General features: G+C 41.6%; 1 protein-coding gene across 1 annotated transcript; it reads right to left on the bottom strand.

Annotated features, from left to right (window-relative positions):
- Positions 1-38,921: 38,921 nt before the first annotated feature.
- Positions 38,922-71,597, bottom strand: CYSLTR1 (cysteinyl leukotriene receptor 1). The gene is made up of 3 exons (XM_075261063.1): positions 71,508-71,597; positions 41,147-41,287; positions 38,922-39,998 (listed from the first exon to the last, which is right to left on the bottom strand). Exons 2-3 carry the CDS (start codon positions 41,165-41,167, stop codon positions 38,949-38,951), a joined length of 1,071 nt encoding a protein of 356 aa, XP_075117164.1. The 5' UTR covers positions 41,168-41,287; positions 71,508-71,597; the 3' UTR covers positions 38,922-38,948.
- Positions 71,598-72,089: the final 492 nt, after the last annotated feature.

Genomic DNA, 72,089 nt, shown 5'->3' with positions numbered 1-72,089 from the left:
CAACATCTATTATAACTCGATCTTTCACTAGTGAATCTACAACTACTCTATCTACTGCCACTAGTGATATAACACAGACCCCACCTGACACAACAACTAGTACAACAGCCCCAGCAAGTACAGAGAGAAGTTCTTTGGTAACATCCATTACACCTCAACCTGTTACTGGTTCTCCTGACACAACAACTAGTATAACTGACCCAGTAAATACAGAAAGAAGTTCTATAGCAAGTTTCTTTACAACTGAACCTATGATGAGCGAACCTACAACTGTTCTATCTACCAACAATACAACAACACAGACTTCACCCGAAGAGACAACCAGTATAAACTTCTCAACAAATACCGGGGCGAGTACTATGGCCACATCTATTATAATTCAACCTACTACCAGAGAATCTACAACTATTCTATCCACTGGTGATAAAACAACTTCCCCAGACACAACTAGTACAACCTACCCAAGTTCAGAAACATCCATTACAACTCAACCTATTACTACTTCATCTACCTTAACAACTAGTACAACAGCCCCAGCAAGTACAGACACAAGGACTTTGGAAATATCCGATACAAATTCACCATTTTCAAGCACATATACAACTATTCCATTGACTACAACTAGTACAGAATCCACAGCAAGTACAGAACTAAGTTCTCTAGATACATCCATTACAACCCGACCAATTATGAGTGAAACTACAACAACTCTAGTCACCAGTGATACTACAAGACAGAAGTCAGTGGAAACAACAGCTAGTACAACTGACCCAGCAAGTACAGAGAGAAGTTCTTTAGCACCATCCATTACACCTCAGCCTTTTACCAGTGAATCTATAACTACTCTACCAACTAGTGATATAACAACTTCTCCTGACACTTCTTCACCTCATTCAACAAAAAGTATAACTGACCCAACAAATACAGAAACAAGTTCTTTAGCAAGTTTCTTTACAACTGCACCTATTGTGAGCGAATCTACAGCTAGTCTAGCCACCAGTGATACTACAAGATGGACTTCACTGGAAACGACAACTAGTACAACATCCACCACAAGTTCAGAAACAAGCTCATTACTTACATCTATTACACCTCAAAATATCACTACTTCTCCTGACACAACTACTAGTACAACATCCCCATCAAATACAAAAAGTTCTTTAGCAACTTCTTTTACAACTGAACCTATCACGAGTGAATCTACAACTGTTCTATCTACCAACAATACAACAACACAGACTTCACCTGAAGAGACAACCAGTATAAACTTTTTATTAAATACAGGGGAGAGTAATTTGGTAACATCTATTACAACTCAATCTATCACTAGTGGATCTACAACCTCTATACCCACTAGTGATATAACAACTTCCCCTGACACAACAAGTAGTACAATGTCCTCAACAAGTTCAGAATCAAGTTTTCTAGCAACTTCCACTGGAACTCAACCTATTACTACTTCATCTGACACAACAACTAGTACAACAGCCCCAGCAAGTACAGAAACAAGTAGTTTGGAAACATCTGATACAAATCCACCATCTCCTAGTGACTATACAACTATTCCATACAATACAACTAGTGCAGAATCCACAGCAAGTACAGAAACAAGTTCTCTAGATACATCCATTACAACCCAACCAGTTATAAGTGAATCTACAACTAGTCTAGTCCCCAGTGATACTACAAGACAGACGTCAGTGGGAACAACAAGTAGTACAACTGACCCAGCAAGTACAGAAACAATCTCATTAGTAACATCTATTGCACCTCAACCTGTTACTTCTTCTCCTGATTCAGCAACTAGTACAAAAGCCCCAGCAAGTACAGAAAGAAGTTCTATAGCAAGTTCCGTTACAACTGAACCTATCACGAGTGAATCTACAACTGTTCTATCTACCAACAATACAACACAAACTTCACCTGAAGAGACAACCAGTATAAACTTTCCACCAAATACAGAAGCAAGTACATTGGCCACATCTATTATAACTCAACCTATCACTAGTACAGAAACAATCTCATTAGAAACATCTACTACACCTCAACCTGTTACTTCTTCTCCTGACACAACAACTATTACAACAACCACAGCAAGTACAGAAAGAAGTTCTATAGCAAGTTTATTTACAACTGAACCTCTGATGAGTGAATCTACAACTGTTCTATCTACCAACAATACAACAACACAGACTTCACCTGAAGAGACAACCAGTATAAACTTTCCAACAAATACAGGGGCAAATACTTTGGTAACATCTATTACAACTCAACCTACTACCAGTGAATCTACAACCTCTATAAACACTAGTGATATAACAACTTCCCCTGACACAACAAGTAGTATAATGTCCCCAACAAGTTCAGAATCAAGTTTTGTAGCAACTTCCACTGGAACTCCACCTGTTACTACTTCATCTGACACAACAACTAGTACAACAGCCCCAGCAAGTACAGACACAAATAGTTTGGAAACATCTAATACAAATCAACCATTTCCTAGTGACTATACAACTATTCCATACAATACAACTAGTGCAGAATCCACAGCAAGTACAGAAACAAGTTCTCTAGATACATCCATTACAACCCGACCAAATATAAGTGAATCTACAACTAGTCTAGTCCCCAGTGATACTACAAGACAGACTTCACTGGAAACAACAAGTAGTACAACTGACCCAGCAAGTACAGAAACAAGCTCATTACTAACATCTATTACACCTCAACCTGTTACTACTTCTCCTGATTCAGCAACTAGTACAACAACCACAGCAAGTACAGAAAGAAGTTCTTTAGCAAGTTCCGTTACAACTGAACCTATCACGAGTGAATCTACAACTGTTCTATCTACCAACAATACAACACAAACTTCGCCTGAAGAGACAACCAGTATAAACTTTCCACCAAATACAGAAGCAAGTACATTGGCTACATCTATTATAACTCAACCTATCACTAGTGAATCTACAAGTATTCTGTACACCAGTGATAAAACAACTTCCTCAGACATAACAACTAGTACACCGTCCCCAAGTTCAGAATCAAGTTCTGTAGAAACATCCATTAAAACTCAACCTATCACTAGTGAATCTGCATCTACTCTATCCACCGGTGATAAAACACAAACCTCACCTGACGCAACAACTAGTACAACATCCCAAGCAAGTACAGAGAGAAGCTCTTTGGTAACATCTATTATAACTCAACCTACTACCAGTGAATCTACAACCTCTATACCCACTAGTGATATAATAACTTCCCCTGACTCAACAAGTAGTACAATGTCAACAAGTTTAGAATCAAGTTCTGTGGCAACATCCATTACAGCTCAACCTGTTACTACTTTGCCTGACACAACAACCAGTACAACAGCCCCAGCAAGTACAGACACAAGGACTTTGGAAACATCTAATACAAATAAACCATTTCCTAGTGACTATACAACTATTCCATACAATACAACTACTGCAGCATCCACAGCAAGTACAGAAACAAGTTCTCTAGATACATCCATTACAACCCAACCAATTATAAGTGAATCTACAACTACTGTATCCACCAGTGATAATAGAAGACAGACGTCAGTGGGAACAGCAACTAGTACAACTGACCCAGCAAGTACAGAAACAATCTCATTAGAAACATCTATTACACCTCAACCTGTTGCTTCTTCTCCTGACACTTCAACTATTACAAAGACCACAGCAAGTACAGAAAGAAGTTCTATAGCAAGTTTCTTTACAACTGAACCTATGATGAGCGAATCTACAACTGTTCTATCTACCAACAATACAACACCACAGACTTCACCCGAAGAGACAACCAGTATGAACTTTTCATTAAATACAGGGGAGAGTAATTTGGTAACATCTATTACAACTCAACCTACTACCAGTGAATCTACAACCTCTATAACCACTAGTGATATAACAACTTCCCCTGACACAACAAGTAGTACAATGTCCCCAACAAGTTCACAATCAAGATTTGTAGCAACTTCCACTGGAACTCCACCTATTACTACTTCATCTGACACAACAACTAGTACAACAGCGCCAGCAAGTACAGACACAAATAGTTTGGAAACATCTAATACAAATCAACTATTTCCTAGTGACTATACAACTAATCTATACAGCACAACTAGTGCAGCCTCTACAGCAAGTACAGAAACAAGTTCTCTAGATACATCCATTACAACCCAACCAGATATAAGTGAATCTACAACTAGTCTAGCCACAAGTGATAATACAAGACGGACTTCACTGGAAACAACAAGTAGTACAACTGACCCAGCAAGTACAGAAGCAAGCTCATTAGTAACATCTATTACACCTCAACCTGTCACTTCTTCTCCTGATTCAGCAACTAGTACAACAGCCCCAGCAAGTGCAGAAAGTTCTATAGCAAGTTCCGTTACAACTGAACCTATCACGAGTGAATCTACAACTGTTCTATCTACCAACAATACAACACAAACTTCACCTGAAGAGACAACCAGTATAAACTTTCCACCAAATACAGAAGCAAGTACTTTGGCCACATCTATTATAACTCAACCTATCACTAGTGAATCTACAAGTATTCTGTACACCAGTGATAAAACAACTTCCTCAGACACAACAACTAGTACAACGTCCCCAAGTTCAGAATCAAGTTCTGTAGAAACATCCATTAAAACTCAACCTATTACTAGTGAATCTGCAACTATTCTATCCACCGGTGATAATACACAGACTTCACCTGACGGAACAACTAGTACAACATCCCAAGCAAGTACAGAGAGAAGCTCTTTGGTAACATCTATTATAACTCAACCTACTATCAGTGAATCTACAACCTCTATACCCACTAGTGATATAACAACTTCCCCTGGCATGACAAGTAGTACAATGTCAACAAGTTTAGAATCAAGTTCTGTAGCAACATCCATTACAGCTCAACCTGTTACTACTGTGCCTGACACAACAACTAGTACAACAGCCCCAGCAAGTACAGACACAAGGACTTTGGAAACATCAAATACAAATCAGCCATTTCCTAGTGACTATACAACTATTCCATACAGCACAACTAGTACAACATCCACAGCAAGTACAGAAACAAGTTCTCTAGATACATCCATTACAACCCAACCAATTATAAGTGAATCTACAACTACTGTATCCACCAGTGATACTACAAGACAGACGTCAGTGGGAACAACAACTAGTACAACTGACCCAGCAAGTACACAAACAATCTCATTAGAAACATCTACTACACCTCAACCTGTTACTTCTTCTCCTGACACAACAACTATTACAACAACCACAGCAAGTACAGAAAGAAGTTCTATAGCAAGTTTATTTACAACTGAACCTCTGATGAGTGAATCTACAACTGTTCTATCTACCAACAATACAACAACACAGACTTCACCCGAAGAGACAACCAGTATAAACTTTTCAACAAATACAGGGGCAAGTACTTTGGCCACATCTATTACAACTCAACCTACTACCAGTGAATCTACAACTATTCTATCCACCGGTGATAAAACACAGACTTCATCTGACATGACAACTAGTACAACATCCCAGGCAAGTGCAGAAACAAATTATTTGGCAACATCTATTATAAGTGAACCTTTCACTAGTGAATCTACAATCACTCTATCCACTAGTGATAGGACACAGACCTCACCTGACACAACAACTAGTATAACAGCCCCAGCAAGTACAGAGAGAAGTTCTTTAGCAACATCTGTTACACCTCAGCCTCTTACCAGTGAATCTACAACTACTCTAACAACTAGTGATATGACAACTTCTCCTGTCACTTCTTCACCTGACACAACAATTTGTACAACATCCCAGACAAGTGCAGAAACAAGTTTTCTAGTAACATCCATTACAACCCAACCTATGACTAGTAAATCGGTAACTGCTGTATCTACAAATGATGTAACAGCTCAGACAAGCAGAGCAACAAGTGCTATTACAACTCAGTTTATCACTTTAGAATCTACAACTACTCTGTCCACGAGTGATAACACAACTTTACCTGTCATGACAACTAGTACAACATCCATGGCAAGCACAGACGCAAGTTCTAGAGAAACATCCATTACATCTCAGCCTATTACTAGTGAATCTACTCTCTCCGTCACTGATACAACACAGACAAGTTCACTTGACACGACAACTAGTACTGGTAAAGAAACAAGAACTTTGGCAACATCTATTACAATTCAATCTATTAGTAGCGAACCTACAACTGCTCCATCCAGCATTGATACAACAAAGACTTCACCTGAAACGACAAGTAGTACAACAGCTCCATTAACTACACAATCTCTCGCAACATCCATTACTACTCAACCTATTACTAATGAATCTACTCTCTTCATCACTGATACAACACAAACAAGTTCACTTGATGCGACAACTAGTACTAGTAAAGAAACAAGAACTTTAGCAACATCTATTACAACTCAATCTATTAGTAGCGAACCTACAACTGCTCCATCCAGCATTGATACAACAAAGACTTCACCTGAAACGACAAGTAGTACAACTCCATCAACTACACAGACAAGTTCTCTCTCAACATCTACTACAACTCAACCTATGATGAGTAAATCTATGACTACTCAATCCACCAGTGATGCAACTTCACCTGACACTACAGCTAGTACAACATTCCCAACAAGTATAGAATCACTTTCTTTAGAAACATTTATTACAATTCAGCCTATCACTAGTGAATCTACAACTATTCTATCCATCAGTGATACAACACAGACCTCACCTGATACAACTCATATAACCTTTCCAACTAGTACTAGTATTTTATCAACGTTCATGACAACTAAACCTGTTACTAGTGAATCCTTAAGTACGCTATCCATCAGTGATACAACAACACAGATTGCACCCAAAGTGACAACTAGTGCAACACCCTCAATAAGTACTGAAACAAGTATGGTATCAACATATAGTACAACTAAGCCTGTCATCAGTAAATCTGCAACTTCTCTGTCCATCAGTGTTGCAACACAGACTCTATCTAACACGACAACTAGTGCAACGTCCCCAACTAGTAGAGAAACAAGTACTTTAGAAACATCTATAACAAGCCAAGCTATCACTAGTGAATCTACTGTACCCACCACATTTACAACATACCCAACTTCTACTGAACCTGCAACTGGCAGACCATTAGCAAGCACATCAGAAACCATCACCTCAGCTCTGTCTATCACTATGGAGTCTACAACTATTCCATCTACTAGTGATACATTAACTCCACGTGAAGCTACAAATTCTTCTGGAACCTCAATCGCAAGTCATTATATTTTTAATACAACTACAACTTCTCCAATGAGTGCTACATACACAAGCAATACAGCAACAACTTTATTTGCAGCTACAAGTATGACATCAAATACAGAGTTAAGTACCTTCCCAACATCCATTACTGCTCAACCTACCACTAGTGAATCTACAACAACTCTATCCACCACTGATACAACTAAACAGGCTTCATCTGAAACTGTAGCTAGTACCACAAGTAAAGACACAAGTCCTTTATTAACATTACTGATGACTTCCTCCATTACTAGCGAATCTGCTTCTTCTATAGCCACCTTAGTTGTACCAACCTCAACAGTAAGTGAAGCTTCAACTAATGCAACATTAGCAAGTACAGAATCAAGCATATCAACAACAAATAAACTATCCACCATTGGTATAACAAGACCAACTTCTCCTAACGCGACATCTAATACACCCTCAAAAATAAATACAGAAACAAGTACTTCTGGAATATCAATCACAACTCAAGCCATCACCAGTGAGCCTTATACTACTCTATCCATGGATGGTACAACAACAGCGTCACCTGCCACAACATTCCCAGCAAGAACAGAAGCAAATACTTCAGTAATGTCAGACACAATTCAATCTAACACCAGTGTAGCTACAAGTACTCTACTCACTGGAGGTGCAACACGATCAACTTCATCTGATGCTTCAACTACTTCAACACTCTCATCAAGATTAGGAACAAGTACTTTAGCAATATCCATTACAACTCAACCTACCACTGGTGAATCTACAACTACTGTGTCCACCAATGGTACAACACCATCATCACCTCAAGCTATAACTACTGTGTCCACCAATGGTACAACACCATCATCACCTCAAGCTACAACTACTGTATCCATCAGTGGTACAACACCATCATCACCTGAATGTACAACTGTTGTGTCCACCAGTGGTACACCATCATCATCACCTGAAGCTACAACTACTGTGTCCACCAGTGGTACACCATCATCATCACCTGACGCTACAACTACTACAACGTACATAACAAGTACAGAAACAAGTACTTTAGTAAGATCTAGTACATCTGCACCTGTCACTATTAAATCTACAACTTTTGTCTCCACCAATGGTACGACACCATCATCACCTGAAGCTACAACTACTGTGTCCACCAGTGGTACAACACCATCATCACCTGAAACTACAACTACTACAACATTCATAACAAGTACAGAAACAAGTATTTTAGTAAGATCTACTACAACTCCACCTGTCACTAGTGAATCTACTTTTGTCTCCACCAATGGTACAACACCATCATCACCTGAAGATACAACTACTGTGTCCACCAGTGGTACAACACCATCATCACCTGAAGCTACAACTACTACAACATTCCTAACAAGTACAGAAACAAGTATTTTAGTAAGATCTACTACAACTCCACCTGTCACTAGTGAATCTACAACTACTGTGTCCACCAATGGTACAACACCATCTTCGCCTGAAGCTACAACTATTGTGTCCACCAGTGGTACAACACTATCATCACCTGAAGCTTCAACTACTGTGTCTACCAGTGGTACAACACCATCATCACCTGAAGCTAAAACTACTGTGTCCACCAGTGGTACAACACCATCATCCCCTGAAGCCACAACTACTGTGTCCACCAGTGGTACAACACCATCATCCCCTGAAGCCACAAATACTGTGTCTACCAGGGATACAACAACATCATCACCTGGAGCTACAACTATTGTGTCCACCAGTGGTACAACACCATCATCCACTGAAGCTAAAACTACTGTGTCCACCAGTGGTACAAAACCATCATCCCCTGAAGCTACAACTACTGTGTCCACCAAGGATACAACAACATCATCACCTGGAGCTACAACTACTGTGTCCACCAGGCATACAACAACATCATCACCTGGAGCTACAAATACAACACTAATAACTACTGAGACAAAAACTTCTGGATCATCAACTAAATCTATAAGCAGTAAGTTTGTATCCACTCTGTCCACCAGTGACATAGCAACATCAACTTCACCTGACGTTACAACTAGCACAACATTCCCAATAAATACAGAAAGAGTTTCTTTAGGGACATCACCGATAACTCGGACATCACCGATAACCAATACAACAGTATCTGGTACCACGACTACTATAGAATCCACAGTTTCTGGGTCTCCTATCAGTTCGACTTCCACAAAAGGACAAAGTACTTTATTCAATTCTATGACAACCATAATAAATATGACCGCCACATCTGGTCCCAGTAGTTCCAGAACCCCTACTGGAAGCTCTAATACTTCAAAGAGTACTTTTTCAAGTTCTACAGTTACTAAAAATGTTACTATTTCTTCCATGACAATGTCTGGTACTATAAGTAACACTACTATGACTACTACTCAATCCACTGTTTCAGGGATCATCAGTACTACTACCACATTAGGACTAAGACCAACAAGAGGTGGTACTATGTCAGATTTAACCACATCCATGAAAAATATCACTGCTACCCCTGGACCTACTAGTTCCATAACCCCTAGTGGAGATGTATTATCTACAAAGAATGTTGTTTCTAGTAACACAAGTACTGCAGTAGGTGAACAGTTGGCTATATCTTCTACAACAGTGCCTGATACTATAAATAAGAGTTCCACTTCCACTTCTACTGAATCCATTGTTATCAATACTACTATCATATCAGACCTAAGCACTGGTACTTCATCAAATTTAACTGGCAACATGGTAAATATTACCACCACATTGCCATCTAGTAGTTCCATGATTTCTACTGGTGACCCTACTTCTACGAAGAGTACAGCTTCCAACACCATAGGTTCTGCTGAAAGTGGAAACTCAACTATAACTGCTACAATATTATCTGGTGCTACAAATACCAGTACCATGACTACTACCAAGTCCTCTGTTTCTGGGTCTCTTATCAGAACGACATCCACATCAGTACATGCTACCACAATAAATATCACCACCACATCTAGACCCAGTAGTTCCATAACCCTTACTAGAAGCTCTAATTCTACAAGGAGTGTTGTTTCTAGCACCACAACTTCTGCAGTTGGTGAAAACTTGGCCTTTACTTCTACAACAATGTCTGGTACTATAAATAACAGCAGTGTGACTACTAGTAAACCTGGGACTAAATTAAGTATTACAAGTGCAGGTACTTTACCTGCAAGCAAATCAAATATGACCACCACATATAAAGCCAGTAGTGTCAACCCTACTAGAAGCTCTAGTTCTATGAAGAGTGCGGATTCTAACATCACAAGTTCTGTTATTGGTGAAAACTTGCCTATTTCTCCTACAGGAGTGTCAAATACTGTAAGTAACAGGACCATGGTGAATACTGAATCCACTGTTTCAATAAATATGACCGCTACATCTGGACCCAGTAGTCCTATAGCCACTACTGCAAGCTCTAATTCTACAAAGAGTGTTTCCAACACTACACCTTCTACCCTTAATGGAAACTCAGCTGTTACTTCCACTACTGTACCTGGTACCAAGAATAACAGTACCATGACTATTTCTAAATCTACTGTTATGCCCCTTAATGGATCCACTGCTTCTACTGGACCCAGTAATTCCATAACTCCAACCGCAAGCTCTAATTCTACAAAGAGTGTTTCCAACACTACAAGTTCTACCCTTAATGGAAACTCAGCTCTTACTTCCACAACGGTATCTGGTACCAATAATAACAGTACCATAACTACTTCTATATCTACTGTTATGCCCCTTAATAGATCCACTGCTTCTACAACCACCAAAAGTTCAATTGCTACCACAAAACATATTATCAATGCAACAAATGCTGGTACTAAGGAAAGTACTAAGACTTCTGTATCAAGCTCCACCAGAGATGAGTCTACAGATACCATTCCTCATCCTGGATCCCACACAACATCAAGGACAAGCTCTTCTGCTTCAACCACCAGTAAGTTACAAAAATGTTGTGATTGTTACTCCCAATTACACAGTAAAGTCATTAGAGAGATTTCATTAAGAATACCCTTCTGTAGGCCAGTCTTAATGGTCGCCTACTGGCGCAGATGGACCAGAATTATTAGAAGGCTCCAGAGTCTTAATAATTGAGATGCCCTCCCATCTGGAAATGGTGTAGGTTTCAGGTATAACTCACGCCAGTTTTCTGGTGCAAATTCTAGTAAATTTGTCGAGTCAAGGAATCCCTGTCCCAGCCTACTTTACTGACTGTGATGTATCTTTAGCACAAGAAAGAGTCATGCATCAAAGATCTGCCACATTTATAACCTTCTATATAAAACTGGCATAGATAGTTTAGTAAATTCCCCCCACTGTGCATCTTAGAGTTTGGTGGTTATGGGTTGAGTCAATGATATTGTACTGTCTTCCAAAACACATTGCATTTCTTCTTTATTTCTACAGCACTGAATGTAGGAACATCTACCCAAGATCCAACTACCTTCACCAAAACAACCTCTGGCCGATCTGCAGGTAAATATACTATATACTATTAAAAATCATGAAAATCTTGTGCTTTGCCAAATTGAATGCAGTATGGATGGTGCAAGGCCCAGTGGCATAACTAAAGTCTTGTGGGCCCCGGTACAATCTTTTGTCTGGGCCCCCCTTCCTCATTCCAACAGAAAATTCTTGATAGTGATGGTTACGGGTGCTAAGGAGTATAATCCACCTTAGTGTGGTTAGGGTAATCTGTGGTCTCCGTGGTTTAGGGGCCAGAAGGAAGCTGCAATCTCAATACTGATGCCAGTGCTTATGGGCCCCCTAAGGCTTCTGGGCACTGGGGCAACTGCACCCCCCTCAAGTTACACCCCTGGCCGCATCCCACCTTTCTAACTTAATGCCAATCCAATATAAAGCCAGTGACCCTTTTATCTTAAGGGCTAGATTGTAGGAAAGTGTCAACAATTGTAAGAGATCTACATTTAACTTTGTTTCTTCACAGTTCCATACTGGGAAATCGTTGTAATAGGACTGATATCTGTCTTGGGTGTGGTCTTACTGACGGGAGTAATCTTTGGGGTAAGTAGCTTATTGTCAGAAGCATTTATTGTAAAACCAATTATGTTCAGGAAAACTGGGATGTCCATGTAAAGGTGAACACCAACAATAGGACAACCCTGTGAATAAGCAGTATGTCCTAAGATGTGAGGTTCTAGCTAGAGATGCACCTTAAGCAGTATGTTTAACTTGAACAGTGTACAATCTCCTTTATACTCAAGGGTAATACACTTAGTAATTGTACAGTCCAGAAAATGCACACCATGATGTCACAGTACGGAAATAATGTACACAGTGATGTCATAGTATTGAAGTAATGCACACAGTGATGTCATAGTATGGAAATAATGCACACAGTGATGTTATAGTATGGAAATAATGCACACAGTGATGTCATAGTACACAGATAATGCACACAGTGATGTCATAGTATGGAAATAATGCACACAGTGATGTAACAGTATGAATATAATGCACACAGTGATGTCATAGTACACAGATAATGCACACAGTGATGTCATAGTATGGAAATAATGCACACAGTGATGTAACAGTATGAATATAATGCACACAGTGATGTCAGTACGGAAAAAATGCGCACAGTGATGTCATAGTACGGAAATAATGCACACAGTGATGTCATAGTACGGAAATAATGCACACAGTGATGTCATAGTATGGAAATAATGCACACAGTGATGTCATAGTACACAGATAATGCACACAGTGATGTCATAGTATGGAAATAATGCACACAGTGATGTAACAGTATGAATATAATGCACACAGTGATGTCAGTACGGAAAAAATGCGCACAGTGATGTCATAGTACGGAAATAATGCACACAGTGATGTCATAGTACGGAAATAATGCACACAGTGATGTCATAGTATGGAAATAATGCACACACTGATGTCATAGTATGGAAATAATGCACACAGTGATGTCATAGTACGGAAATAATGCACACAGTGATGTCATAGTATGGAAATAATGCACACATTGATATCATAGTATGGAAATAATGCACACACTGATGTCATAGTATGGAAATAATGCACAAAGTGATGTCATAGTACGGAAATAATGCACACAGTGATGTCATAGTATGGAAATAATGCACACATTGATATCATAGTATGGAAATAATGCACACAGTGATGTCATAGTATGGAAATAATGCACACAGTGATGTCATAGTATGGAAATAATGCACACAGTGATGTTATAGTATGGAAATAATGCACACAGTGATGTTATAGTATGGAAATAATGCACACAGTGATGTCATAGTACACAGATAATGCACACAGTGATGTCATAGTATGGAAATAATGCACACAGTGATGTAACAGTATGAATATAATGCACACAGTGATGTCAGTAGGGAAAAAATGCGCACAGTGATGTCATAGTACGGAAATAATGCACACAGTGATGTCATAGTACGGAAATAATGCACACAGTGATGTCATAGTATGGAAATAATGCACACACTGATGTCATAGTATGGAAATAATGCACACAGTGATGTCATAGTATGGAAATAATGCACACAGTGATGTCATAGTATGGAAATAATGCACACAGTGATGTCATAGTATGGAAATAATGCACACAGTGATGTTATAGTATGGAAATAATGCACACAGTGATGTTATAGTATGGAAATAATGCACACAGTGATGTCATAGTACACAGATAATGCACACAGTGATGTCATAGTATGGAAATAATGCACACAGTGATGTAACAGTATGAATATAATGCACACAGTGATGTCAGTAGGGAAAAAATGCGCACAGTGATGTCATAGTACGGAAATAATGCACACAGTGATGTCATAGTACGGAAATAATGCACACAGTGATGTCATAGTATGGAAATAATGCACACACTGATGTCATAGTATGGAAATAATGCACAGTGATGTCATAGTATGGAAATAATGCACACAGTGATGTCATAGTATGGAAATAATGCACACAGTGATGTTATAGTATGGAAATAATGCACACAGTGATGTCATAGTACACAGATAATGTACACAGTGATGTCAAAGTACAGGGATAATACACACAGTGATGTCATAGTACACAGATAATGTACACAGTTATGTCACAGTATGAATATAATGCACACAGTGATGTCATAGTACGGAAATAATGCACACAGTGATGTCATAGTATGGAAATAATGCACACAGTGATGTCATAGTATGAACATAATGTACACAGTGATAGCATTGGGCTCCATTTTGGCCCCTGAGATCTTCACCAATTCCTTACTTAACAAAGTTTTAATATCCCTACCCTTGTTCTTGTAGGTAATGGCCTATTTCCATTCCTCAGCTGCCTACGCTGTTTCCGGCTTCCCGAGTTATGTCACTCCTTATCACTGGATAAATTCTTCATCCTTACCGACAGACATCGAAAGAGGAGTAGAACTAAACAGACATGAAAGAAGACCATCAGTCCCAAGAGAAGAACGGTATCAATGATACTGATGATCCTATGGCTGGTCTTAGTTGTGTGAAGGTGATGACGTATAACCTATGTGATGTCATCGTCACTATTTATTTGAAGACTAAGGAATGTATGAAGAAAAATTATTTAAGAACATATTTATCCTGTGTGATATTAAGGAAGATTTGGAGATGTAATCCCAGGAGAACCTCATATTGACTTCAGTATTCATCTTTATTATATCACCAGTATTTATATTGTTTATTGACTGAGAAGAAACCTCGACAAATTGTTACTTCTGCGGTGAACGGCCGGGGACATACAGATGCAATAGACAGATTTTGCCGCAGCTTTCAATCACCAGATGTGTCGATATCATAGTTGTCAATGTTTCTATATTCATGTAAATATTTCAGAATTTTTGGACACATTCTTGGTCCTGATGGTAGCGTGACCTATGAAATCTTGATGCAAAGTGGCCTGTCCTATTCAATTTAGGGGCAGACTTGGTGGTCCTAGGTCAACCCCTGGGGTAGTCTAGAGCAAAACATAAATGTCTATGCAAATAAATTTCCTGAATGTCCTCTGCTCTGGAGGCCCTCTTCTGTCCTGCATTATACAAAAAGCACAATTATTCCAATAACCACCATGTAATACTTAATGTCACCTGTGGAGGAGCTGCAGGGAAAGTGAACACTTACTTTCAAGTTCACCAAAAAGAATGCAGCTAATTTTATACGACTCCCTCCTCATGGGGCCCACATATGGCCACAAAAAGGGAATGCCCAAAGAATGCAACCTTATATGATATACGTCTGTATATGGTTTAACCCTCACATTAGGCAACTCCATTACTACCATTAAAGATTTCATTGTTAAACTAACTGGTAAACATGTTATATATACATATAGATCTAAAGTTTATACAACTAGACACTGGTGTAAATGTGACGCATCTTTGGTGCAATGTGGGGCATCTTTGGTGTAGTGTGACGCATCTTTGGAGCACTGTGGCACTATTTTTGAACTTGATAGACATGTGGGTGTGGCTCCTTGGAAAATGGGTGTGGCTTAAATGTGCGATCAAAAACCAAAAACGCACCAAGATTGTGCCATAAATACTGGCTCAAAGTAAGCCAACTAAAAGGTGGTATGAACTTAGACTAGATCGTCTAAAGATACAGATGCAGATCTATAATCCAGCATCAGGTACTGTGATAAATCTGGGGTATTTTCAGACTGTCAATCTATTAGTTTACACTCTCTAAATATTAGCAAATCTGGGCCATTGTTTACATTCTTAAGATAAATGTCATTTATATTTATTTTGAACTTTTATGTGTTCTATTTCTTAACATGTCTAATAAAAAACTATCAGATACTGTAAACTTAATAAGTGAAGAAAGAAACAGATCTTCTTAATAAGATATATTACAAAGTTTCTTATATTCTCCAGTATTATTCATTTATGAATTGTTGTTTATAACTGGAGGTACTTTATAAAAAATATATACAATACATTATATGCAGAATAAATAAGGGTAATATTGAAAACCATTCATACCACAAAACAAGCCCTCATTTGGCTATGTTGATGCAAAAATTAAAAAAGGTATGTTTATTGGAATAAGATGAAAACACCCAAAAAATATATAAACATTAAAGGGAACCAATTTTTAAACATATTTTTTGAGAATAGACATGATTTTAAAAAATATCTTGCAATATTAATTTTGGCCAGATTTACCAATTTTATAGGGGTTTTCTTTACAGCAAACACCTTATTTATATTACTAAAAGGATTACAATAGAAGATAAAACCTCTATAGATAACACCACTAACAAATCATTACATTCACGACTGACAATAGAGGATGTCACAGCTTATTTTCTCCTTCTCCCTGCACAAAACAAGCCTAGCTCATGAGTATGGAAAACCCCTTTAAGTAAATTGATCATTACCGTAATAATACCTTATCCGCTAAAGATCCACACATGAAGTACCCCACATACTGAGACCACTTCTGTACCTGTGGCAGGAACTAATGTGGCAGGAGTGCTGTATTTTATAACATTTGCTGGCTTTTGTAATTTCTGTTTTTAGTGTCTGTAAAAATGGGGAAAATATTATAGAAGCCCCATATTTATAGAAGTGACTAGCATCTGCCCGCGACTTCATCTGCGGGTTGGTGTTGGGGCTGAGCCGCTTATATTTAGCCAATTGCTGTTGTGGGTGATCCTCCTGCTCCCGCGTCTCGACTCTGCTACATCGCAGCATATGCAAAGCATACTCAGTTGTATGTACTTCTCTGCATATGGAGAGCGTACTCAGCTGTGCTACAGCGCTGCCTAAGCTCTGCTAGATCTGGTTATTTGGATTACAGGGGTGTTCTTATGTCAGTGTCTGAGCAGCTTCTGTGTTGGAAACGGCTGAATGGATGTTGCAGAAATTTGCCAGAGTTCGTACCAGCCTGCTCCCGTGTCTCGGCTCTGCTACATCGCTGCATATGCATAGGATACCCAGCTGTAAGTACATGTTTGCATATGGAGAGCCTATAGAGGTGTACTACAGTGCTGCCTAAACCCTGCTACATAAGGCAATTGTGATTACAGGGGTTTGGTTATGTGACTGTCTGAGCAGCTTCTGTGTTACAAAGGGCTGAATGGATGTTGCTGAAATGTGTAAAAGTTCTCCCCCCTCCCCCATCAGAGGCAGAACAACACATTCCCCGCCATACTCACTGAAACTGTACACCTGATATACTCCTCTTGCCCACACACAGACTGCATGTTCTGTAGTCTCCTGATCTTCTATGAGACTCCATTTTCTTCAGCTCTCACACTGTGGAGCTTTATTATTATTTATTATGCTTACTTATATAGCGCGATCATATTCCGCAGCGCTTTACAGACATTGGCAGTCACTGTCCCATATAGGGCTCAAAATCTACATTCCCTATCAGTATGTCTTTGGTGTGTGGGAGGAAACCGGAGTACCCGGAGGAAACACGGGGAGAACATACAAACTCCTTGCAGATGTTGTCCTTGGCAGGATTTGAACCTAAGACTCCAGTGCTGCAAGTCTGCAGTGCTAACCACTGAGCCACCATGCTGCCCATTGAGCCACCATGCTGCCCATGCTGCTTCATCCTATATAGCTCCACCCACAAAATAGCATGTAGCTCCACCCACTGCCTAGAATGATCCTATCCGAGAATGGCTCAAGGACCTGTGATGAAGTCATCACAGGTCCTTTAGTGTTGTGTGAGCCTAAATTCCTTCACTACAGTCATGCCGTAACGTCATTTACCGGGATTAAAAAGTAGCCTATGTTTTAATCGGGGTTCCTATCTATGTATGTGGCAAATTTCATGCAAATCCGTTCAGCCGTTTTTGCGTGATTGAGGAACAAACATCCAATATTAGTAGGAAGGATAGGATAGGATAGGATTATAATATTAGTAGGATTAGTAGGAATATTGGTAGGATAGGATAGGATACATAAATGTATGCATGCAAATATACAATGACTGAGAAAATATAACATAAATAGAAGTACAACATAATACAACATAAATCTCATGTTTCCTGAGCACATGTTGGATCACCTCTGTCTTTAACTTCAGATTTCGCCCACTAGATGTCAGCACCAAGCTAAAAGTAAATGTAGTGAGAGAACGGAAATATCAGAATATCACTACAGCTAACAACTGTATCTAGAGCAGAGACATACAGGGACCGTACAGTGGCAACCAATGCCATGATAATGTAACAGCACTTGCATTAAAGTGATCGCTCACCTTTCATCTCCATTTTGTTTTTTTAGTATAACACACTCAATGCATTTATTCCATGAATCTTGGTCCGTGTGAGCCTTATTTACTGACCTAAACACTACAATGGCAGCAGGACTCCTAGCATATAGGTATCTGCACCGTACTGATCAGCACTGTGATCACTATGGGACAGTATGGTGCTGGGAAACAGGGACTCCGAGCATAATAGATCACTATAACGGCAAGGGTCTATCTCCTAGCGATAGCGATCCTAGTGATAGATTACATTATCAGAAAACCCTTTTATGGTCTGTTCACATAAGGAACAATCAATAAGTAATAAATAGTTGACACAATGTAATAGAAAGCTCTCGTGGAAAGTAGAGTCTCAAGGCAGGTGCTGCGTCACGGCAGCTACACGAGTCCTCACCCTCAGAAACGTGTCAGGTTTGGTAGCAAAGCTACAAGTCCTATCTTTACTACAAAGCTACAAGTCCTATATTTATTTGTCTGAACATTCTCTAGGATTTTTCTTCCAGAGAATGCTCTGGCTCAGTTAAGATAAATGAAGTAGTTGTCTGATTTCTGTCAAATTGGCCATAAAGTGTGTCTGGGATTATGTACGCTTACAGGAATCCTGCACTTTAGAACAAGACGTGGATTCTACAGACCATAGAAAGTTATATTTGTAAATACTTTCACCATTCGCAATGAAAACTTTGGCGGCTTCTTCTTGGCATATACATACCTCCCAACCGTCTCGATTTCCGCGGGAAATTCACAATTCCGGTGATGTGTCCCGCGGTCCCGGTTGGAGGGAGGTATGTCCCGATTTGAACACATACGCGGCTAAAAGAAAGGAGCTGTCACAGTTCAGCTCCTTGCTTCGCCGCTGCACGCCGTCTACTGGCTGTGTAGACGCGCTGTGATGACGTCACATCGCGTCTACAACTGTGTGCGAGTGAGAGAGAGAGGCGCGCAGAGAGCGGCGGGGGAGCGAGGAGAAAGTAAGTGTAATGTGTATCCTGAGGTGGAACGTGAATCTGGGGGCAGATGAAGGAGAGGACGGCATGACACTGGGGGCAGAGATGTGGGGACATGAATCTTGGGGCAGAGATGGAGGGACATGAATCTGGGGGGCAGAGATGTGGAGACATGAATCTGGGGGCAGAGATGGAGAGGACATGAATCTGGGGGCAGAGATGTGGAGACATGAATCTGGGGGCAGAGATGGAGAGGACATGAACCTGGGGGCAGAGATGGAGAGGACATGAATCTGGGGGCAGATATGTGGAGACATGAATCTGGGGGCAGAGATGGGGGGACATGAATCTGGGGACAGAGATGGAAGGGGGACATGAATCTGGGGACAGAGATGGAGAGGACATGAATCTGGGGGCAGATATGTGGAGACATGAATCTGGGGGCAGATATGTGGAGACATGAATCTGGGGGCAGAGATGTGGGGACATGAATCTGGGGACAGAGATGGAGGGGACATGAATCTGGGGACAGAGATGGAGGGGACATGAAACTGGGGGCAGAGATGGAGGGGGGACATGAAACTGGGGCAGATGAAGGGTGTATATGAAACTGGGGGAGAGATAGAGGGGGAACATATAATTTACGGGTGACTGTAGGAGGATTATACTGTGTGTGGGCACATGAAAAATTAATGAGAATGGGCGGAGTCAACACAAAAGTGGACGGGGCTAAATTTGCCGCACATTTTGTCCCTCTTTCGGTTCTTCAAAAGTTGGGAGGTATCCATATGCATAGTGCTGATCAGCACGCTACAGTCGTGGCTAGACAGCTGCGATCTAAATGTGTGACTGTCATCTCAGCTCAAGCTTTCTGAGTGGATGGAGATAAGACAAGATATCTAATGCAAAATATATCCAACATTTGATGTATAATTTGAAACATTTATAACAAGGCCCTCTGCCTACCATGGGCCATTATTATTATCACCAAGTCCTTGTCCTATCAACCACTTAAACCCCAATACCAGGTAAACATAGTCATTGATGCGAAACAAAGTCCTTCAATGGTTTATCCATTTTCCAATATTGATGGCTTATCTTTAGGAGAGGTCTTCAACATTAGAGAGTCCAACAGTCAGGATCACACAGATTTTGGTAATAATTGCATGCAGGGTGTAGCTATAGGGGGTGCAGAGGTAGCATTGACTACTGGAGCCTAAGGCATCTCAGAAGCCTAAGAATATACAAGGAGACTCTATTACAAATTTTGCTTTGGGACACGGGAGCTTCAAGGGACACCTCTAGGGTGCAATGCTGCTCACTCACTGTACAAAGTATGGTGCCAGTTTTAGACACTAAACACACCCATCCTACATTCAGCTCCTCCCCCTGAGAATCAACTGACACTGGGAGGATCAACTCACACTGCCCTAAGGGAGGAGCTAAATGCAGGATGGGCGTGTTTAGTGATGATGTAGCAGTGCTCAGTACTAGAAGAAAACTCCCCCTAAGAATAAAACAGCTTTTTTTCTGTGTCCCTGGGGCTCTGAAACTTAAGAAAGGTATAGTTTATATTCTTCTCACAGCATGTACAGAACTATCGCAATGGTTTAAAGTAACTGGGGGCAGCAATAGACTTCCTTTAAATGTTGCAGTTATATTGCATGAATGTTATGTTATCCTTTTGGTGTCCGATCACTGTATACACAGCTATGGGCGCTGCCATGATCAGTGGGATCCTTCAAGAAGTATGTGAACTCTACTTTGTATAAATAACGTGTAATAATTAAATTACTATATTCTGCTGTGTCAGGTGACCATGGTGGACCTTGAGCAAGGTCATGTAGATGAAGACCATAATTGGATTTTGAATGCTTACCCTTTCCTTGTTTCTTTGTAGACTGTGAGACTTAAAGGGTCAAAGTAACCCCATCTGGCCTTTGTTGGGATCCAAAAAAAAAGTTATGCTTATAAGGATATGTTTGAAGTATTAGGATTTGTGCAACGTTCTCATGGCTTTTCTACAAAAATCTAAACAAACATAAGATTGTAGTGTCAACAAGCCGACAAAATGTGTTTGTTGTGTAGTAAAACAACACGGAATAGATTCACTGATATATGTGACAGTACTAAAAGTATGTAGAACAGTATGAAGAAGTAATGTAGACCCTCATGAGATCCACCATGTTCCCACACACATTATGAAGTGACCCGGTGCTTGACCTGCAGTAAGTATATTATTATTTCAATTAAAGAATTACTTAAAAGTCAACCAAAGACATGCTAAGACGTGCTAAGACGTGCTCGAAAACATAATATCACATCCCAGAACATGAAGATTTATGGCTCTTCTTCTATTGAAGTTGTTCTTTCTCAATTTGACATAGACCTTGTTGGAGGATTCTTCCAGCTGTCACTCATGACTCATTTTCTCTTCTTTTACTATCTCATACCAGGTTGTATAAAGATCTAGACCCAATAAGTTTATAGTTATACTGAATTTCCCCATGGTGGAACTATTAAAGGATTATCTCATTTTATCTTAAACCAAAGTTAATCCAGGAGAAGGCAAAAATCACTCTAAGGCTCAGATGGGCAAAGAGCAAAAGGCCATTTTTCACATCCATCTTTCACCCAAGAGGAACCTGTTTTCATGGGTTCCCCATACATTTGAATGCATAGAGGGATCCAAAAATGGGACATGACTTATATTTTAAGTCTTAGACAAAGGACTGTCAAAATAACTGTCGTGAATATCCCCCATTCAATAACACTGAAGTTAATGTTGACGTGTGACGTCCATTAACCATTTTCGGACCATGTATTACATCTGGGCAGTCCACTAGTAACTCCACATGGATGTACCCATACATCCTTGCCGTGCTAAGTGTCTCTGTATATGTCTTGTCCTGCACATGTTGACTGAGTAGACTATATTATGGGGATAATGTTCCTCCTTAAGGACCACCTATTAGGTGTGTGGATACTTATACAGTCATAATCGCTCCACTGCAAGGGAACATGGGAGGAATATGCAAACCTGTCTCCCAAGATGTAAATAGGGAGACAGTGCCTCTGTTATGCTGCCCTCTATAGGAAGCACCCTGAACATCATGCCCGACTTTCCCAGAAGCCTTTACTGCATAATGTGGGTTTTTTACCAAGTGAATTTCTCAGCTACGGACGGCTGTTTCGGTCTGGTTGGACCTCGTCAGCGCAGCGTAGAGAGAACTTACTTGGTAGAAGTGAGAGGCTGAGAGACCAGATTATGGGGATACTGTCACTCCTTAGGGAGAAACCACCTATTAGGTGTGTGGAGACTTATACAGCCATAGTCGCTCCACTGCCTGAGGTTAAGGCTGTATTTTATTCCGATCATTTTTGTGCCTGACGTAAGGTTTATTTATTTTGTTGTTTTTCTTAAATAAACCGATTTGCTGCAAGAGTTATGTCCCTGTCTCTGACTGGTTGGGTCTGCACCACTGCTTCTACCGAGCTACCTTCCCCACATAGTCTATGGGGTCTATGGGTTTCCCCATGTAAATGCTTTTGTAAGAGGTTTAGATTTCCATTCCTGGGGTCCCGAAGCGGACCCCACAGACTGAAACCCAAACACAGGTGTGAACCCATCTACATCTACTTCCTTCTGGCAACTTTGTTTAATTCCTTCAGACAAGTTCAAGCACAGATCCTCCGATGCTACCTTCCGAAACCACTAGATAGGGTCAGATCTATAAGGTGACACCAAACCAGCAGAAGCTGCTACAGTATCAGGCTATTAATGCCTAATGGCAACATGATGGCCATGTAATTGGGCTCCATTGGATGATAATAAAAAAGTATCGCAGGGTACCGTAAAAGCAATCGACTGATACGATTTTCATCTCTTCTCGGAGGACTACAAAAAGTTTAAAAAGTAAAATAGAAAAAAGACCCAAATGTTAAAAGTTCACAATTCTGCCTTTTCCCATTTAAAGAATAGGAATCTCAGTTACTGGAAATAAGAAAACAAATTATAATGTCGAGTTACTTCTCTGCGCAGTGAACACTGTAAAAATAAGCAAATAAGTAGATAAAAAGAAAAATGAGCGTGCCAAAAAAATACCGAAATTATCTCCTTAAATTAAATTATATGAGAACTTGGAGAACTATGAAATATTGGGGTGTAGAACAGGAGGACAAGTCCCCGCTATTCAGGAAGTATGAGATAACTCATCTGACCTCTCGACCCAAGAGAGAAGAGATAGAGGTCGGTTCCAGAAATCTCTATTACTGTAACCATCCCCTTTTATAAGGATCTCTCCTTTCGCTCTACCTTTTTCCTTAAAGAGATCCTATCATACGAGTTACACTTTGGAATAGCCTTAAGAAAGGCTATTCGTCTCCTACCTTTCGTTTTCTTCTCCGTGCCGCCATTCCATGGGAATCACGGTTTTTCTCAGTATGCAAATGAGTTCTCTCGCAGCACTGGGGGCGAGCCCCAGTGCTCAAACAGCACTGGGAGAGTCCTCAATGCTTCCAGAGAACTCTCTCCAGCGCCGTCCCCATAGATTTCTTACTGTAGTTTGCACGAATCATTGATGGCAGATACATGAAGCTGGTCCTTATCTTATTTTGGAGAGGTTACGGCAGCGTACTTACTGTTCTCTTCTTTTATGGCTTCAGATGAGTAGTCAAAGATGATACAAATGTTATTGCCGTCCAGCTCCTTCCTTAACTTGTTAATATTCTATCAATCATCGGTCTCGCTGTTGACTACTATCTTGGCTTTCCTCCAAACATATGGGCCATTTCCACGTATGTCATCTGGTAAACCCAATAATGTTTTCCTTCCATCGTTGAAATCTCATTTTCTACACAATCTGTATTTTTCAGGATATCTTCTTGTACAGATCTTAGCCAATTTCAGATGCCATATTGAGTCTGTGAAACGTGGTCTATATGTCAATTATATTTCCCAGACTAAACACTGGTCCCAGAGCACCTTTGAGGTTTTCACCGGAGCCTGACCGGTGAGAGAGACAGGTTACCCACTGATTTCAGAAAGTAAGTTTCCCTGCAGACTAAAGACCAGACCAATAAATCAACAGCAGATAGAGTAAACCATATTAACAAGGACAGTACGGGAGTATGCAAATCGGTAGCTGAAGAATAACAATGTCTAAACCAGGGTGGAGTTCAGAAATTCACAGACAAAAGCCAAATCCATAAGAAGTCACATAACCAGGAGAGCAAGCCAAAATCAACAACCAGGGAATGGGTAGATAAACAGGTAAGTCCCAAGAATGCAAACCTATCTACAATCAATGGCAGGTACCTGAGTAATCTCCATACAATGTTTAACCCTTTCCCAATATGGACTGTACTATTGCATAATATTACATTAAACAGAGGACCCAGAGGCAAAGCCTACGATCAGTACCCATAGGCATTAATCTTACAGATGCCTCGGCCGAACATAAACAAGGCATCTACTCACTAGCGGAGCAGGAGCTCTCAGTCTTGTCATTTGTATGGGTCTATAACTGATCTCTATGGATTTAGCAATACACTAGCAAGATTAGCAATACAGTGTACTGTATTAGTGGTCAGACCCCCTATAGTTCAAGTTTTAAATAAAAATTACTTCTCCCGGCAGGAACCACCCACACGGCGCTGGTAGTCTGTGAAGAACACGGAGAGCATACCTGCGATTTATGGGAATGTGAATAAGGTGAATGAGTATATAGATGATATATAGAAGATATATTAGAGCAGAGTGTTTGATTAAGAGTTAATGATTAGTAAATCCTAATCGTCATATTTCCTGGTGAAGGTTTATCTAAGAGGTGGAAGCCCTTGTAGAGTTGTGTTTGCTAAGAAACTGGATCATAAATCGTACGGCCTGTGAATACTCGCACATTGTTTCTGGCAGATGACAAGGCTCAGGTGTTTCACCCTATCCATTTCCACTCTGTATTCTACCAAATATTTTGTTTTTAAGGGACTCACTCCTATGGATGGTTTATTCTGACCACAAGGACTATAGTTACCAAGAGAAAAATTCAGAAGTCACAAAGTCTGAGTGGCACTAATAGTGAAGGGGGTTGTTCATTACCACCAACGATGATGGACACCTTGTAAGTAGGGTTGAGCCAATCTTGAGATTTCAGGATCGATTTTAAAATCCAATTTCTGATCATTTTCCAGCCGATCCAATTGGGAAATTTGCTCGATCGACGATCTTTCCTGATCCCGATTGCTCAACCCTAATTGTATATTATATACAGTCCTATGAAAAAGTTTGGGCACCCCTATTAATCTTAATCATTTTTAGTTCTAAATATTTTGGTGTTTGCAGCAGCCATTTCAGTTTGATATATCTAATAACTGATGGACACAGTAATATTTCAGGATTGAAATGAGGTTTATTGTACTAACAGAAAATGTGCAATATGCATTAAACCAAAATTTGACCGGTTCAAAAGTATGGGCACCTCAACAGAAAAGTGACATTAATATTTAGTAGATCCTCCTTTTGCAAAGATAACAGCCTCTAGTCGCTTCCTGTAGCTTTTAATCAGTTCCTGGATCCTGGATGAAGGTATATTGGACAAACAATTCAAGTTCAGTTAAGTTAGATGGTCGCCGAGCATGGACAGCCCGCTTCAAATCATCCCACAGATGTTCAATGATATTCAGGTCTGGGGACTGGGATGGCCATTCCAGAACATTGTAATTGTTCCTCTGCATGAATGCCTGAGTCGATTTGGAGCGGTGTTTTGGATCATTGTCTTGCTGAAATATCCATCCCCGGCGTAACTTCAACTTCGTCACTGATTCTTGAACATTATTCTCAAGAATCTGCTGATACTGAGTGGAATCCATGCGACTCTCAACTTTAACAAGATTCCCGATGCCGGCATTGGCCACACAGCCCCAAAGCATGATGGAACCTCCACCAAATTTTACTGTGGGTAGCATGTGTTTTTCTTGGAATGCTGTTTCTTTTTGGACGCCATGCATAACGCCTTTTTTTATAACCAAACAACTCAATTTTTGTTTCCAAAATGAAGCTGCCTTGTCCAAATGTGCTTTTTCATACCTCAGGCGACTCTGTTTGTGGCGTACGTGCAGAAACGGCTTCTTTCTCATCACTCTCCCATACAGCTTCTATTTGTGCAAAGTGCGCTGTATAGTTGACCGATGCACAGTGACACCATCTGCAGCAAGATGATGCTGCAGCTCTTTGGAGGTGGTCTGTGGATTGTCCTTGACTGTTCTCACCATTCTTCTTCTCTGCCTTTCTGATATTTTTCTTGGCCTGCCACTTCTGGGCTTAACAAGAACTGTCCCTGTGGTCTTCCATTTCCTTACTATGTTCCTCACAGTGGAAACTGACAGGTTAAATCTCTGAGACAACGTTTTGTATCCTTCCCCTGAACAACTATGTTGAACAATCTTTGTTTTCAGATGATTTGAGAGCGGGCTGTCCATGTTCGGCGACCATCAAACTTAACTGAACTTGAATTGTTTTGTAGAAAGAAATGGTCCAAAATCCCTTCATCCAGGATCCAGGAACTGATTAAAAGCTACAGGAAGCGACTAGAGGCTGTTATCTTTGCAAAAGGAGGATCTACTAAATATTAATGTCACTTTTCTGTTGAGGTGCCCATATTTCTGCACCGGTCAAATTTTGGTTTAATGCATATTGCGCATTTTCTGTTAGTACAATAAACCTCATTTCAATCCTGAAATATTACTGTGTCCATCAGTTATTAGATATATCAAACTGAAATGGCTGTTGCAAACACCAAAATATTTAGAACTAAAAATGATTAAGATTAATAGGGGTGCCCAAACTTTTTCATAGGACTGTATATGGTTGAGTTGATCTTGAGCTTCCAAAATCCGATTTTTAATCATTTTCCAGCCGATCCCGATCGTGAAATTTGCTCGATCGACGATCGGGATCCGATCTTTCTCGATCCCGATCTCTCAACCCTACTTGTAAGGCCAAACTCTGCTATGGATTTAGGGGGGCTAGTGTTCTGTTTAGCTCAGCTGAAAGTGGTTAATCTGTAAAGGCTGTACCTGAAAAGTGAATGATCAGTCAATAGATCCGGTAAAGGTGATATAGCTTTTCCATTGTGTAGATTAATTTTTAGTTTGTTTTTTTTTTAATTAAATTCCCTTTAGGGATTATTTTTCTGCAAACGATTGCAACAAAAGACCCTGTAAATGTGAGAATAAGGCATTAACCACATCCTATATGAACACACTCTTTTCCTATACTGGATGGCAGGTGAGTGACGCAAACTTCCTTTTCTAACCTTTCGTAACTCCAGTTATTTTCTGTGTTTTTTTTGTCTTAAATCATACCTGGTGTTTGTACTGTAGGTATTACGAGCACAGCAATGGTCTATGAAAATAAACACGAGGGATGACATATGAATGATATTCCGGAACTGCCAGGGGCCTCCCGTTGGTTTCCTTCAGTAAGCCAAAGCCACAAAAATATTTGAGCAAGAATTTTACGCTAATATGTTGGTGAAAATTGGGCACATCCTGTTGAATTTAAGTAGTGACCCTTCTCGGAACAGCCATGTCTATGTATCTAGCAAGTTAGAATTTTTTTGAAAAATTTAATTAGATGAGCCTTCTATGCGCCATATTTATTTTTTATCAGAGACAACCCCCTTCTAAATGCATTAGGTTCTTCTGCAGGCCCTTCTGCAAAAAAAAAAAAAAAAAAAAAGCAACCACTTTACCTACAAGGGCCTGGTTGATCCATGTAATAAGAAAACTGGGCTGCAATTCGAAGTGGAATCTGTGGCAGAAGACTTCTTCAAATTCCTCAGCAAATTTCATTGCGTGAACACTATCTTAGTGCAGCAGTCATGAAAACCAGTGTCAGGGCAGCAGTGATATTTGCAATAAAGAAAATTAAGCACAGGATCAGTCCCGGACAGTATACAGATATCTTACTGTAGTTGGGAGCCAAGCCAAGTCAAGTCAGTACAGAACACATATGTAGGGCACTGAATCTAAATTAATGTTTGGTTCAGATAAGGAAGAGGAGTAACATGAAGTCTTAGCTTTTTCTCAGACAAGTGATCCTCTTTTCACTGAAGTCCATACAAAATCCATTTATTCGGCTTGACACAGCAATATACAGCAAAGCTGTGAAGTCTTCTATGGAGGACTGAGTTGCGAGCTGATCTAGACTCCATAGTATAATTACTATCTAACCATCTGCAGAACTTCCTTAGGACTGTATTTATAGGTGCCAGAGGAGAAAGGTGACTGACTGAGTACTTACTGGGGACCATATCTATGCCTGCCAGAGGGGGAAGATGACTGACTGAGTACTTACTGGAAACTATATTTATAACTGCCAAAGTGGGAAGGTGACTGCTATGGTACTTACTGGAGACTATATCTATAGCTGCCAGAGGAAGAGGGTGACTAACTAGGGTACTTACTAGGGGCTATACCTATATCTGCCATAGAGGAAAGGACGCTGAATTGGGCATTTCCTGGGTACTATATTTAAAGCTTCCAGAGGGGAAAGATGATTGATTATGGTACTACTGAGGACTATATTTACTGCCACCAAATCTGGAAGAAGACTGACTGGAACCTACTATAGACTATCAGAGGTGGCAGAAAACTGACTAAGGGACGTACTTGAGACAATGGGCTAGATTTCATATCCAATGCCCCAGTAGAGGGTGCACCTTATTTATTTGGAGGAGCAAGTCTTCACATAAATCAGGCATACCCTCCACAGGGCTGTGCAAATACAGTGAAATCTACACTAGTTTGTAGCAGGCATAGATTTTAGGGATCCTTTACACCTAGTTTATATGATCATAAATCTGACAGGGCTTCACCCACGCCATGCCCCTCATCACAACCCCTTTTAGGGGTGAGGGTGGCGCCAAACTACAGATCTATTTTTTCATGCCTTTTAAGCCAAAAACTGGTGTACAATCCTATTAAAATGTGAAAGTTTGTGTGTTTGGATGTTTGTTCCTCAATCACGCAAAACCCGCTCCACTGATTTGGCTGAAATTTTCCACAAACATAGTTACTACACTGGATTGTGCAATAGGCTACTTTTCATCACAATAGCGCACATATGTTTTTCCCAGGAACCCCACAAAACCCAAACTCACATCACCATCTCTGCAATCTCACACACTTTGGACCATAGCAAGCCCCAAAATTCCTATTACCCTCTACAGTCTAGCCCCTAACCCCATACACTCACATTTACATATACTTTACCACTTTCACCCTTACCTTAACGATAGTCTAGGAAGCTACCTCTTTAACCCTCCGGAGCAGACATGTTTGTTGACCCCCACCACTCTGACGATCCGCGACACCACCCACCCAGCCACTCCACTCTGTTGCCAGGAGCATGCGCATCTTAGCCACCTACAGAACGTGTTTCCAGCACGCCACCATTTTGCGCCTCCACTGTAAGCCACAGCACCCAAACTACTCTCTCCAGCCCTCCACACTCCCTGACGGCACTCTCACCTCACTGCTGTTTCGTCTTCACGATCCATCCACCTTCCCTAGGTCTCCACGCCAACGACACTGGTAAGTTCCGATAGCATGTTTGCATTGGGACTACTTCTGGCCTGTATACTCCGATGTACCGTTTCAACACACCACAAACGATTGATAATAATGTCACCAATCTGCCTTACTGCCCACCTTAGAATTACCCGGCGTCCCTTCACATAAACTAGAACTCAAGATTGGCGTCCCTGTTCTACTCATGCGTAATCTCGATGCACCCCGATTGTGTAATGGCATGAGGCTATGTGTCACACAACTGGGAACAAATATCATTGCAGCCACTATTCTTACAGGAGCAGCTAAAGGTGACAGTGTGTTAACCCCACGCATTCCAATTATAGCAAATAATTTCCCATTTCAATTCAAACGACGACAATTTCCCCTTAAGTTGGCTTTTACAATGACCATTAATAAATCCCAAGAACAAACGCTGAAAGTAGCAGGAATGCATTTGACCACACCAGGCTCCTCACATGGACAACTTTATGTGGCTGCTCAAGAGTATCCTGTGCCCAAAACTTACATGTACTGGCGGGAAATAACAAATCATACAACGTCGTATATCGAGGTCTATTAACTTCAAATACCTCTGTCCCAAAGACACTATGTACAGTTTATAACAACACCGTATATATAGCAGCTCAAATACAAATTACATTCAACACAAAAGTCTCACGTATTCTCAGAATTACAGAAAAAACAAGATACAAAGTTACATTTCATATCCCATACCTTATACACAGTACGAAAACCTTACCCGCGCCTGTATATACCCACTTCTACAATCACCGCAGACGAAGTCGCGGGTACCAGCTAGTATATAATAAATCTCCCCCAATACTTGAATCTGAGATGGACCTGAATCTAATTTTATCAGTGAAAGTCAAATACCTGGGACTCCCACAGATCAGCAGCTTGAGACAACTTTAACACTTCTACTTCACAGGCCAACGTTGTCATGTTAATTCCTTTCTTGGCCTTTTTGCTCCCCTTTAACCAGTAAAAAGTGAAAGTGAAGGTGGGATGGTGGGAAACAATGCAGAACAGTAAAAGCTTCTACTTTCTATAAGAGTCACGAGACTTAATTAAGACGTCTGGCATGAGAATAAGGAAAGCCTTTCTGACGGTGATACGGTGTGAAGAGCTGGAAAACAATGGAAAAATATTGGGGTGTTTTCATTTTTACCGTATTCATGAAATTTCCTTCCTTTGTTTGCTCTGCATTTTTCTATCACACCAAATCCCAAGTGAACATCCAAATGGGTTTTACAGATGTGAAGTTCTTTTCCGAAGTCCATCACCGACCTCGCACTGGACAAGCCGAAAATTTGTTGTAGCGAAATAATGAGTTATTAGGCTGGACACGAACAAAGGATGTATTTCTTGGCTGCACAACAGAGCAAGAATGATTTTATTCTTTCCTTTCCTGTATTACTATAAATGGCATGTCGTAGAGAGCCGGACACCTAAGCAGCCGTCTGGAGAGTCGGTGCAAAAAGAGGATTTCACTCTGCAGGGCTCGACACAACTACTTGGGCATTCATTCATTTCGAATCTTTGTTATAGCTCATGTTACCTCATTGTAACTTGATGGAGATTTCGTTTAATGGCCGTGTATCTAGTGCATGCGAGAATCCGCCTTGTTTATGACAGATTTTGGAACATCCCTTGGTTTCCAGTAAGCCTGTTAAACTTGACAATATCAAGGTTGCTGTCAATAGTTCTGTACCTAGGATCAGATACTTGACTAGGAGAGGCTATTATATACTATAATAATCATGTGTATTTAGTATATAGATTGTGCAAATACATATTCAATTATTTTAATTTTTTTTACTCATTCTTCTCGGTTTTTATGTAGATTGGTCTTGGCTATAAGAGGCAATGCCTACACAGATATTGCTCTAAAGATGTCAGAATTATTCTTTAGACTCTGGCTTTGTGTAAGGTTTAGACATGGTGTGTCTTACTCCACTAGTCTTAATTGTCATAGATAGGAAGTCCCATGTAATCTCTCCCTCCTCCTTCCCATCTCTGATCGGCTAGGTGGTAATTGCTCGAGTGGTTGCCTTGAGTGGTGGTGAGCAGTGGTGTAACTACCGCCATAGCAGCAGAGGCAGCTGCCACAGGGCCCGGAACATTAGGGGCCTGGTGACAGCCGCTGCCGCTGCTACCATTATACTCGGGGGTCTTTTCGGACCCCCGAGTATAATGATTGGTGGACCGGGAGAGGTAAGAAACATGAAAAACACTGTTACTTACCTCTCCATGATCCGGGCCAGGCCTCCTTCCTAGTTGTCTGACGTCTCTGACGTCACATGAACCCGGCCTGCGTCCCGGGTCATGTGTCGTCCGACGTTATTGAAGAAGGAAGACAGCGGAGGCCGACAGCGTAGGAGCCGGGGACAGGTGAGAAACAGTAGTTTTTTATGTTTTTATTCCCCCAGGTCTCTGAATATTATTATAATAATTGTTTATGGGTGTCCACAGTGGGAGATAATACTGTGTGGAGGGGTCACTATGGGGCATAATACTGTGTGGAGGGGCCACTATGGGGCATAATACTGTGTGCAGGGGCCACTATGGGGGATAATACTGTGTGAAGGGGCCACTATGGGGGATAATACTGTGTGTAGGGGCCACTATTGGGCATAATACTGTGTGCAGGGGCCACTATGGGGCATAATACTGTGTGCAGGGGCCACTATGGGGGATAATACCGTGTGAAGGGGCCACTATGGGGGATAATACTGTGTGTAGGGGCCACTGAGGGACATAATACTGTGTGCAGGGGCCACTATAGGAGCTAATACAGTGTGCAGTGGCCACTATGGGGGATAATACCGTGTGAAGGGGCCACTATGGGGGATAATACTGTGTTTAGGGGCCACTATGGGGGATAATACTGTGTTCAGGGGCCACTATGGGGGATAATACTGTGTGCAGGGGCCACTATGAGGGATAATACTGTGTGCAGGGGCCACTGAGGGACATAATACTGTGTGCAGGGGCCACTATGGGGCATAATATTGTGTGCAGGGGCCACTATGGGGCATAATACTGTGTGCAGGGGCCACTATGGGGAATGATACTGTGTGCAGGGGCAACTATGGGGATAATACTGTGTGAAGGGGCCACTATGGGGCATAATAGAACACGCAGGAATGCGTAGGAGAGGGTCGGTTGAGGTCTTCAGTGTTGGTCGGGGGGAGGGGGTTCCATGTCAATAGTTCGCCACGGGGCCCCGCCATTCCTAGTCACGCCACTGGTGGTGAGTTAATGTACCTGTCAACTATCAAGATTTTTTAATCTAGGCATGGTTCCAATTGCTGTGTTCCTTATTCAGTTTTTGGCCAAAGTTATGCAGCATTACTTGTCCCCAAAGTATCACTTACCTGCATTGTGCTGCTCTGCAGATCTCTTTGATCTCTTTACTAGGCCAAGCTAAATCCTCTGCTAGCAATCTTAATAGAACCAAGCAATTTTGTCATCAGATTTTTTGCGAATATTGTTTTTAGAATATGTGTCAACATAATAATATAAGTCTGGGTTCACACTACTGTTATTAACAAGGTTTCCATACGAGCTGTGAACCAACCTGCTGGCCAACATCAGCTTCCCATATTATATCACATTGATATTAAATAGAAAACAATCTGCTTTAGTTGCACAAAATCAATATTTTATTTGAGGCCATTCACAAGTTATTCACACTACAACATCACCACTATAAAGTGCGACCACGTCACTCACCATTGGTATATACATTTGACATTGACTTGTATAATATAGGTTTTCTTCAGTATATAAGTGATTGTCACTTTGTGTTACTAGTTTTATATCTTTATCACAGGAACTGATACAAAATTAAGTTAACTCCAAAGACTCAATGATCCGGTCACTTGCAAAGTCTTATAAATTACATAAAGCTATATTACTTTTAAAGACCAAATGGTATGATACACTTATTCATATCTCACAAAGCTATATATATCCCACAACATCTATTCAAACAACACTGTTCGGTACATGGTCAAAACATACGAGTACATGAAGGTAGCTCAGAGAGGATAGCCATCTCATTCATATAGGGTGTCCATTTTTATTTCAGACCTCAATCTTTTCGGGATCGGAAAAAATCGGATTCCGATCAGCGATCAAGCAAATTTCACGATCGCAATCGGCTGTACAATGATCGAAAATTGGATCAGAATCTGTATTCAGAACCCGTAGACATGACGCCTGCCATTGAGCACCATTTTAATTTTAAATTGGCCCTATCAGCTCTCTTGACATGGAGTTACATTATATAATTCTGAGGTTTCAAAAAGATTGCCTGCTCTTGTCTGACACAACCAACTAGACAGTAGACTGGCATATCTGGCGCCATAACTTTTTTTCTGATTGCTCAGGAATGGTGAGAAAATTTTTTAACTTTGGCGGGATCAGTGGAACAGTAAATATGAAAATCCAAAAACAGTCTTAGAAAAAAGGAAACAAACGGCATATGTCAGATATCCTCAACTTTCAGGTACAGAATATAAAGGGGTTTTGATTGGACCTTTTTTTTTTTTTTTTTTACATTGTTAAAGGGAGTCTGTCAGCAGAACCCAGCATATCAACCCAGCTTAGCAGATAGATAAGTTGGATAAGTTTCCCCCTTGTGAATCGGTGTCTCCATTACTGAGATATCACTGTTTTTGTTACTATGCAAGATAGCTCTTTGGAACAATGAGAGCTTTGTGACTTACCTCTTTGGTGCAATGCCAATGCCCTCGTTGCTCCAAAGAACTCATTTACATATTTACATAAACAGCCTTATCTCAAGAGTGGAGGCAACGATTCACACCTAGAACGGTGACCCTAACCTATCTATCTGCCAGGCTGGGCTAAAATACGGGGTTCTGCTGACAGACTTCCTTTAAGGACTTTACACTGAGGCCTTTAAAGTGCTAAAAGAATTTATTTTATTGTGAAGTGCCTTTAAAAGTAGTTTCTCAGGGCCAAATCCTTATGGACCAACCATAACGTTCATTATTGGGAGAAAGTTATCACGCTCTATGAACCAAAGTGGAAGACCACCAACAAGCAGCAACTCTGACAGATATGAGCTGTTCATGTATTACTTCTATATACCACTGCTGCGCTTTACAAAATTGCAACAGTTTTGGAAATCGCAGTGTGTCTTCTGCGTATATCTTTCCTCAGTGTATGGATGGGATGTGCTAGAGTCCCATACACTTTGCAGGGACTGTAAAATGCTGCGTATTTTGCCACAGCATTTCCCCCATGGCCAAACCGTGGCATTTACACCACGTGGGCCGTGACCATGAGGGTAAAGCCCCATGATGCCGAAATGTAACTTTTTTTTGTTGCAGTTTAAGGCCTGGTTCACATCTGCGTTTGGTAATCCGTTTGTGTAGTCTGCATGAATGGACTACCGAACGCATTCACAAGTGTTGTGCAGTGAAAGCACACGGATCCCATAGACTATAACGGGATCCGTGTGCTTGAGTTTTGTGGTCAGGGAAGTAGATCGTGAAATACTTTTCTGTCCGCATGTTCCGTGTGGATACCATGCGGAAAGCACTTGGACTCCATTATAGTCTATGGGGTCCATGTGCTTTCTCAAGCTCACCGCTTGCCAATGCATTCGGTAGTCCTTTTGGGGGGGTCCCCATGTAGACTCCCCAAACAGATTACCGAACGCAGATGTTAACAGGCCTACGCCAAAGCCAGTAGTGGGCTGACAAATGTAGAAGTATAAGAACTTCCTATATATTTCCCATTCCTTCTATAGCTTGGCTTCGGCTCAAAAAAACGCAACAAAATTTGCAACAAAAAAGCTGTGATTCCGCAACATGGGACCTTAGCCAAAAGTGGCTTTCTAGTAGTTATAAAAAATGGAACAAAAAGAATCATCAAATTTCTTGTAATATAAATATGATGAATTATCAGACCACCCAAGACCAAAGCCGCGACACTAATCTAAACAGAACCTGGCGATTTCCAACGTCATTGTATAGTTGCATTAACCTCCATCTGCCAATTTCTGAGGGTGAGTGCTAAAATGTGACCTCTCCTGAGTCCATTAGGAAGTTGGAGGCAGGGTTATGACGCAATCCTCTCATTATGCTAATTTCCGTAATGTAACGAATAAGGACTATACACATGGGTCTAATGTCCTGGGCTGTGGCCTCTCCATAGAGACATACATGTGCCCGTATTCTGTTTTTATTAAAATATCCTAATATTGTAAACACATAAAATACACATTTCAGCGCTATTCACATTCATGTTGTAAGCTTCAATAATAATTCTGGCATTAAGCTAGTGCTACATGGAGACACCCGCGGCGGACAGTACGATAGGTCCTGATGGATCCTAAGTGTTAGTACAACATGTTACATTGTCTTGTGGTTTCCAAGCTAAATGTAAACCACAATGCAGATATGAACAGAGCCTTATTTATCTCACACAACGAGTCATAAACCTTACATAGGAAACATTAGGAACAAAATCAGTCTTCACATGTAAACACAAATGTGGTCAAAAAATAATGCTACATATCTTGAGAAGATTTCCTCTTGTATTGTGTTTGTATCTGCAGACCGCCGTGCCGCTATTAGGTCTCCATTGTTAGGCTAAGTAGTTTGGGATGTGAAATAAATAAATAAGTGTCCTTAATATTATTCTTTTTCTTCTTTTTTTTAGCCTTGTGTGTTTGGCTCTTACTTTTTTGGGTTTTCTTCTGTTCCAGATGAAGGATCGGTCAGGTTCCTGATCGCTAGGGTTAAACCGATCTTGAGATTTCAGGATCGATTTTAAAATCTGATTTCTGATCATTTTCTAGCCAATCCCGATCGTGAAATTTGCTCGATCAGCAATCAGAATCCAATCTTTCCTGATCCCGATCACACAACCCTAATTGTATATTATATATACAGTAGGGTTGAGCCGATCTTCAGATTTCAAAATCCGATTTTTGATCATTCTCCAGCCAATCCCAATCGCGAAATTTGCTCGATCACCGATCGGGATTGATCTTTCCCGATCCTGATCACTATTTTTATTTAAATTTACATATTAATTAAAGGGGTTGCCCAGACTAAATCTGCTGGGGGCAGTGAAAAAAAAAATACTCAACAGCCCCCGTTGCTCTATTGTTCATTTGCCCTCGCAGGTTTCTTCTGGCTGTTGACCGCTGAGGCCAATCAACCACCTCAGCAAGAGGACCCTTGATGTCATAGGTAGTGACATTCAGGCCCTTTGCTGATTGGCCTAAAGCAGTCACGTGACCACTGAGGCCAATCAGCAGCTCCAGGAAGACACTGTGGGAGTAAATGGTGCAGGAGGCCATCAGAGCAACGGGGACAGGTGAGTATTCATTTTTTATTTTTTTTTCACTGCCCAAGGGTTGTCTATTTTTGCCTGGACAACCCCTTTAAATATCCAATTATTTTTGATATTTTTCCTACTCCCCTTTCTAGCTTTGTGTAGGCTACTTACATATTCTTATTTTTTATTTATCGCGTTGACCATACTGTGATCTGCTTATTCTGGGTCCAGTCTTATTTAATGACCATCAACATTTATTGTGTACATAGAGACCCAGCTGTCAATCAGTGAATAGGACCGCCTACTTGGCAGTTATAACACGTGGTCACTAATTACTGGACTAGTAAATTACTAAAATGACATGCCACTGAGCCACATACAGATGGCCACGCATTTTCCATCTTGACAGCCTGGCTTTGATCAATAGTGGGATGATTTCTACAAACTTTCATTAGCTACTAAACTGCCCAATTGGGGAGGGGGTGCAGGTTAGTATGACAACAAAAAATAATAAAGTGGATCTGTGCAAATTTACTGATGATGAGTCTATGGATCATCCCAAATGCTGTTATTTTGGGTCAACTGCTGGCCAAAAATTTCCACCACAGCTCTGTTTTTGGTGGCCAGCTTCAGTCTTTAGAACTAGGCAACAATCGTTCCATTGACCTACATGTAGAACTTCACCCATATACATTTAGCTGTGGTTTTTCAGAGAAATAGAAATGATGAAGTTACTGCAGCAATGAATTGTGTGTGCACATATATATTTACCACATTTTTACCATCCACATAGACAAACAGTAATACTAAGAGAGTGTCGGCATTTTCTCAAAGTTCTTTGTTCCGTTGACGTTCTTTAGAGATTTCAGTGAATTTCTGGAACTTCATAGAGAAACATTCCAAAGGAAAATATTAGCTATGAATGCCAAGTCTCTCCACAACCAGTGTCGTAAAGTTTACAGTTCTTTGGTACATGATAAAACAATCCAGTGGTTCATCTTCGGTTGAGTGGTCTAGTGCAATATATATACATTGTACCCAGGACAAGGTAAAAATACGATAGCATAATATAAAGCCTTCAAAACAGGCTGATAAGGATAAAGCTCTCTAGAAGCAAAAGTTTGTTGTGGATGTTGGTGGCATTCACAAGAGTAGTTTTTGAGTATACAGTATTCATATGGTGATCTACCGGGAAATGCTTCCAATTTCCAACAGTAGGTAGAACAGCAGTGCACATCTCGGAAAGAGGAAGCTTGAAGCTTAGAAGGTTCCTTCTTCTCTAAGCCACTCCCAACTTCATAGATTAAGCCATACGAGGCTCTTCAGACATGACAAGACAAGACTTCCATGAAATTTTTGTTCCCCAAAGCACAAACCTTGGGCCTATCTTGCGTTGACATAAAGATCATCATATTGATCTCCCAGTGTAAAACCGGTGCAAGAACCTAACTTTCATTACTGTCTTGTTTCTCCAAGGCAGGAAAGACTTCAGACTTGTCATGTAAGCCTTCTGATTTTCTCCTTTTACCGTCTGGTGCTATACTTGAGAGAGAGTGCTTCCTGAAGGTGGAGAGCCTTCTTCGAAAGTTTTCGCCTGAGAAAAAGTAGAGCATGGGATCAAAACAGCAGTTAGAGGCTGCGAGGGCCAAAGTTATCACCACCTTCTTCTGCTCCCATAACTTCTCGATACAGCTCTTACTCTTATTCACTGTGTGAAGGTGTATTGCCCGTTGGATATGATATGGCATGAAGCTTAGGAAGAACACAGCCATGACAATGATGATCATTCGAATGGCCTTCTTCCTGGAGCTTTGTTGTTTTGCCATAGAGTTCTTGAGCAATGTCTTAATAATCATGGTGTAGCATACCAATATTACGATAAATGGAATAAGGAAGCCAATGATGAAGGCAACATAGTTGAGAATGAGCACCATTTTTATTCTTCCTTGAGAAGGTGGAGGCTCAAAACACTTGGTTATATTGGTCTTGGGGTCTATGTATGACCCGCTCATTAGAAATGGTGAACTTATAAGAGTGACAAAGAGCCATATTCCAGCACAAGCCCACTTTGCTCTCTTTAAAGACACCAATCTGAGATTTTTAACCGGGAAGACTATTGCCAGAAAGCGCGTGACGCTCATTGCGGTCAGAATGAAAATACTGCAGTACAAGTTCACGTAGAAGACGTAGGAACTGATTCGACATAAAAAGCTACCAAAGTACCATTGTCCTTTGCTAACATAATACACCACTCTTAATGGAAGGGTGCAGATGAAGAGTAGATCGGAGATGGCCAGGTTGAGCATGTAGATATGGAAAGCTGTTCTCTGGCTGTATGTCTTTACCAGAACTAATAAAGCAAAGCTATTGCCAAGAAGACCGAAGACTGTAAACATGGAGTAGGCCGTAGAATAGACCTTGTTACGAAAATCATCAATGCTGCAGGTTGGTTCGTCATCGTAATATGGGGTTGTAGTATTCGACATTTCAGGTATCTACAAAAAAATAAAAGGCATTAAAATACAGTATATTAAGATCCCCCTATCTCTACAGTCTTCCCTGACCTGGTGAGTGGTAGATGTGCCATCTGAATGGCATAGTTGGAGCCAGTGATGTAACAGGTAGTATGGGTGGCAACCAGCGCTGCACCTCTCATGAGGCGACCTGAAGCGACCGCTTCAGGCGGCGCTATGCCAGGGCCCCAGGGAGGGCGGCATTTTTGCTGACCTAAGCCAGTCCAGGACAAGCTGTCCTGGACTGGCTTAGGGTCACCGTCACTGAGCGGTGGATTTGGGAGGCCGCTGGAGCAGCGCTGCTCCAGCGGCCGCCCCTCACGCTCAGGCAGAGAGCAGGTCCTCTCCCTGCCTGCTCTCTGCCTGCTAAAGACGCTCGCTCCGCTCGGCCCCACCCCCTCCACGCGCCCCATCCCCTTCCACTCGTCCCTGTGGCGGCTTTCTGACGTCTGCCTCAGGCGGCAGAAACCAATGGTTCACCCCTGGTGGCAACAAACCAGATTTGGCCTGAATATTCCAAAGTGTTGGGTTGTAAATGAAACCAAAGAATTTGGAATTCATCTTGGCTGAACTAATATGGCCACTGGTAAATTATTATACTCTGGGATCTCTTAAGATTTTGGAGCATAATGGCTGAAGGCCCAAGTGAGGTGACAAAAATTTTAAAAAAAACCTTGACTCTTGGAGTATCGCTGTCACCGATGAGGCTCAATCACAGGCTTCAGTAGTGACCCTAGACCCCTGACATCAAAGAAGAGCACCATGAGCCAAAAGGAGGAAGACACCCCTTAGGAGGTAACAGAAGGAGAGTATAAATGTTTCTTTATTTTTGTCACCTCCCCGGGCCTCCAGCTATTATATTCTGGGGTCTGTTTAAACCCTGGAGTAAAATCATTTCAATTTTATTTCTATCTGAACAAGTTGGGACTAAATTGGGGTTCGCTTTGTCCGAAGAAAGGTCGGAAAGAATCTTCTGGGGTTCGCCCATCTTTAGTAACAAGCTAGCAATGCTTATTTTGCTATTTTACATCATCTCCTCCCCGTGCCCATTTTTTAAAAAATTTTTTCTACTTATTTCAGAAACCCCCATTAAAGGAAGTGAATTTCTTCTAAAAATAAATTTTATGCACCTGACTGGTGAATGGCAACATCTGCGTCCTTACAGAAGGTTCTCCAAATAGCTGCGAGTTCTTGTGAAAGAGTTTGTGTTTTTCTTGACACTGGACGAATCGAATCTTCTAGAGTCTAGATTCTTGGTGTTGTTGGCAATCCTAAAATGAAAGAGAACATGATGTCATGAGATATTAATGGGTTACATGGTGCCCAGTGAAATCCTGCTTTTACCAGTATAATGTATGAATACACTGGGCCCTCTAAAGAAAGAAGGTCTTACGAGTCTCCAGTACAGAGAATTGAATTGCATTACAATGCTAGACAATCTCTTAAACAGAATATGACACTAGACACATTACCTATTATTTTATTTTAATTTAAACATATTTTAAAGAATTGTTGATGACTAAAAATACATATCTCTCAGTTTTTTTAAGTATTATATATATTGCAATTTTTATTCTGTCTACTAAGCCTAATAATAGACTGCCACTTGCCAATTTTATACAATTTTTCTTTGCAGCAGTCATCTCCTTTACATTATAGGCATTATAACAATAGAAGGTACACCACTGACCTATCATTGCATCTACTGCTGATAATAGATAGATAGATAGATAGATAGATAGATAGATAGATAGATAGGAGATAGATAGATAGATAGATAGATAGATAGATAGATAGATAGATAGATAGATAGATAGATGAAGATAGAGATAGATAGATTACCGGTTACCGGATTCCACCTGAAACATATGGAGAGAAAAGTTCCGCAAGCAATTTTCTAGTTTGAATGGGGGACAGAATCTGCGAATGAGCAACAGGCGCAAATGTGAATCCAGCCCTAGCTGAACTCTATTGCTGTCTATGGCCATGAGATTGCTGTAAAGTATTTGCTGTTAAAAGAGCAGAGAAGAAGTTCAGGCCGCCCCCATAGTCATGTACAGAAAACAGAACAAAAAAAATCTACATTCAGAAAATAAAAACATTACAAAAAGAGCTCTTCTCACTTTCTGTTTTTATTAAATAAATACAAAAATTGGTGAATTTCCTTTAAAAAACAAAACAAAAACCCTTTCCTTTTAAACAATACCCCCCTCTGACCCTATAGGATGTTATGTGCAAGTTTTATTTTTAACTATTTAGGGAACTCTTATTTCTTCATAGGGGAAACTGCCTGAAGCCGGACTGGAAATGGAATGTCTGCTTTCTAACAGGAAGTCATTTGGCTTCATTTCTCTTCTGGTTTAGACTCTTGGACTAGGCAGAGATACCATTGTGTAAGTTCTGGTAAATCAGCTAGCGAAGAGTGAAGACCCCAGGAAACTACCACATATACTCGAGTATAAGCCTAGTTTTTCAGCACAGTTTTTGTGCAGAAAAAAAAGCCCCCCTCGGCTTATACTCGGGTCATGCAAAACAAATTTTTTTATTTTTTTTTTGGGGGGGAGGGGGATGTCTATGACCAGCCGCAATAGTAATGTATAGAATCTCCCATAAAATAGTAAAATAAAAAAAAGAAGCTTAAAAAAATATAATAAAAAATAAAATAAGTAAAAGTTGTAAATCCCTCCTTTCCCTAGAATACATATAAAAGTAGAAAATGACTGTGAAACACAAACACATTAGGTCTCCCTGTGTCTGACAGTGCCCGGTCTACTGAATATAGGGGATCTGCAGTGCTCCTGTTCCATCAGGAAGGGGTTAATAGGAGCACTGCAGATCCCCTATATTCAGCCAGACTGAATTCCAAGTGGAGGGAAAAAAAAGCAGTCCTCAAGCTCAGGGAAGGGGCAGACAGACAACCAAAACACCCCCTCCCCTTCCCCAGCACCCAGCAACTACCGCACCCAAAACTCTGACCATTTTAATTTTTGAAATTTTCCAGTAGCTGCTGCATTTCCCCCCCTCGGCTTATACTCGAGTCAATAAGTTTTCCCAGTTTTTTGTGGTAAAATTAGGGGGGTCGGCTTATATTCGGGTCGGCTTATACTCGAGTATATACGGGTAAGTCTCAGGTGAATATTATATTGGTGGGGGTCTGACACTCAACTGTCGAGCGCTCACCTCGCTGTCTTCTTTTGTTTACTTGACTTTGCTTTGCTAAATGGGATGAAATATCCAGTTTTCCTGGAAAGATGGGTCCAAAGGTGAGACCTCAACTATCACACATTTATGACATATCCTACTGATACAGTGATATGAACTTTAATTTAAAGGGGCTATCCATGTTTTTCATGTAAATGGCCTATCTTTATATAGGCTATCAATATGAGGTGGTCTCAGTCTCAGCCTCCATGTCAGCAGTCAGGTGATCCCTGCAGCCTCCGCGCTGCTTACATTGTGTTTACGCTGGTTCTTACTGTACCCGCCATACTTTTTATTGTTTCTGTGCTTGGCATTGTAGGTTTGTCCTTTTTTAAAAAATAAACTCTTTAGGCCTGGTTCACATCTGTGTTCGGGATTCCATGTGGTTTCATTGTTCACTGCTTTTTAATGCATTCGGCTTTCCATTCGGGGGGTCCCCAAACAGAATACCGAACGCAGATGTGAACTGGGCCTTACTCATACAAGGAGTGTAGAAAGTTTCACATGACTAGATTTGACAAATAAAGAGAATATACTGTAACTCCCAAAAATGTAACTTTGAAGTTGCGATGTGAGTTTTAGCAGATGAAGATATTAGTATGCACTAGAGGCACTAAGAGGGTCGTATCAATACTAGAACTTAAGGGGATTTTCCCATGGATGATATGTTATGGCGTATTCTCAGGAATTACTTCTGGGATCCACATCCATCTCTAAACCGAACATCCCTAGCCTTGCTACTCACCTGACCATGACCTCATTGAAAAGCAATGCCATAAAAGTGAGCGGCATTTATGGAAACAGCATGGCTCACTGCTCTACACTGTTTCTATATCCCATTCACTTCTGAGGGAGCTATGGAAATAGTGTAGTTTAGAGCTCTGCCGTTTCTGTAAGACCTGACCATAGCTGACCGTATCATGGATACAGTCAGGTAGGAAGCGAAACCCTCATGGCTTTTGAAGCCTTATGCCATTGCTGTCTAAACTGTACTGTATATTACACACAAAAAACATACATATAACACATGTACACACATCACACACAAAGCTTCCTCCTCTCCTGTCTGTTCCCACAGGGCCTTCAGGGACCCAAATCCTGGGCTCCACTTCCCATCCCTACCTCAGTGTACCTAGGTGCCCCAAGGGCTCTTTAGACAGTCTTTTACCCTTGCAAAACAGCTATACTTTTTTCCTACAGTGGCCTATAGTGGCTTATAGAATTGGGGCACAAAATTGGTGGTTCTCACCTCTATGACACCCATGTGCCCCCATAGATTATAAAAGTATAAGCCGTCCCCAGGATCCAACCCCTTTACTAGCAGGTTGTTGTGTAAGTGCTTTCAGTTTCAATGAATTATAAGAAAATGAAAGAAGAGATTCTGGTAACCTTAATATATTAGAGAACTGCTTGATTTTCTATTCCCCAATATAAAGCAAACGTTTACTCCAAAGAGATAACCACGGACGTTTAGAGATCCTATAAAAACACAACTAGTTTTGTGGCATCAGACGTTTACAGCTGTGATAGTAATAGGGAAGCTATGGCTGGGTATTTATAGAAGGCCGTAAATATTTGCCGAGTTTATGGACCCATGTAAAACTAGGATGGTGAGACCGGACATTGGGAGAAACGTATTAACTCATCTTCACCCGTTTTCTAACATAGATGGGTGTAAATCCGGTACATCTTTGGCACATGGCCCTTTCTTGCGCCAAAGATGAGCCACGGCATTCCTTTTGTGTCTCCTTAATATTTTTTATGGAAGTGGGCAGAGTAGAGTGATAACCAAGGTAAGTTGGCGAAAGGACACCTCAACCCGATCATAAGTCGCATGAGAAAGCTGTCAGATAGGTGGGGATATGTCGCCCCGCACCATCGGCTCCTTGAAGAGGTTGCAGCTTTCGGATGAACACCATGTTGGAATGGGACTCCTTGACCCACCAGAGCAAATGAATCTGGGGCCCTTCGTACAACTATGCGGGAAATATACACGTCTACTAGTAATTGCATAATAACCTTTGCAGTTATTGCACAAACAAGACGTTATTAGTTGTAAATTAAGCCATGTGTAATAAACCTTCGGGGGCCGATTTTGTTAGGAGGCCATTGGAGGATCCTCTGGTATTCTGATGGGCCAAATCAATCCTGCTTGAGTATTTCAGCCCCTTCATTGCTTACCAAGCCCCTACATTTGGAAAAAAAACTGAGCTGTGAACAGGTAATGTTCTATAATGGCTTCAAGCAAATTGGTGGGGTTACCAAGTGTCAGACCAGTATTCATGACTGAATCTAAAGACTCGTCCAAGAAAACTCCTTTGAAAGACAACTACAAATTCATACTGAAGGCACACAAGGCCACTTAGAGAACAGAATCAAGCTACATATACATCTTCTCTGAGTGTCCAACCAGTGCAGATCCATCAGAAATCACTGCTCTGGGTAGTCCGTTCTTCTGTTCCATTGGAGGATCAGAATAATGGAAAATAACGGACCCCAAAATATCAGATATTAATGGAGACTACGGACACCACTGTCAGGTGTCTTTTTTTTTTTAAACTGAAATCACCAGCTGATAAAGTTGAGCTTGATGTCAGCAAAAAAAGGAAACAATCCCCCCAAAACAGAGGCCTGACAATGGTGCCCTGGGGTTCTATTTGTGTCCACTATTTTTGGTGTCCATAATTGTCCATTTTACCATTCTCCTGGTTCTCCTATGGCTAGAAAGGGCTTTACAAGTACCTATATAAATGACCTTTGTAACCTTACGCTGTATAACTGTGGTTAGAATGCCTGTGATCAATTTCAAGATATCGATCTCTAATTCTATGAATTCATTTGTCGGAGAAGCAGCTTTAACTTGTAATCTGGAACACATCTACATTATAGTGGGTGTATATGAAACTACAGGGGTGGTCGTATTCTAGACTGTAGATTAGAACTGTAGAGTGTATGTAATTTACTTATAGTGTATGAATGAATCATTCTTATTGAGGTTACTCCTGGCCAGAGCTCAAGTTGAGTAAAGTGGCCGAATGTTTGTGCCCATGTTTATTTTACATTGATGGAATAACAATAAGAAAAGGCTTTGAGCACCTCTACACCATCCTATAGACATCTACAATCAAAACCATTTTGTGTTTACAGCTCCTATGCAGACCTATGTGTCTCCATGGTTACAGACTACAAACAAACCCTGTATAGTCTGATCCTACACTCATGTTACCCCACTCCGTCACTTGCCTTCTCTTCTCCTGCACCCTCATCCTTTTCATAGAGTATCATACATCACTGCTTGTCCTCATGAATGTATCCAAATTATTCTTCCATCAAAAGACCTCAAAGTAGTTGTTTTACTGCCTCCAGTTGAATGCAGTACCACATGGATATTCTGGGGAAAGTTGCTGTCCAAAATACTACTTACACCAACCCCTAGGCTATCAATTTCATGGAGTTTCATTCCCTTGAACAAAAGGATAATGGTTGTTTGAGTGAGTTTCGGTCTTGACTCAGGGGTCTCCTAAGTAATAATGAGGTCCAAAATAGTCTAATACTACTACATTCATGCAGCATCCCTGAATACTTCTACATTCATGCAGCACCTCTAAATACTACTACATTCATGTAGCACCCCTAAATACTACTGCATTCATTCAGCACCCCTAAATACTACTACATTCATTCAGCACCCCTGAATACTACTACATCATTGCAGCACCCTGGAACACTACTACATTCATGCAGCAACCCGGAATACTACTACATTCATTCAGCACCCCGGAATACTACTACATTCATTCAGCACCCCGGAATACTACTACATCCATGCAGCACCCCTGAATACTACTACATTCATGCAGCACCCCTGAATACTACTACATTCATTCAGCACCCCGGAATACTACTACATTCATTCAGCACCCCGGAATACTACTACATCCATGCAGCACCCCTGAATACTACTACATTCATGCAGCACCCCTGAATACTACTACATTCATTCATCACCCCTGAATACTATTACATTCATTCAGCACCCCTGAATACTACAATATCCATGCAGCACCCCTGAATACTACCACACTCATGCAGCATCCCGAATACTACAACATTCATGCAGCAGCCCTGAAAAAGTCAAGATGGCGAAACCCAAGGTCAAGCTGATGTTTGTTATGCCACCTATTTGTATTCATGCCCTTTTTTTACCTTTATGTTGTGTATGTTTGAGCACTGTTCAGTTATGAGACATCAACATCTACCTTACTTAGGAACAATGAGACTACACTTATCTAGAGCAGAGAACTACAATACCGATGGGACTTGCTATGAAATGTTTTGACTTCAACCCCGTCACTGTCACCTGCTTCTGGTCTCATTCACTGGGATATAGTCTTTTCATTGACGTCATAAAGCAAATGAATATAGATTTCTAATGACGTGTATTACACTCAGATTGTCTTGGGAACACTTTCCTAATATATAGAAGGTGATGACTCCCATACAATGGATTTCCTGAGGTTAGATACAAAGCATTGACTTGTTTCTGTTTCTCATTACACCAATACATTTCCTGGGGATTGTCATTATACACATAGTGATAGAGATTGTCACCATACACATCATTCCATGTCCCCAATGGCGCTTACAATCTAATGTCTCTAGCTCTGACACACACTAAGGTCAACTGCATAGGAAGCCAATTTACTAACCAACATACTTTTGGAATGTGGGAAATATAAGGGAACAATATATAATCACCATGACCCCGTTTTTGCAAGGCAATAGTGCTAAACCACTGAGCCACCATGCTACGCCAGTCCCTGTGGTTGATTGTCTATGTTTCTGGCAGGTAACTGCTGGGGAAGCTGAGGGTGTGGATTCACCTGGGCAATTCCATTTTCCATCACTTACTTTTCATTAGTTTTCTGGCCATCTTTTGATTTTTTTCATGTTTATTTGGCATCATTTTCTCATCCATTTTTAACTTTCACTTAAAAAAAGGATGAAATTCATTGATTTTTTATTTTTATTTTGCCCCAACACATTCATCCATTTTGACCAACTTTAAAAACTGCCCCATTGGCTTGTAAAACAGACAAAATTGGAATTTTTTTTTAAAGGTCTCTGCTATCTTTTCTCCAGTCCTCCCAGTGTTCATGTACTTGCATAAGGTGCATGACTCCTGCAGCTATTCGGTGGCTAGTAGTAGAAGAGCTTCTCTCTTTCCACTTTCCTTGTGTTTTCTACCTTCCCTCTGGTAATATGCAAGTCTGAAGAAGACCTGAGACAGACTGAAACGTTGGGCAGTGTGTTATGCATTATCCAATAAAAATTCTATTTCATCTGACAACTGCATTTAATACAGGAAGTTATCATTTTTCTGGACATTTTTAACAAAAAACAAGACCCTATTTTTCTCCTAATTTAATTTGCTGTCCAATGATAACATCCTTAGTGATATTAGTTTTGGCATGTTATCAAGACTGCAGATGCAAGTACAATAATATAGCGTGCACTTATTAAATATTACAATAAACCTGCCAAAGTCAATCTATTTCGAGGTAAAACATCTGTAAGACCTCATGTTCCTTCATGTGTACATTGGACAGTTTAATCAGTGATTTGTGCTAGTATAATGTTACATATTATGCTCTCCATGAAGATTCACAACCACTACAACCATCATTACACGCTCTATGGGAGTTGCACCTATGATTGATGATGCAGTTGGTTGCCAAATCTCCGAGTTGCTTCTCTTTCCTATGATCTATTTGATACATTTTGCTTTTCTATTCTCACAATACAGGAACTAAATCATCTCCAGATGTGGGGAAAATTCTGGAAAGTAAAAAAGTTTTCAAAAATAGGAGTGGCATTTTTTTCAATAACCAAAATGAAGCAATTGAGTGAAATCTAAATCCCATCAATATTTGGGGTGACCCTTCCAATTGGCAACTTTTTTCTTATTTTCCTTCCTAGCCTTACAAAATTTTCATCAAAATAGCTAAGTGAGGGCTTAGTTTTTGTGTGACGTGTTGTACTTCCGTTTTGCACCCTTTTGGAGTACATATAATGTTTTGATTACCATCACTTCCAGGATTCGTCCTCCATAGGGCGGTCGCACCAAACATGTAAACAAATGCAGATGATGTCAGGAGTTCCCAGAGAAATCCAGAAATCACTCAAAACACTGCTAAAGGTATTTGGATCACTTATTAACCTATTAATAAAAATTGAAAAAAAATTTTTTGCCAAGAAAACCCCTTTAAGTAATTACTGTATCACATTTGACCTAAATGTTATATGTAAAGATGGACATTCGCTTTAAACAATATTTATATTATTTTTGCCATTGGCGGTTTAGTTGTATAATACCAGTCTGTGGTTGGCATAACATATATCTGCAGTATAAAGAATGGAGGACAATGCAGAATCCTGAACGTCTAAGCTAAGGTCACTGGTCCCAGCCAGAACGTAATAGAGCGGAGTATCCATGTAGACAACGTACAGATATAGCAGGTAGGCTAGACCCACATTTATAATCTGGTAATAAAGTTATTTTATCACCCCTTGTCTTATCTCTTTCTTAGAGTACAGCCGTGTCCTGGATTTCCGGTGATCTCTGTCTTCAGAGAAAACAACCAAGAAAATTAAACAAAGAAAAACTATTTTTACCCTGAAAACATCCACTTGACAATATCCGACCGTACACGTAAAATAATCTGAAACTGCTGAGATAGTGCGTGTCGGATATGTTGGGATCAGGCACAAGATGATAGCTCTTACATGGTAAGATTTCAATGACCGGTCATAAAAGTGAAGTTTTCATCAGTATTTTGGAGAGATCATTAACACTTTCCCTAATGACAAAGTCATAATCTACACGTAAAGTGAAATGCTAACCACCTGGCTGCCTGCAGTCCCGGGTATGGGGAGCCCCTTACATTCAGATGTATAGACTATAGCTCCTAGTGAACGCAAAAGTAAAGCTGTTCAGTAAATTCTCAAGCCAAGTTGAGTTAAAAACTCATTGGTAACCCACTGTTCCCTTTACGGACCTCAAATGGGTTTTCCAACCCCAAATCCAATTTTGATATTGATGACCATCAATATCTGATCTGTTAGCGTTTGACACTTTGACTACACACAGGTGCATGGATCTGGTTGTCTCCATGCACCGAAAGTATACCTGAAGCTCAAGTCCAGTCTATAGTGGTGGTTTGGGGAACTGCTCCTATTACATCTAATACCCATCCACTGCTATAGCGTCCCGCAACTGGAGACAGCTGGAGCAGCAGATCTTTTCGGGGTCCTGTGTATAGATAATCAGTATCCAAAATCCATTTAGGGCCAGAGACTCCCATTGACGGGTCCCAACTTGGTGTTTTACCTTATACAGGTAATACTGGGCTAATCTGTGGTCACAGGAATGACCTTCCAATTGATCAGGACCAGGAAATAAAGTCCAGTACGGACCCGGTAGGCATCATAAGGAGTCGGGTGATCGATGATGTGACTACTGCTTCTTTTTTATTTTAACCCTTTTTGAGTTTCCTTAAAAACTTTCCTGTGCCTTGAAAACCTACTTACTTATGATCTACACAGTGCTTTACCCATAATCATGGAAAAACTGCCACTAATGCCCATACTGCATTGCATCACCATACACCCAAATGTATATGTCTATCGTATGATTTACCATTTGGCCCTTTAGGGTTTTTTTTTTAATGCTATTTGCTGAAATGAAACAAAAAAATTTAATAATAATGATTTTAAATTTATAATTTCATGAAATTGTATAGGTCATGGACAGAAAGACCTCAGAAAAAAAATTATTTTTGTGTTTCATACCATTCACTTGTCTTTCTCTAGAGGGCACATGTCATGGCCTAGAGTGAAAAACCATTTTGCGAAGGATCACTTTGTTCCCACAGATGATGTTTAAGCATTATCTTGCCTTTTGCAGAGGCCTTGTGGTCTCAGATCTTAGTAATACCTCTCTATGTTACCACGTTGATAGACAACTGTGTAATATTCTACACTCTAAGGCACTTATCCACATTTCATAGTAAAACAGGAGTGACCTCATAGTAATAACAAGACCTGTCTGTATTTCCGGATAAAGGTCTTTAAAGAGGTATGTTATGAGTTTCTCCTCTCATAGTAGTCACATTATTACATTCCTGATCTTATCTCCGAGCTCCAAGTAGTAAAACTACCAGCTGGCGCCCGAAGATCCTGGTTCTTCTGTCACCGAAATCCTATTCTAAAGATCCACCATAAAACGGTAGTACCCTCGAGTGAGTCCTATGAATGACATTAAAGGGGGGTATTAGGGGTTAAATGCCATAATAGTGTTATCCATCAATATAATGTATTGGTACATACAATATAGAGCTATGCTGGTATGTTATAGGGTAGGCAGACAAAGAATAAACTGTAGGAAAAAAATGTGGCGAACCGCCGAGCCTGGTGAACTAGCTCCTGCCGTGACAGCACAATATCGGTGAATTTTGATAGACACCTCTACTTTTTTATCTATAAGACCACCCCAGGCACTATCCTTGGATTCCAGTATACTTTTGTTGGTGTCTCTGACTCCTTCTGGGGCTAAACAACAACATTTCTTAATGGCTACCTTGGCACCATCTTATCCTCACTTGGGACTTTCCTGACACCTACAGAACAGACCAAGCCAACATACCTGGCTCATGAAGTCATTCGGGACAGCTCCAGTGTTACCACTGTCCAACTTGAGACATGACTAGGAGAGATCAGGAGTAGACCCTTTTAACAGTGGATATAGGGCACCCTCATGATCCATGCCTCTAGACTGGTCTTTGATGTTCCACATTTCTCGCACCCTCCTAATGGTCTTTACTTTGAGTGTATACTTGAGTGCCTTGTATAACCTACTTCCTTATGTATGAGCTGTATTGTTTTGTTCTTTGTTATTCAGTTTCTTTCCTCTTACTGGTCCGAGCTTCTCTTTCACATCTCTACCGTGTTTCCCCGAAAATAAGACAGTGTCTTATGTTAAATTTTGGTCCTAAAGATATCCTATGTCTTATTTTCAGGGGATATCTTATTTTATTTTTGTGTGTGCTGCTACCACTGCACTATGTGGAGATGTGCTTACTGCGCAAACACTGTATGAAGAAAATCATTGCAGCCAGCTGAACACTGTGTGCGGTGCTCCGTGTGCACAGGAAATCCGGCTACTGCCTCTGCTGTGATACCGTACATTGTATCTACTGTTCCTGCTGCTCTGGGATGAGCTGGGAGAGTGGACCCCCTGCCACATACGATGCTTAGTGTATGCACAGCGGGCATCTCCCAGCTCATCCTACAGCAGTGGGAACAGTGGATACAATGTATTGCAGCGGCAGCAGCCGGCATACCTAGGCACACGGAACATCGTGCACAGTGTTCAGCCGGGTGCAATGTTTTCCTTCATACAATCTTTGCGCAGAAAGATTATTATTATTGGGGGATGTCTTACTCTCGGGGGTGCCTTATATTAGGAAATTCAACAAAACCTCTGCTATGTCTTACTTTCGGGGGATGACTTATTTTCGGGGAAACAGGGTAGGATACTTTGCGACACCAGGTTTACGCTTTCTTTCCCGTGTTTGATTTTCTTGACCCATGGCAGAACCCGCTATTATAAACATTGATATGTATTGTCTTGTTCCACTGTTGCTCAGTCATTTATGTATTTTTTATATGTAGATTGTGAGCCCCATATTGGGATCACAATGTACATTTTTTTTTCCTATCAGTATGTCTTTGTAGAATGGGAGGAAATCCACGCAAACACGGGGAGAACATACAAACTCCTAGCAGATGTTGTTCCTGGCGGGATTCGAACCCAGGGCTCCAGCACTGAGTAATTTTATGTATTGCACCACCATTTTGTACTTTTACTCCTTTTTATGTATTTTGTACCTTTACGACCTTATACAATTAAAAAAGATGAAGTGTAGACTAAGCTTACATTCACACAAACGTCATAAATAGCCATTTTTTCACGTCGGTTACTCGGTCACATTCATTTTAATGTCTAAGAATGGGGACTATTTAAAACGGACACCTTCTGAGTGGACACCGACGGTGGTGTGAACCCTGCCTAACACATATGTAAAGTTGTACTGTTTAGGTAGAGTCCCTTTCTCTGCATTATAGATGCGTCCTTTCATCTTGGCTCAACATATTCCGAACTGTGTGGCACAAGATGACTAGCTTTTCAAAACAACATGATATGGTGATACCCTGTTAGATCTCTGTCCTCTATGTAAATTTATGTAGCCAACTAATGGTTATCTTGTGAATTGCAGCCTTGTTAGCACACTATGATGCTGCATCGAAACAGTTTAATGAGAAATTGGAATTTTTAACCAAATTTTGAATGTTTTTTTCTTTTTTTTTAATGGTCAGATGTGACTTAAAAGTCTCTAGAAAATGCTACAAAGCCGTCCTAGAAAACCCTTGCCCATAGCAACAAATTGGTAAAAGAAAAATGTATGAAATAAAACAAAATAAAAAAAAATTATGCAAAAACATAAAAATGTCCAATAAAAAATTCTAATATTTTTACATAATTTTTTTTTCATGCGGTTTAAAAACACAGTAACAAAACCAAAGGAGGAGGCCTTACAGTCCACATTTGATAAGTAGGTTGTCAGATTTTTTCTGGCCGTAGACCAACCACTCAGCAAAGTATTTATTTCCTGTTACTTATATAGTGACAACATATTGCACTAGTATAGAGATTACCATCAGCTTATTATACTCCATGCCCATTAGGGATACAATCTAGTTTCTGTATCTCAAAGCCACATAGAAGGGTCAAATGTATAGGAAGACAATTAACCATTAGTATGTTTTTGAAGTGTTGGAGGAAACAGCGCAAACATGGAGAGACAATGTAAACATCATTTGGATGTTGGATGTTGTCCTTGTCTTGATTATAATCTAGACCCTACAAAGGAATAGTGCTGACCACTGGGAATAGTGCCAAACACTGGGCAAAGGGCAAAACACTGAGCAAAGTGCCAACCAATGGGCATAGTGCTGACCACTTGGCATATTGTCAACCAATGGGAATGATGCTGACCACTGAGCATAGTGCCGACCACTGGGCATAGTGTCAACCAATGGGAATGGTGCTGACCACTGGGAGTAGTGCAGACCACTGGGCATAGCGCTGACCACTGGACATAGTGTCAACCAATGGGAATGGTGCTGACCACTGGGAGTAGTGCTGACCACTGGGCATAGTGCTGACCACTGGGAATGGTGCCGACCACTGGGAATGGTGTCAAGCAATGGGAATGGTGCCGACCACTGGGCATAGTGCTGACCACTGGGCATAGTGTCAACCAATGGGAATGGTGCTGACCACTGGGCATAGTGCTGACCACTGGGCATAGTGCTGACCACTGGGAATGGTGCCGACCACTGGGAATGGTGTCAAGCAATGGGAATGGTGCCGACCACTGGGCATAGTGCTGACCACTGGGCATAGTGTCAACCAATGGGAATGGTGCTGACCACTGGGAGTAGTGCAGACCACTGGGCATAGCGCTGACCATTGGACATAGTGTCGACCACTGGGAAATAGTGCCAATGGCTGGGAGTAGTGCAGACTACTGGGCATAGTGCTGACCACTGGGAGTAGTGCAGACTACTGGGCATAGTGCTGACCACTGGGCATAGTGCCGACCACTGGGAGTAGTGCAGACTACTGGGCATAGTGCTGACCACTGGGCATAGTGCCGACCACTGGGAGTAGTGCAGACTACTGGGCATAGTGCTGACCACTGGGCATAGTGCCAACCACTGGGAGTAGTGCAGACTACTGGGCATAGTGCTGACCACTGGGCATAGTGCCGACCACTGGGGGTAGTGCAGACTACTGGTCATAGTGCTGACCACTGGGCATAGTGCCGACCACTGGGGCATCGTGTCAATGACTGGAAGTAGTGCAGACCACTAGGCATAGTGCTGACCACTGGGGCATAGTATCAATGACTGGGAGTAGTGCAGACCACTAGGCATAGTGTAGACCAGTGGGAATGGTGCTGACCACTAGGCATAGTGCTGACCACTGGGCATAGCGCCGACCACTGGGCATTGTACTGCTCAGACTTTTCTGCCAATAGAATGAAACATTGTATCCTCTCTTCTATGAATAGATAGGGCATGAGACCCACCCAACAGCCCCAGGACCTCTACAGAATTTACCTACTATCAGGGATCGCAGTGAAGTAGTGAATGTCATCTCCTTGGCTCTGTAGAACATGTAGAATCATTACACAAGACTGACTTGGCACAGTTCTATAGTCCTCATATTTCAATTGTGTTATGTTCCTTCTTTTAAGATACATTTAGATTATGGTACAAGTAGAGAACAATGTTGTAAGATTAGAGTACAACCCTACAGTAATAGGGGCCGTCACGTCATGACTTGCTCTCCACTAAATTTTTGGTAAGGGGCCATATATTTTGAAATTAGTATTTCGATGGACCCTTTGAGTGGGTTAAGCAGGAAATAAAGTTTACCAGTACAGACCCTACTGTGTAAAAGAAAAGACTGTCTAAGTTGTTAGAGTGCTCCTTTAATTTTTCAAGTGCATGATAGGAAATGAGAGCAGCGCAGAGACGGTTTACAATGGGCAACAAAGGCTGATTTACTTTTAGACAGTTTCATATATCTTCTCCAAAGTTTATAAAAAGACAGATTTACAAAAAAAAAAAAAAAAAGTGGACCTTGTTTTCGCCGCCTGACTTTGTCTTTTTGCTTCATTTATCACTCTGGTTCGCTATTAATAAATCAGGAGCAAAATAAGCTCAGTACAAAGTAATGTTTGACAACTTCCCAACTTCATGGTGGTCTTCTTCTGAAATGTTTGGCAAAGATAAATGATAGATGATAGATAGATAGGAGATAGATAGATAGAGAGAGAGAGAGAGAGAGAGAGAGAGAGAGAGAGAGAGAGAGAGATAGATAGATAGATAGATAGATAGATAGATAGATAGATAGGAGATAGATAGATAGATAGATAGATAGATAGATAGATAGATGATAGATAATAGATAGATAGATAGATAGATAGATAGATAGATAGGAGATAGATAGATAGATGATAGATGATAGATAGATAGATAGATAGATAGATAGATAGATAGATAGGAGATAGATAGATAGATAGATAGATGATAGATAGATAGATAGATAGATAGATAGATAGATAGATAGATAGATAGGAGATAGATAGATAGATAGATAGATAGATAGATGAGATAGATAGATAGATAGATAGATAGATAGATAGATAGATAGATAGATAGATAGGAGATAGATAGATAGATAGATAGATAGATAGATAGATAGATAGATAGATAGATGAGATAGATAGATAGATAGATAGATAGATAGATAGATAGATAGATAGATGAGATAGATAGATAGATAGATAGATAGATAGATAGATAGGAGATAGATAGATAGATAGATAGATAGATAGATAGATAGATAGGAGATAGATAGATAGATAGATAGATAGATAGATAGATGAGATAGATAGATAGATAGATAGATAGATAGATAGATAGATAGGAGATAGATAGATAGATAGATAGATAGATAGATAGATAGGTAGATAGATGAGATAGATAGATAGATAGATAGATAGATAGATAGATAGATAGATAGATAGATAGATGAGATAGATAGATAGATAGATAGATAGATAGATAGATAGGAGATAGATAGATAGATAGATAGATAGATAGGTAGATAGATGAGATAGATAGATAGATAGATAGATAGATAGATAGATAGATAGATAGATAGATAGGAGATAGATAGATGAGATAGATAGATAGATAGATAGATAGATAGATAGATAGATAGATAGATAGATAGATAGATAGATGAGATAGATAGATAGATAGATAGATAGATAGATAGATAGATAGGAGATAGATAGATAGATAGATAGATAGATAGATAGATAGATAGATGAGATAGATAGATAGATAGATAGATAGATAGATAGATAGATAGGAGATAGATAGATAGATAGATAGATAGATAGATTAGATAGATAGATAGATAGATAGATAGATAGATAGATAGATAGATAGATGAGATAGATAGATAGATAGATAGATAGATAGATAGATAGATAGATAGATAGATAGATGAGATAGATAGATAGATAGATAGATAGATAGGAGATAGATAGATAGATAGATAGATAGATAGATAGATGAGATAGATAGATAGATAGATAGATAGATAGATAGATAGATAGGAGATAGATAGATAGATAGATAGATAGATAGATAGATAGATAGATAGATAGATAGATAGATAGATAGGTAGATAGATGAGATAGATAGATAGATAGATAGATAGATAGATAGATAGATAGGAGATAGATAGATAGATAGATAGATGAGATAGATAGATAGATAGATAGATAGATAGATAGATAGATAGGAGATAGATAGATAGATAGATAGATAGATAGATAGATAGATAGATAGATAGATAGATGAGATATATAGATAGATAGATAGATAGATAGATAGATAGATAGATAGATAGATAGATAGATAGGAGATAGATAGATAGATAGATAGATAGATAGATAGATAGATAGATTAGATAGGTAGATAGATGAGATAGATAGATAGATAGATAGATAGATAGATAGATAGATAGGAGATAGATAGATAGATAGATAGATAGATAGATAGATAGATAGATAGATAGATAGTAGAGATGAGCGAACAGTGTTCTATCGAACTCATGTTCGATCGGATATTAGGCTGTTCGGCATGTTCGAATCGAATCGAACACCGCGTGGTAAAGTGCGCCATTACTCGATTCCCCTCCCACCTTCCCTGGCGCCTTTTTTGCTCCAATAACAGCGCAGGGTAGGTGGGACAGGAACTACGACACCGGTGACGTTGAAAAAAGTAGGCAAAACCCATTGGCTGCCGAAAACATGTGACCTCTAATTTAAAAGAACAGCGACGCCCAGCTTCGCGTCATTCTGAGCTTGCAATTCACCGAGGACGGAGGTTTCCGTCCAGTTAGCTAGGGCTTAGATTCTGGGTAGGCAGGGACAGGCTAGGATAGGAAGGAGAAGACAACCAACAGTTCTTATAAGAGCTAAATTCCAGGGAGAAGCTTGTCAGTGTAACGTGGCACTGACGGGCTCAATCGCCGCAACCCAGCTTTCCCAGGATCCTGAATGGAATACACTGTCAGTGTATTCCCGTATACCCGATATATACCCCCGATACCCGTTCCAACGGTGTGCCCCCCCACCTTCACCCCAGAAATACCCTGCAAGTCCCCTAGCAATAGAATTGGGGCTATATACACCCACAATTTTTACTACTGGTATACAGTGCCATTGTCTGACTGGGAATTCAAAGAATATATTGGGAATACAAATACCCTCATTTCTTGCTACTGCCATATAGTGCCAGTGTCTGACTGGGAATTCAAAGAATATATTGGGGTTACGTGCACCCACAATTTTTACTACTGGTATACAGTGCCATTGTCTGACTGGGAATTCAAAGAATATATTGGGGTTATAAATACCCTCATTTCTTGCTACTGCCATATAGTGCCAGTTTCTGACTGGTAATTCAAAGAATATATTGGGGTTACGTGCACCCACAATTTTTACTACTGGTATACAGTGCCATTGTCTGACTGGGAATTCAAAGAGTATATTGGGAATACAAATACCCTCATTTCTTGCTACTGCCATATAGTGCCAGTTTCTGACTGGGAATTCAAAGAATATATTGGGGTTACGTGCACCCACAATTTTTACTACTGGTATACAGTGCCATTGTCTGACTGGGAATTCAAAGAATATATTGGGGTTACGTGCACCCACAATTTTTACTACTGGTATACAGTGCCATTGTCTGACTGGGAATTCAAAGAGTATATTGGGAATACAAATACCCTCATTTCTTGCTACTGCCATATAGTGCCAGTGTCTGACTGGTAATTCAAAGAATATATTGGGGTTACGTGCACCCACAATTTTTACTACTGGTATACAGTGCCATTGTCTGACTGGGAATTCAAAGAATATATTGGGGTTATAAATACCCTCATTTCTTGCTACTGCCATATAGTGCCAGTTTCTGACTGGGAATTCAAAGAATATATTGGGGTTACGTGCACCCACAATTTTTACTACTGGTATACAGTGCCATTGTCTGACTGGGAATTCAAAGAGTATATTGGGAATACAAATACCCTCATTTCTTGCTACTGCCATATAGTGCCAGTTTCTGACTGGGAATTCAAAGAATATATTGGGGTTACGTGCACCCACAATTTTTACTACTGGTATACAGTGCCATTGTCTGACTGGGAATTCAAAGAGTATATTGGGAATACAAATACCCTCATTTCTTGCTACTGCCATATAGTGCCAGTTTCTGACTGGGAATTCAAAGAATATATTGGGGTTACGTGCACCCACAATTTTTACTACTGGTATACAGTGCCATTGTCTGACTGGGAATTCAAAGAATATATTGGGAATACAAATACCCTCATTTCTTGCTACTGCCATATAGTGCCAGTTTCTGACTGGTAATTCAAAGAATATATTGGGGTTACGTGCACCCACAATTTTTACTACTGGTATACAGTGCCATTGTCTGACTGGGAATTCAAAGAATATATTGGGGTTATAAATACCCTCATTTCTTGCTACTGCCATATAGTGCCAGTTTCTGACTGGTAATTCAAAGAATATATTGGGGTTACGTGCACCCACAATTTTTACTACTGGTATACAGTGCCATTGTCTGACTGGGAATTCAAAGAGTATATTGGGAATACAAATACCCTCATTTCTTGCTACTGCCATATAGTGCCAGTTTCTGACTGGGAATTCAAAGAATATATTGGGGTTACGTGCACCCACAATTTTTACTACTGGTATACAGTGCCATTGTCTGACTGGGAATTCAAAGAATATATTGGGGTTATAAATACCCTCATTTCTTGCTACTGCCATATAGTGCCAGTTTCTGACTGGTAATTCAAAGAATATATTGGGGTTACGTGCACCCACAATTTTTACTACTGGTATACAGTGCCATTGTCTGACTGGGAATTCAAAGAGTATATTGGGAATACAAATACCCTCATTTCTTGCTACTGCCATATAGTGCCAGTTTCTGACTGGGAATTCAAAGAATATATTGGGGTTACGTGCACCCACAATTTTTACTACTGGTATACAGTGCCATTGTCTGACTGGGAATTCAAAGAATATATTGGGGTTACGTGCACCCACAATTTTTACTACTGGTATACAGTGCCATTGTCTGACTGGGAATTCAAAGAGTATATTGGGAATACAAATACCCTCATTTCTTGCTACTGCCATATAGTGCCAGTGTCTGACTGGTAATTGAAAGAATATATTGGGGTTACGTGCACCCACAATTTTTACTACTGGTATACAGTGCCATTGTCTGACTGGGAATTCAAAGAGTATATTGGGAATACAAATACCCTCATTTCTTGCTACTGCCATATAGTGCCAGTTTCTGACTGGTAATTCAAAGAATATATTGGGGTTACGTGCACCCACAATTTTTACTACTGGTATACAGTGCCATTGTCTGACTGGGAATTCAAAGAGTATATTGGGAATACAAATACCCTCATTTCTTGCTACTGCCATATAGTGCCAGTTTCTGACTGGGAATTCAAAGAATATATTGGGGTTACGTGCACCCACAATTTTTACTACTGGTATACAGTGCCATTGTCTGACTGGGAATTCAAAGAATATATTGGGGTTACGTGCACCCACAATTTTTACTACTGGTATACAGTGCCATTGTCTGACTGGGAATTCAAAGAGTATATTGGGAATACAAATACCCTCATTTCTTGCTACTGCCATATAGTGCCAGTGTCTGACTGGTAATTGAAAGAATATATTGGGGTTACGTGCACCCACAATTTTTACTACTGGTATACAGTGCCATTGTCTGACTGGGAATTCAAAGAGTATATTGGGAATACAAATACCCTCATTTCTTGCTACTGCCATATAGTGCCAGTTTCTGACTGGGAATTCAAAGAATATATTGGGGTTACGTGCACCCACAATTTTTACTACTGGTATACAGTGCCATTGTCTGACTGGGAATTCAAAGAATATATTGGGGTTATAAATACCCTCATTTCTTGCTACTGCCATATAGTGCCAGTTTCTGACTGGTAATTCAAAGAATATATTGGGGTTACGTGCACCCACAATTTTTACTACTGGTATACAGTGCCATTGTCTGACTGGGAATTCAAAGAGTATATTGGGAATACAAATACCCTCATTTCTTGCTACTGCCATATAGTGCCAGTTTCTGACTGGGAATTCAAAGAATATATTGGGGTTACGTGCACCCACAATTTTTACTACTGGTATACAGTGCCATTGTCTGACTGGGAATTCAAAGAGTATATTGGGAATACAAATACCCTCATTTCTTGCTACTGCCATATAGTGCCAGTTTCTGACTGGTAATTCAAAGAATATATTGGGGTTACGTGCACCCACAATTTTTACTACTGGTATACAGTGCCATTGTCTGACTGGGAATTCAAAGAGTATATTGGGAATACAAATACCCTCATTTCTTGCTACTGCCATATAGTGCCAGTTTCTGACTGGGAATTCAAAGAATATATTGGGGTTACGTGCACCCACAATTTTTACTACTGGTATACAGTGCCATTGTCTGACTGGGAATTCAAAGAATATATTGGGGTTACGTGCACCCACAATTTTTACTACTGGTGTACAGTGCCAATTTCTAACTAGGAATTCAAAATGCGCAAGGCTCCCGGAAAGGGACGTGGACGAGGCCGTGGGCGAGGTCGGGGGAATGGTTCTGGGGAGCAAGGTAGCAGTGAAGCCACAGGGCGTCCCGTGCCTACTCCTGTGGGGCAGCAAGCATTGCGCCACTCCACAGTGCCAGGGTTGCTTGCCACATTAACTAAACTGCAGGGTACAAACCTTAGTAGGCCCGAGAACCAGGAACAGGTCTTGCAATGGCTGTCAGAGAACGCTTACAGCACATTGTCCAGCAGCCAGTCAGACTCTGCCTCCTCTCCTCCTATTACCCAACAGTCTTGTCTTCCTTCCTCCCAAAATTCCGAAGCTTTACAGAACAATAACCCAAACTGTCCCTGCTCCCCAGAGCTGTTCTCCGCTCCTTTCATTGTCCCTCAACCTGCCTCTCCACGTCACGATTCCACGAACCTAACAGAGGAGCATCTGTGTCCAGATGCTCAAACACTAGAGTCTCCTCCATCTCCGTTCGATTTGGTGGTGGATGACCAGCAACCCACCCTCATCGACGATGATGTGACGCAGTTGCCGTCAGGGCATCCAGTTGACCGGCGCATTGTGCGGGAGGAGGAGATGAGACAGGAGTTGGAAGAGGAAGTGGTGGATGATGAGGACACTGACCCGACCTGGACAGGGGGGATGTCAAGCGGGGAAAGTAGTGTGGATGTTGAGGCAGGTGCAGCACCAAAAAGGGTAGCTAGAGGCAGAGGCAGAGGTCAGCAGCTTAGGCGAAGCCAGGCCACACCCGGAATCTCCCAAGATGTTCCAGTTCGTACCCAGCCCCGAAAAACTCCCACCTCGAGGGCACGTTTCTCGAAGGTGTGGAGTTTTTTCAAGGAATGCGCCGAGGACAGATATAGTGTTGTCTGCACAATTTGCCTCTCGAAATTGATTAGGGGCTCTGAGAAGAGCAACCTGTCCACCACTTCAATGCGCCGTCATTTGGAATCCAAGCACTGGAATCAGTGGCAGGCAGCAACGGCAGGACAAAGGCCGCCTGCCGTTCACGCCACTGCCACTGCCTCTGCCACTGCCTCTGCCACTGCCACTGCTGACTGTGCTGGCGATGCACTCCAGAGGACGAGCCAGGACACCACTTCATCTGCCTCCGCCACTTTGTTGACTTCTACCTCATCCTCCCCTGGTCCTGTCTTATCTCCTTCTCCTGCACCATCAAAGGCACCATCAGGCGTTTCTTTACAACAACCCACCATCTCTCAGACATTGGAGCGGCGGCAGAAATACACTGCTAACCACCCACACGCGCAAGCCTTGAACGCCAACATCGCTAAACTGCTGGCCCAGGAGATGTTGGCGTTCCGGCTTGTTGAAACTCCCGCCTTCCTGGACCTGATGGCAACTGCGGCACCTCGCTATGCCGTCCCTAGCCGTCACTACTTCTCCCGGTGTGCCGTCCCCGCCTTGCACCAGCACGTGTCACTCAACATCAGGCGGGCCCTTAGTTCCGCGCTTTGCACAAAGGTCCACTTGACCACCGACGCGTGGACAAGTGCATGCGGACAGGGACGCTACATTTCACTGACGGCACACTGGGTGAATGTAGTTGAGGCTGGGACTGCTTCCCAAACTGGCCCGGTGTACCTCGTCTACCCGCCTAACATTCCTGGCAGGGACACGAGAAGAACACCCCCCTCCTCCTCCTCCTCTACCGCCTCCTCCTCCGCCACCGCCTCCTCCTCCGCCACCGCCTCCTCCTCCGCTGTTAGATTGACCCCAGCTACGAGTTGGAAACGTTGCAGCACTGGCGTTGGTAGACGTCAGCAGGCTGTGCTGAAGCTGATCAGCTTGGGGGACAGACAGCACACTGCCTCCGAGGTGAGGGATGCCCTCCTCGATGAGACGGCAATATGGTTTGAGCCGCTGCACCTGGGCCCAGGCATGGTCGTTTGTGATAACGGCCGGAACCTGGTAGCAGCTCTGGAGCTTGCCGGACTCCAACATGTTCCATGCCTGGCCCACGTCTTCAACCTAGTGGTGCAACGTTTCCTAAAGAGCTACCCCAATGTTCCAGAGCTACTGGTGAAAGTGCGGCGCATGTGCGCCCACTTTCGCAAGTCGACAGTAGCCGCTGCTAGCTTAAAATCTCTCCAGCAACGCCTGCATGTGCCACAACACCGGCTTTTGTGCGACGTCCCCACACGCTGGAACTCAACGTTTCAGATGTTGAATAGAGTGGTTGAGCAGCAGAGACCTTTGATGGAATACCAGCTACAAAACCCTAGGGTGCCACAAAGTCAGCTGCCTCAGTTTCACATCCATGAGTGGCCATGGATGAGAGACCTTTGTGACATCCTACGGGTCTTTGAGGAGTCCACAAGGAGGGTGAGCTCTGAGGATGCGATGGTGAGCCTTACAATCCCGCTCTTGTGTGTTCTGAGAGAATCCCTGATTGACATCAGGGATAACTCAGATCACACAGAGGAGTTAGGGATAGCATCCGATCCGTCACAGCTGGAGAGTAGGTCCACACATCTGTCCGCTTCACTGCGTTTAATGGAGGAGGAGGAGGAGGAGGAGGAGGAGGAAGAAGAGTTGTCCGATGATGTGATGGTGATACAGGAGGCTTCCGGGCAACTTCGAATCGTCCCATTGTTGCAGCGCGGATGGGTAGACATGGAGGATGAGGAGGAAATGGAGATTGAACTTTCCGGTGGGGCCAGAGGAGTCATGCCAACTAACACTGTGGCAGACATGGCTGAGTTCATGTTGGGGTGCTTTACAACCGACAAGCGTATTGTCAAAATCATGGAGGACAACCAGTACTGGATCTTTGCTATCCTTGACCCCCGGTATAAAAACAACATCTCGTCTTTTATTCCGGTAGAGGGGAGGGCCAATCGCATCAATGCTTGCCACAGGCAATTGGTGCAGAATATGATGGAGATGTTTCCAGCATGTGACGTTGGCGGCAGGGAGGGCAGTTCCTCCAGTAGGCAACCAAGTTCTCACCGGTCCACACAAACGAGGGGCACACTGTCTAAGGTCTGGGACACCTTGATGGCACCCCCTCGCCAAAGTGCCGCCACGGAGGGTCCTAGTGTCACCAGGCGTGAGAAGTATAGGCGCATGTTGCGGGAATACCTTTCCGACCACAGCCCTGTCCTCTCCGACCCCTCTGCGCCCTACACGTATTGGGTGTCGAAGTTGGACCTGTGGCTTGAACTTGCCCTATATGCCTTGGAGGTGCTGTCCTGTCCTGCCGCCAGCGTCCTATCTGAGAGGGTGTTCAGTGCAGCCGGTGGCATCATCACTGACAAGCGCACCCGTCTGTCAGCTGAGAGTGCCGACCGGCTCACTTTGATAAAAATGAACCACCACTGGGTAGAGCCGTCATTTTTGTGCCCACCTGTGTAAAGCACCCCAACATGAAACTCCATGTCTGTACTCAACCTCTCCAATTCCTCCGCATCCTCATACTCATCCACCATAAGCGTTGCACAATTCTGCTAATACTAGGCTCCCTCCACCCTGATTTCCCCCAACTCTTCTGGTTAGAGGCTCCCTCCACCCTGATTTCCACCAACTCTGCTGGTTAGAGGCTCCCTCCACCATGAATTTGCCCAAACTGGGCTGTTTAGAGGCTCCCTCCACCATGAATTTGCCCAAACTGGGCTGTTTAGAGGCTCCCTCCACCATGAATTGGTCCAAACTGGGTTTTTTAGAGGCTCCCTCCACCATGAATTGGTCCAAACTGGGCTGGTTAGAGGCTCCCTCCACCATGAATTTGCCCAAACTGGGCTGTTTAGAGGCTCCCTCCACCATGAATTGATCCAAACTGGGCTGGTTAGAGGCTCCCTCCACCATTAATTGGTCCAAACTGGGCTGGTTAGAGGCTCCCTCCACCATGAATTGGTCCAAACTGGGTTTTTTAGAGGCTCCCTCCACCATGAATTGGTCCAAACTTGGCTGTTTAGAGGCTCCCTCCACCATGAATTGGTCCAAACTGGGCTGGTTAGAGGCTCCCTCCACCATTAATTGGTCCAAACTGGGCTGGTTAGAGGCTCCCTCCACCATGAATTTGCCCAAACTGGGCTGTTTAGAGGCTCCCTCCACCATGAATTTGCCCAAACTGGGCTGTTTAGAGGCTCCCTCCACCATGAATTGGTCCAAACTGGGTTTTTTAGAGGCTCCCTCCACCATGAATTGGTCCAAACTGGGCTGGTTAGAGGCTCCCTCCACCATTAATTGGTCCAAACTGGGGTGGTTAGAGGCTCCCTCCACCATTAATTGGTCCAAACTGGGCTGGTTAGAGGCTCCCTCCACCATTAATTGGTCCAAACTGGGCTGGTTAGAGGCTCCCTCCACCATTAATTGGTCCAAACTGGGCTGTTTAGAGGCTCCCTCCACCATTAATTGGTCCAAACTGGGCTGGTTAGAGGCTCCCTCCACCATGAATTTGCCCAAACTGGGCTGTTTAGAGGCTCCCTCCACCATGAATTGGTCCAAACTGGGTTTTTTAGAGGCTCCCTCCACCATGAATTTGCCCAAACTGGGCTGGTTAGAGGCTCCCTCCACCATGAATTGGTCCAAGCTGGGTTTTTTAGAGGCTCCCTCCACCATGAATTTGCCCAAACTGGGCTGGTTAGAGGCTCCCTCCACCATGAATTGGTCCAAACTGGGCTGGTTAGAGGCTCCCTCCACCATGAATTTGCCCAAACTGGGCTGTTTAGAGGCTCCCTCCACCATTAATTGGTCCAAACTGGGCTGGTTAGAGGCTTCCTCCACCATGAATTTGCCCAAACTGGGCTGTTTAGAGGCTCCCTCCACCATGAATTGGTCCAAACTGGGTTTTTTAGAGGCTCCCTCCACCATGAATTGGTCCAAACTGGGTTTTTTAGAGGCTCCCTCCACCATGAATTGGTCCAAACTGGGCTGGTTAGAGGCTCCCTCCACCATGAATTTCCCAAAACTTGGCTGTTTAGAGGCTCCCTCCACCATGAATTGGTCCAAACTGGGCTGGTTAGAGGCTCCCTCCACCATGAATTTCCCAAAACTTGGCTGTTTAGAGGCTCCCTCCACCATGAATTGGTCCAAACTGGGCTGGTTAGAGGCTCCCTCCACCATTAATTGGTCCAAACTGGGCTGGTTAGAGGCTCCCTCCACCATGAATTGGTCCAAACTGGGTTTTTTAGAGGCTCCCTCCACCATGAATTTGCCCAAACTGGGCTGTTTAGAGGCTCCCTCCACCATGAATTGGTCCAAACTGGGCTGGTTAGAGGCTCCCTCCACCATGAATTGGTCCAAACTGGGTTGGTTAGAGGCTCCCTCCACCATTAATTGGTCCAAACTGGGCTGGTTAGAGGCTCCCTCCACCATGAATTGGTCCAAACTGGGTTTTTTAGAGGCTCCCTCCACCATGAATTTGCCCAAACTGGGCTGTTTAGAGGCTCCCTCCACCATGAATTGGTCCAAACTGGGCTGGTTAGAGGCTCCCTCCACCATTAATTGGTCCAAACTGGGCTGGTTAGAGGCTCCCTCCACCATGAATTGGTCCAAACTGGGCTGGTTAGAGGCTCCCTCCACCATGAATTTGCCCAAACTGGGCTGTTTAGAGGCTCCCTCCACCATTAATTGGTCCAAACTGGGCTGGTTAGAGGCTCCCTCCACCATGAATTGGTCCAAACTGGGTTTTTTAGAGGCTCCCTCCACCATGAATTGGTCCAAACTGGGCTGGTTAGAGGCTCCCTCCACCATGAATTTCCCAAAACTTGGCTGTTTAGAGGCTCCCTCCACCATGAATTGGTCCAAACTGGGCTGGTTAGAGGCTCCCTCCACCATGAATTTCCCAAAACTTGGCTGTTTAGAGGCTCCCTCCACCATGAATTGGTCCAAACTGGGCTGGTTAGAGGCTCCCTCCACCATTAATTGGTCCAAACTGGGCTGGTTAGAGGCTCCCTCCACCATGAATTGGTCCAAACTGGGTTTTTTAGAGGCTCCCTCCACCATGAATTTGCCCAAACTGGGCTGTTTAGAGGCTCCCTCCACCATGAATTGGTCCAAACTGGGCTGGTTAGAGGCTCCCTCCACCATTAATTGGTCCAAACTGGGCTGGTTAGAGGCTCCCTCCACCATTAATTGGTCCAAACTGGGCTGGTTAGAGGCTCCCTCCACCATGAATTTGCCCAAACTGGGCTGGTTAGAGGCTCCCTCCACCATGAATTGGTCCAAACTGGGTTTTTTAGAGGCTCCCTCCACCATGAATTTGCCCAAACTGGGCTGGTTAGAGGCTCCCTCCACCATGAATTGGTCCAAACTGGGGTTTTTAGAGGCTCCCTCCACCATGAATTTGCCCAAACTGGGGTGTTTAGAGGCTCCCTCCACCATGAATTTGCCCAAACTCTGCTGGTTAGAGGCTCAATCCACCCTGATTTTCAAAACAAATGTTGGTGCCAACCTCAACTTACTACAAGGGCCAAATTCACTGCTGGTGACAAGCTCTCCTCACTGCAAGTGCCAAATACACATGTTTCAAGGTGTTTTCCTACTGTCAGAGAGGTGGTATTGAGTGTGTAAAGTGTGTAGTTGTTAGGCTGTGATGTTGGGGTAATAGAGGGTCTTTGGTGTGTTAGATGCCCCCAGACATGCTTCCCCTGCTGTCCCAGTGTCATTCCAGAGGTGTTGGCATCATTTCCTGGGGTGTCATAGTGGACTTGGTGACCCTCCAGACACGGATTTGGGTTTCCCCCTTAACGAGTATCTGTTCCCCATAGACTATAATGGGGTTCGAAACCCGTTCGAACACACGAACATTGAGCGGCTGTTCGAATCGAATTTCGAACCTCGAACATTTTAGTGTTCGCTCATCTCTAATAGATAGGAGATAGATAGATAGATAGATAGATAGATAGATAGCTTCTTTCAAGTAATGACCCATTCAATTAACTGTATTTTGTGGGTCCGTAACTGTCCAGAATTGTGTATTTGCAATTACGGACAGTTAGAAACACATTCATTGCATTGGGGCTGTGCATACGTCCAGGTTTTTTGTGGTCTGGCGATTGAGACAAAAAAAAATAGGTCATGTTATTATACGGCCAGCGTTTGCACATCTGCAAATGCAACCTGCAAACATGGCTATTGTGTGAATGGCCAAATGTTATGTTGGTGTGTCTATAGGGAAATATATAATTCACGACATACAATGGGTTTGGTTATATGTTGGCTTTTTTGGGTCTGTGTCATTAAAAAAAACAATAGACCACATTTTGGACGCGGTATTTTTACTGGCATTTGATAGACTTCTGGTTATAAAAGCCAGGAAAAAATGCATTGACAAAATGTCACCACATAAAGATAAATTGTTACGGAGGTGTCAGAGGATTGATATACACTAGTTACTGGTTGAATAAAACAAAGTAAAAAGTACCAAAAAATTGGTTAAAATATTGGTATTTTGCCATCGTGCCTCATTAAAAAAAAAAAGAGGTATTTTGGTTTTGACAAAAAACGTTATTAAGAGTTTTGCCTTTCATTGTCAATCATTGTCAGAGCCTTCATTTTTCTCTTTTAGAGGCTAAATAATGGTCATTGTCACTGGTAGTAAGAGCTGCACGGCTTGTTACAGTTACAGGTATCAGAGTCATGTCAGTGGAGCTTGTGTAAGGGTCACATAACCAGGACAGGTTTTTACCACCACAGTTTTCCAACTCTGTGGTGGTGTTTTTTGTAATATTTGTGACAAAATTGAGTGAAAACCATTGATAAATAGGTTCAAGAGTGAGTAGTCAGATAGATTTAGACCTGACAATGAACAATGAGGGATTCTATTATATGACAGCAAGCAGAGATCTTTACACATCATAGTGAAGTGACCAAGTAATCATAATATACAAAGAACTAATATGCAGAAAGGCCACAAGCATCAGTTGGTTGCCCATAACTATCTGTCATCCATCATCCATCATGCATCCATCCATCATCCATCCATCATCCATTCATCATCCATCCATCATCCATCCATCATCCATCATCCATCCATCATCCGTCCATCATCCATCCATCATCCATCATCCATCATGCATCCATCCATCATCCATCCATCATCCATCCATCATCCATCCATCATCCATCCATCATCCATCCATCATCCATCCATCATCCATCCATCATCCATCCATCATCCATCCATCCATCATCCATCCATCATCCATCCATCATCCATCCATCATCCATCCATCATCCATCCATCATCCATCATCCATCCATCCATCCATCCATCATCCATTCATCAATCAATCAATCAATCAATCAATCATCCATCTATCAATTATCTATCTATCTATCTATCTATCTATCTATCTACTGTCCATCAATCATCCCTCTGTCCGATCATCTAACCTGTTATGTATAATCTATCCAATTTATTAACTAAATTTGGGATTGGACCCAAAAGAAGAACATTTTATAAAAGACAGACACTAGAATCAAAGAACTATCCAGACTGTGACATAAATAAAAGGATTTGGAGGAGATGCAGCCACCATCTTCTTGAAGCTGACAGCTCACTGCATCATGATAACTCATATCAAGCCATCAAAACCAATAGAAAAAAGTAGTCACAATGCTCAGCACCGGATTACTTAGACTAAGTTCACATTCATTGGCGATTCCTCCACAAAAACTGCTAGAAGTGAAACAGAGAAAAGTCCTGGACAGAGGACCCCATTATATATGCCGCGGGTAACTGTTTTTTTTTTTAGTGGTGCGGCTCTTGGTCGTTCGGATCCCCCTGTGGACCCCAACGACGGAGAGCGATGTGCAGACATGAATTTAGCCTAAAGTGTTAAACTTGGCTAAGTACTGATGTAGCAAAGCTTAACTTGACTCCTAGTGCGGTAACTATGTTACAACAGCATGTGTTATCTTGATTTGATCATTCGTTTTTTTAATCACGTTGCAGCAAGTTAACAATGTCAATTACACTTTACTACATCTGTAAGAGCCACTAATATTCTAAGTGATAGCAGTAATGTATCCATTATGTATACATTACACTCTATTTCGGATGGATTCAGAGTCCTTGCAATTCCATTAGACAATTTTTTTTCTATTCTATTTGTTTCAATTCTTTTGGGGATTATGAACATTGACAGAATATATTAAAATACTGAATGTTATTTATGCACGGGCCACCATCCTGCCCACATGAACCAAGAGCATACAGATCAGAAACCCCCTGCCACAGTCCCCGGTCCTGCTATTAGGACAAACAGTCACTGTACAGGAGGGATACAGAAATATCAGTAATACCATATTATAGATAATGCATTTTAACCCCTTCTGCTTCTAACATTTTACAAGCACACATAAAATCGCACGTAGACTAAATATCTCCTTGACTTACCCAGTAAATTCTTGCAGACTGCAGGTCTCAGTTTGGTCAGAGATTACCACACGCCGAAGAGGAGAAGTGGAAGTTACACAAAGAATCCACATCTGTGCTTGGCCAGAGGCGAATGATGTGAGCTGCAAGGGCTGGAGACTAAATATTGTGCCTGCCTGGACCTCCCCACTACACACGCCCAGATTATCAGTGGCTGTAGCACACAGAAGTGCAGTAATCTGGAGTGCTCTTAAAGGAACAGTAACATCTATATAGACGCAACAGCCAATGATAATCAGATTTTTTTTTAGTATTTTGTCATACAAGTTTTTTGTCCTTCATGGAAAATTTTTCTGCTTCTTATGTAGAGATGAGCGAGTAGTACTCGATCGAGTAGGTATTCGATCGAATACTACGGTATTCGAAATACTCGTACTCAATCGAGTACCACTCGCTGTTCGAATGGAAAAGTTTGATGCAGAACCAGCATTGATTGGCCGAATGCTATACAGTCGGCCAATCAACGCTGGTTCTTCTCTTACCTTTAGAAGTCTTCTCCGTGCAGCTTCCCCGCGGCGTCTTCCGACTCTTCATTCACTCTGC

This window comes from Leptodactylus fuscus, chromosome 11, assembly GCF_031893055.1.
Source record: "Leptodactylus fuscus isolate aLepFus1 chromosome 11, aLepFus1.hap2, whole genome shotgun sequence".
Lineage (NCBI taxonomy): Eukaryota > Metazoa > Chordata > Amphibia > Anura > Leptodactylidae > Leptodactylus > Leptodactylus fuscus.
The sequence above is the reverse complement of the archived record's forward strand: the minus strand, read 5'-3'. Positions and strand labels throughout refer to the sequence as shown.

Excerpts from the sequence above, each read along its gene's own strand:
- CYSLTR1 (XM_075261063.1), bottom strand. The coding sequence starts at position 41,167 with ATGTTGCCATTCACCAGTCAG. Across the intron at positions 39,999-41,146 it reads TGTTGCCATTCACCAGTCAG|ATACCTGAAATGTCGAATAC; the intron begins GTGCATAAAATT and ends ATTTTTTTGTAG.